The sequence below is a fragment of the Lycorma delicatula genome, chromosome 5 (assembly GCF_047948215.1).
Source record: "Lycorma delicatula isolate Av1 chromosome 5, ASM4794821v1, whole genome shotgun sequence".
Lineage (NCBI taxonomy): Eukaryota > Metazoa > Arthropoda > Insecta > Hemiptera > Fulgoridae > Lycorma > Lycorma delicatula.
Window position 1 is genome coordinate 151671704 of NC_134459.1, and position 72089 is coordinate 151743792.

The window sequence follows — 72089 nt, forward strand, 5'->3', positions numbered from 1 at the left end:
AGTAATTCCTAACAATCACAAAATGCAAAAAAAAAAAATTACATTGACAGTCCACATACACGTAGCTTGGTAATTATTGATTAAAAAAGATTATAAAAATTGGTTTTATGTTTGAATAATGTCTCCTCTTTCGTTTTAACTAATACAACAAAAACAGAATCAAGGATATGTATGTTTGTGATTTCAGCTTTATATATCTTGACTGGCACTGGTATACTTAATGTGGACGTACATAACAAGTACAAAGAAAGTACTATGCTAAATAGCTATTGAAATAAATTAGAAACAAGAAAATTAACTGGAATTGGAAAAATAAGTTAAAAAAATCTTTTTAAAAATAAATCCAAAACCAAATGTTGATCTCCATGGTGGAGTGATAGTGTTTCAGCCTTTCATCTGGGTGTCAGGTTTGGCATGGTATTTTTTTATACACTAGAAAATTGATTAACAAATAAATAATACTTATGAAACATTAGAAAATAAATATTTTTATTAATAAAAAATAGCAAAAATTAAGAGATGTAATTTTAATCAACCCTAGTTATCAGAAAAAAAGGTAATTTAATACCAATTCAATCAGTTGCTTCCTTCAATGCCAATAGAAAAAAAATCTCTTCTTAACCTACACTCCAATTCAGATCATCCCTGCAACCTAATGCATACCCTTTATATAGTTAGATAAGATAAAAATTATTTCTTGAACAGTGGAGATGGCATGAATAATACATCAGTCATATATACAGTTCCTTCCATGAAAAAATTGTAATATTATATATGTTCTTATACATTTATTTTACTATTATTTTTATTAATTTTATCTGGTAAAGGTTTTTGAATGCTTTTCTTTTACTAATTTATAAGTAATAAAATTCTGGACAGTTTTGTCTGAACAAAACTTATTATAATGGAAAATTAACCATTAAACATAGTAACAAAACTTATTATAATGGAAAATTAACCATTAAAAATAGTAATATATAAATTTCTATAACTTTTTATTGTTTACATGTCAACCTGTTGACTGGAAACTTCTTGGTGTTTTATATTCTTCTCAAAATGGGTAAAATGTATAATGTTATAAAATCTGGTAAAAGTAATTTTTAATGTAACTTAACTTTCTAAAACCCTAATAATATTCTTGTTAAATAATAAATATAAATGTGTTAGTGTGTGAGAATTAACTGTAACATAATTGCTTGTTAAAGCTAAGTATAAGTCACAAATGAATATTAATATTAATGCTTCTACTAAGTACATCTTACAAGCTATGATATTAATAAATTATATTTTACATTCAAGGATGCAGTACACAATTGAGAGTAAGAGAGGTCTATAGACCTTATTGTTATACAAAGCAAAACTTGAATTAATACTGATTATGCTGTTTAAACATACAATAAATTATATTTAGAGACAACCCAGCCAAATATCACATGTTCTGAAATGAGATGTCAAGTCAATTGGACTCATTTGATTTTTTGTTTTCATTGATAAAAAAAATTAAAACAAGTATCTTAAAACTTTAAAGAATATTTTTATAACTCTGAAAAAGTGTAAAATATGTTTACAATTTGAACTATTACATCTTCATATTTTTTATAATACAGGTGGATGTATTGGGAACCCTTCGTTTACAAAACTAAGCATTCTTGAATTTGCTGAACATGAAGAAATATATAATAATTAAGAAAAATAAGAACAGCTAAAAAAAATTAAGAATACATTTTTAAATTTTGTAAAAGTAATAAGTATTGCCACGTAATATCTCGAAGTATTGCCACGTAATATTGAAGTAATATCTCTTTGGAACTAAATATGCTGTTCATTTTTCAGTGGAGTTAATGATGGTATTTTTAGTGGCAACATAATGATATTTTTTAACATAATGTGTTTAAAATTGATGTCATTAACAGCACTGCACTGATAACTTCACTGAGAAGGAGCAGCATGATTAATCCAAAAAGACTGAAAGAACTACTTCTATGATGTTTCAAAGTGAGCCAATAATAACAATAAATTATTTTTTTAAATGTTCTTTAAAATGTTTATTATTATGTAAATTAATAGATAAATATAAAAAAATTATTCTTATAATAAAGATTTTCTTTAAATTTGATAAAAAACATGATACAAAATCGATAGTTTAAAAGGTTTACAAGCAGCAATGAATCTAGTATTTAAGTTGCTCTACTGAAATGATGCAGTTAGTTTTCCTTAACATTTTAATAAATTTTATGCTCCTTTTGCAAATTTAAGCAATGAATCTTTTTAACAATGGAGTTTTTTAAGCTGTCTAAAGACTTGTGTTGTAATTACATTCCATAAGAAAGGTTTTACTGTTAATTTATAAAATTATAAATCAATTCTCTGAAGTATTTGAAAAATCATGAGAAATAGAGTTTTAACAATTCTTGAAAAGCATGCTATTTCCAAGATATTTACAAACACTTTTTGCGGAGATATAGAAAAAAAATGCACAGATATTACCCAGTTACAAAAAAAAAAAAAAAAAATTAAATTGTGTAGATAAAAATATTTATTTAACATTTTTTTTGTACTGTTGGTTAAGTATTCAATTTACTGGTATTTCCACATTTCTAAATGATAAAAAATCATCATTATGGTATCAGAAAAGGTGCTTACAAATAATTAAAGTCATACGTAAGCAAATGTAATTTCATCTTTTGATAAGAATACAAGTGTAAAATATAGGTCATTACTTCAAGGTGTAGAACACAAAGTGACACAGAAGATTCCTTGGTCCATTGCTTATTTTTATTAAATTGATAGCTTAAATTAGTTTAAATTGATAGCTTTTTTATTAATCGATTGCTTATTTTTTATTTAATAGATAGGCCTCAAAATTTTGAATCATTCATTGTTTTTCTTGATCAATCGAGGCAAATACTAGGGGAGTACCCTTTTATCTTTGTTATAGCATATCTATCCACTTCTGACATGATCTATGAGCGTTTGATTTATCATTATGTACTGATCAAAATTTATTTTTAATTTTTCCATATTTATTCTTATGCCATCCTGGAAACTGATGATAAAGGAGTTATTTATTGTGGGCAGAGAGAGAGAGAAAGAGAGAGAGAGAGAGAGAGAGAGTGTGTGTGTCAAGTATTGCACACATATAAATAACTATAGAATATGTATCTAAGATAAATTATTTCATATCTACAATAGATTTAAAAGAAATAGAAAAATTTTACATAAAAAATTTATTAAAAAAATGGAATGTAACATAACATACATTTATATTTATAAAAGAAATAATAGATATTTATTTATTTTCTTATTTATGTAATTAACAAATAATAATTATAATAAATTTATGTACTTTCAATATAATACAATATAATTACAACATAGTAGTGAATAATTTTTATATACTTAATTGAAAATGAATACATAAAACAAACTCAATAAAAACTGTTATGTATAAAAAAAAAAAATATGTAATAGTATTTTAATCAAACAATATACAAACTTATAATTAGTTTAAATGACAAAATTTATCATATATACTTTATATAAGATTCATGAAATCATAAATCACTAACTTTTGGGAATTAAGAGACATTAATTCTTATAATTTAAAATTATTTACATTTTAGTCTAAACTTAATACTACTCTACTCCATTATAAATTAAATTATAATTAAAATAATATAAATAATAATTGTAATAAATTAAATTGCCATAGATAATTGCTAATATTTGTATTCTATATCAGTAATCGTTATTCTTAATTAAAAAAAAATATATATATAAGGAAGTAAAAATATATATTATTCAAAAAGAAAATAAATATCAATAAAATTTCTGTATAATATTAAGTGGTAATTTTTTCATAATGCACAATTAAAAGAGCTATATGCACAGCAAAAAAATGTTAATGATAAATTACAAAAAAATAGATTAACTAAGTTACAATGATAAGGTATTGAATACAAATATTAGTTAAATAGATAAGTTTACTTAATGTTTATTTTTATCAATAAAAAAGATTACACACATGAAAATAACTATGAGTAAATGAGTTCTGCAGAATAAGATCATTTCCTTCCTTATGAAAATTTTCTTATTAGTGAAGTTTGTAAGGGCAGGAGAAAATTATCTAGTAAGACATCGATATTGCTTTGCAATGTTATTACCTTCACTGTATAAATGAATGTAAAATCATAGATTGCTTAACAACCTAATAAAATTGTATTGAGTTAAGTGGGGAAAAACTGGAGAATGCCAAAACATATGATACATGGGGTCATTTAATCTTTGTCAGTTCAATTTTACAGGTTGTTAAATGATTTTTGACTCCCTCTATAGTATTAAAATGAAAAATTTTAATGACCTTATACATTTAATAGTAAAAGTAATAGTAATAATATATGATTTAATAGTAAAATATAAAGTCATTAGAAATTATCACAATCGTCGTTTGTAAAACTTAGCAGTTGAAATGGAATTTTGTTTGAATAACCATAATTATATATACTTCCGTATATTGTATCTACTTCCATATTATATTCAAAAACATGCACATGAACAATGTAATATCTTAGACTCATACATCAGGATGCTGAAGAAATAAGATTTATGCTTTTATAAAGTTATAAAATATTTCTAAACAATGGCAAAATACAGTTGAGGAAAAGGCTGGATTGTAATTCTGAAAACATCTTCTGGAAGCATATTTCCATTTAATTATAAAGTGACATGTTCACTTACATATTCAGCAATAAATTTATTAAATGGCGAATCCACAGTCTTTTAATAATATAATTTATTAAATATTAATTATTTAAAACATAAGACACTACAATGATGACACTCATGTAGATAGTACTTCAGCACTTTCACTCTTATTGACATCACGTCTAATTTTTAAAACTATGTTAAAGCATTTGGGTAAACCTCATCAAAAACAAAACTGGTTTCTCATATACATCTGGCCATGGTTAGATATATTTTATTTTTGATAAAGTTTTCATTGAAATATTTTAGCATGTATTTTTAAAAATTATGCTAATAATATTGTATCAATAAAAGCACATTTTACAAGAATATTATCACTTTACTGGCTTGGTGTTTTAAAGAATTAACATTTAATAAATTTAACAATAATTCTATTTCATTAAAATTACATTAACACCAGGGGAGTATTTAGCACAATTACAAAAATGAATGTTATAAATTTCTTGTTCATTTCATACCACAAACAAGTAAACTGAATAGAGTAAAATATAATTAACCAGATTAAAAAAAATTTTACACAGTGTGTGTACATAACATATAATTTGTAAATAAATAAGTTGGCACTTCATTAACACCTACAGGAAAATGTATGTAGCCTTTAACAACAAAACCTTAATTTTTACCGAGGATATTAAACTTAAAATGAATATTATGAAAAGCAATCATAAGAATTACATTGAAAAATAAATCAAAGGAAATAAACATAGTATATTACAAATAAATAATTCTGAAAGTATTAGAACCAAATCGAATTTGAAATATGATGTAGATATTATTTACTTATATCAAAGTGTTAATTGTTATTGGTTTATATTTGAACTTAAATAATCACTTTAAAAATATATATTATAACTTAAAAAATATTTTATTACAGTCCTTGCCCGTATAGAAGCAAGTTATAAAAAACTGAACTATAAACAGAAACAGTTTTAGAGAATGGAATTTTCAACAGACGCTAAAGAAGTGGAAGGCTAAAGAAGTGGACGCTAAAGAAGAACTTGTTCTAGTTCATTATAAAATGTAACTTTTGTTTTTAACCTAAATCCCTGAGCAGGTCATTAATTTCATGTTAATCCATTAGTTTTTAGGCAAAAAATATCTTTCAAAGGATGATTTAGGTAAATTCCTTTGTAGCTTACTCCATTCCAAAGTTGCATGTTTTTTTTTTTTTTTTTTTTTTTGTAAAATCATATTATAAAACTATAAAAAGTTTTTAAGCTGAATTTATTCTCTATCAGTTAGAAAATTTCTTTTAACTAAGAAACAAATTAATAGTGTACAAAATATAAAGCATACAAATAATAAATAAATATATATTTAAAAAAAAAACAATAAAATGTTAATAATAAATCTCTATATAATAAAAAAAGTCTTCCCTATTGTGATGTAAAATAAGTTAATTTGCACTTGGCTGACATTTGAAAACAAAATATTATAATAAAAGTATTTTTTTTGTAAAGTATAAGAAAAGATACCTGATCCAAGCATAATTAAAATGTTTATTACAAAGATACATGCTTGTTACATGGAAGATGAGCATATAATAACAAGTAGATTAATAACCACAAACTAAAATGATTTATTAGAGGGTCTTGATAAAAGAATAGTGGGGTTTCTGTAAATCAGATCAAGGAGAATAGTGGGGTTTCTGTAATTCAGATCAAGGTAGTAAACCCACCGGGTTGGTCTAGTGGTTAACACATCTTCCCAAATCAGCTGATTTGGAAGTTGAGAGTTACAGCGTTCAAGTCCTAGTAAAGCCAGATATTTTTACACGGATTTGAATACTAGATCGTGGATACCGGTGTTCTTTGGTGGTTGGGTTTCAATTAACCACACATCTCAGGAATGGTCGAACTGAGAATGTACAACTACACTTCATTTACACTCATACATATCATCCTCATTCATTCTCTGAAGAATTATCTAAACGGTAGTTACCGGAGGCTAAACAGGAAAAAGAAAAAAAGAAAGATCAAGGTAGTAGGGAAATTTTGAGAAGTTATGTTGGTAGCCTTGATAGCCTCCAATCCAAATGTTTGTGTAACAGCAGTTCAAACCACCACACCAGTTTTTGTATTGTTGCTGAGGTTGTATTGTTGTTTAGTTTGTTTCTGTGTTCATGGTTAAGAAAAACTGTATTTTGCGGCAGGCTGAAGTAAAGTCCGTAATTTTAGTTCAACATGCATTGTGACATGAATCAGCCATCACATGAAAATAATGTACGATGTTGGTTCAAACAATTCAAAGAAATTGGATCTGTTCTCACAAAAAACAACTGGCAGACCATGGGTATCAGATGAAACTGTTGAATGAATTAGACAGTCTGCAATTAGAAGTCCTAACATATCCCTTGAGTTAGATATTCCGAAAACAATAATTCAAAGTTTTACACAAAAGACTGAAATTACACACATATAAAATCCAACTACTGAAGGAGTTTTTCTCCATCATCAGGTTTCAAACTGATGATGGAGAAAACATTTTAATTTTGTTGTTGAAATTTTCCACAAAATTAATGAAAATGAATCATTTTTGAAGATATAATTTTTACAGACGCGAAGCTACATTCCACATTAATGGATGTGTTAACAGACACAATTTATGAATATGGGGATCTGAACACCCACTTGTAATTTTTGAGAAACAATGTGACACGCCTAAAGTTAATGTTTGGTGTGGTATGATGATAAATCATGTAATCGGGCCTTTTTCTTGCTGAAAAGACTATTAATAGAAGTGTTTATCTCAATATGTTAAACAATTACTGCTTTTCCTCAACTGGATGAACTCGTAAACATACAACGAATTTATTTCCAACAAGATGGTGCAACCCCCCCCCCTTTAACTATTTGTCAGCCAGGCTTAGAATGGAAAATTTGAAGAACAATGATGGATAGAACTAAAATTTATTAGTTATGTAAAAACTGTTTAAGATGACAAATTTGATAAATAAACGACAACAGCTGTAAGTATTTCATTTCATTTAATCCATGTTCAAAACCATACCATTCTTTTATGAAGACACTGTATAAACACAAATCAGAAATTTCTTTTAAATGACACAAAGTTTATGTTATGAAATTTAATCCCAATAAGCGCAAATGTAGTGCCTATATTACTTGATAAATACATCAGATTTATTTTGTAATTAAACTTTTGTATTAAAGGTTGTTGATACTCTGGCATAGTGTCTTGGCCTTTCATCTGGAAGACACAGGTTCGAATACCACTCAGGCACGCATTTTTCATACACTACAAAATTCCATTTCCATATTCTCTACTGGCATCAAAGCTTCTATGGTGAATTAATCCATCAAGAAAAAACAAATAAATATACTAAAATTAATTGTAAATATAATGGGTGTCACAGCATCTGCAATAAAACAACTAAAAACAAGTATTCAAGTTGTGATGATAATAAAACAAAAATATTCCTCTTAAGTATTATTTTCAAGTAAAAACTTTACAAATAAAATAGATTTATCAAATAATATAAAAAAATTATATTAGAATAAAATTCTTGAAAATATGGATATTCAAATTTACAAAATATTATATTAGATTGTATATGAACACAGACAAACAAATTTGGGTTTGAAATGCAAAAAATTCCCATCCCACATTCTATTCTATTTGATTCCAAAAACAAATATGAGTAACACAATACATATTCTATTTTATCATGTAACTCAAGAAAAAAAATAAGATAGAAACCAAGAACTAAGATCAAACTATTTTGTAAGGTGAATTCTTGAAATAAGTTCTTGATGGATAGTCACAGATTTAACAAATTTCCCAAAAGTTTATTTTTCTTAATAAAATGAAAATGAGAGATATTGTTTGGAAGTTTGTTAAGTATTATTGTTGATAGTAATGGTAATGTGTTACTGAGAGTGATATGCTGAGATTCATAGTACTACCTTAAATTTATCTCATCACATAATGGTGACTTGCACTCAAATAAGCGACCATTTTCAGGAATGGTCAATACTTGACTATACTTCGTTTACATTTATACATAACACTCTCATTCATCCTCTGAAGTAATATTTTACAGTGTTTTCAGAGGCTAAACAGAAATAGTAGAATAGAGTACTCAAATAAGCAAAATGTAAGTTCAGAGAAAAACTGACAACAGTTCACTATGTTTGCTAGGAAACTTATTTACAATTTACATAGGCTGAATATTACTCCTGAATAGTGTTGATGATAAACATGGAGTTCATTTACTTAAATGAACTCATTTGATGACAGATTTGGGGATGATCCCATTGATATGATAATATGAACTCATACTTTCTTTAGGTGTATAAGACTTGCTTTAATTCACAAGAGGGATATGTTTTTTGACAATCTCTTGATACATGGTACAAAATACAATATTTATGATATATCAATAAGGTACACTGTTACTTGTTAATCAACTCTGGCCCTGCTTGCAACAATTGTCTTGTTCATATGAGCAACATGCAATTTACAAACACATTTGATAAAATTAAAACAGATCAAACATATAATTTTATCACATATAAAAGATGTTTCCTAAGGCCCATAAAAATTAAGACTGTTAATAACATATCTCCTTTAATGTTAACATTTTAAAAATATTTAAGGAATTCAAACTACTGCAACTGGGTTTATACCTTGTTGTACATCAATGTAATCTCAGAGTTAAAATATAGTACACTATTTACAGTATCACAATATTCTTTCATTTCAGTCACTGAATGAATGGTGCAGTGACTGTCATTACTTTTAATGTCATTATCATTGTTTATGATGATTTTAAAGGTAACTTTCAATATGTAAACATGAATTTAACCATTTTAAAAATCTCTCTGTCTTTTACCTATTTTGTTCCCAAGAAAATGAATAAGAAAGTTTTTAATCGAGTTTCGTCATTAAAAACTGGATGAACCAATTCTAATGAAATATATAGTATCCATTAGAAACCTAATTAAAAGATAATAACAATTTTAATAACTTCATAATAAGCAATAATACTATACCTTTTCTTCAGCTTTAAGCCTTATTTCATAATAGCAATTTTAAATTAGGTTTAGTAGTTGCTATTTCAGGTTTTGTTTAATAGTTACTATCATCTTATTTTAAAAATTTCTCTAGATGTTCAATCCCTCTCTTGTCATCAGATGATTAAGAGCAGTTTTCCTATTTCCATACATTTAAGAGAAAAAATTTTCAGAAAAAATTATAAAAATTTATCCAAAAACGTGTTTGAAAATTTTAATCAGAGATCCCACTTTTAAAGAGGGGTTACCCTCTTTGGTGATGAATTGTTATTTTTTATCAGTAGGATGCAGTTTACAATCAATTGTGTTCACTTACAGATTTTTCATTACGTAATTTTTTATAATTTGGGATGTATGCTTTCTTTATTCTTTCCCTTTATCCATCTGTTGTTAGGTTGGATTATAGATCATGATAACCTAGTTTCTTCATCAGTCTTCCTAGATTATTTCCTCCATCTCTGTTCTCTTGTTCAGTTCTTACTTTATGCCATCTAGTCATCTTTTCCTTCATCTTCATCTAGGTCTTCTTCCTATTATATTTAAATTAGTAATTCTTCTTTACAACTTTTCACTTTTTATTCTTGTATCCAAAAATATTAACCTACCATATTCAATTTTTTGCTCCAGAGTTTATATGCTAGATTTTATCTTTCTAACATAGCTCTTGAGAATTTCTTACAAGAAGTCTTTACTTTATAGTTTTTCATTTTTTATATTCTTAGCTGACTCATCCGTATGTTAGAATAAGAATGTAAAACTGAATTGTCACTTCATCGATGCACTTCTGATACACAGACAAAGATATCCTGTCATTTGCACTCTACTACTAATGCCTGGTTTATCTTCCCATCCTAAATACTCTTCCTAAAACTTTTAAGTTTAGTGTTTCCCCTATTATTTGTAAATTGCTTCTTCAATTTCATTTATTCCTTATTATTATTTACAATTTATTTTTCTCTACGCTCACTTGTTTCATTACCCTTTTTTTTACTTCTTTCGTCCAAGCAATAAGGTGATTTTATACTAATAATCTGTTTTCTTCCAAAATGTCAATGACATTAACTCATCTCTTGCTTCTTCATTTTCTATTTTCCTTTTTACTTTCTAATGGAATTTATTCTCTTTCTCATAAACAGAATTATAATCTAAAAAATTTTTTACAATTGAGTTCATGCTTTATAAATTTTAATAAAAAAATCACTCTCCTAATTGTGATGCTAATTTGTTTTTTAAATTACTTTATTTTTTAATTTAAAAATGTTTAAGTATAACAAAATTCATTAAAAGTTCATCTGAAATTTGAGATGTCCACTAAAATTTTTTCTTTGATGAAGTAATATTTATTAAATCTGTGAGAAAGCACTGGGTTGTTGCAGAGGGCTAAACAGCATGTAGTGCCTAAATAATGCCAATTAAAATAGCAATTAGCTATATAAAATAACAAAATTTAACGATATAAATAAAATAAAATTTAGTGTAAGTGAGTGATTTCATTAGGAACTATATTACTTTTTTTTTAATAACATCCCAATTTATATGAGGGAATACACATTCTTCAATAAATTTCATACTACTATATACTAAAATTGCAAGCTATTGACTAATGTATTAAATTAAATCTATATTATATTTGGTAATTAAAAGCTATGACTGTTAACCAATACTTTTCAAATATACTTTCTTAACAATCTTAACTATTTTCCTAATTTTTGACTAAATAATATATCTAAAAAAAAATATATATATTACAAAAACTAGACAGCTTGGTCTATTTGTATTTATAAAATAAACAGAAATTTAAAAAAATGTTTATAAAGTTTATTAATAATTTTAATCAATGAATGGTTTGAACTAGCATTCAACAGATTTGAACCGTTCTTTGTTCACCAATGGTATATGTGCAAAAATAAAATATTTTTTTTGTATTTAGAACTAAGATATACAGTGTAAAAAAATTGTATAACCATTATTTATTTTTCACATCTACAAAATTAATTACAATGTAGAATAAATATTCAATAGACCATTTTAGATAATGATGATGGTGGCCATAATTTCCAATCTTATGAAAAAGCATTCTGAATTATTTTGGAGTAAAAGAATTGCAGTTGTAAAAATTGTTACTTCTATTTTTGTAATGACCTACTTTATTTCTTAAAGTAAGTACTTTACAGTTGCATTATAAATATTCATCTATTGGGCTTAATAACATAGTTTGCTAAGAAACCAAATGTTTGAGGATTTTGAATGTCTTTACTATACAGTAAATATTTTTAATATCTTTACTATACAGGTACAAAAATTGTTCAGTCTTGCATCTCATTAAGAGTTTCGATGTTTCTCTATACAGCACATGCACTAGGTATATCGGTGACTGAAGGTACACTAGCAGGAGTTAAATGTCGACCAAATGATGGTGTCTTAGCACCACGTGAAACACCATCATCAAAAAAGTTACTGACGTCACGATGTCTTTGTGAACCAAACCACATACGTGTGAGGTAGGCACGGAAGTTTTCTGAAAGAACACCATACAAAAGCGGGTTAACGACAGTATTTAATAAAGCGATAAGTAGAGCCCATATAAAATGATGCGAACGTAAGAAAAATCCAGTATCTTCATTCGGACGACTACCGTCCCAATAAATCAGAAACATAATAACAGTTATTGGAAGCCACATTAATAACACCACAAGTACATTTAACAAAAGCACTCTAACGACCCGTATATGTTTATTTAATCTCATTTCTTCATGATGTGATAATGATGAATTTTTTCCTGCACACACGATATGTTGAAGTGAAATCTTTCTAGTTTCATCATTTCTTCGTCGAGCTTGTTCTACTGGAGCGATTGTCCAACGACTACGAGTTTTCAACAGTTTGTGGAAAATTCTTTGATAATGGAACACTAATAAAGACATTGGAAGTAAACATGTAAATAAAATTACAGGAATAGTGAAACATATGGATACGCTTATTTTTAAACTATCTGATCGTGGAAATACAAGTGTACAGACGCCTATATGATCATAATACTGAAACCAAGCTAAAACTGGCAAGAAGAGAACAGCAGCAACAAGCCATGTTACTAAAGTCAAAATACATGCGCGTCGTGGAGTCAGTGTCGATCTGTATGGTGGCACAACTAGACATCGATGACGATCCATACTGATCAACGTTAAAGTCCATAACAAAACAAATCCGCAAACAAACTGTAACAGAAAAAATAATAAAATCAAATTGCAATAAAAATTAATTTTGTTTAATTATTATTTTTATCAGAAAAAAATTATCAGCAGGTAAAATATAACTGTGGAATAGAGGAATTTAAGTTATTAGAGGTGTGCTAAAATAAAACTAATGATGCAAAATATGTTGTGTGGTTAAAACTATATAAGATAAATGACTTCTCCTTCATCAGCAACTTATAAAATACGGTAAACTGTTCAAAGATCAAATTCTTAGGTAAACATGATATGAGGTAAACACATGCTTGTGGAACAAGACAATCTGACAAGCATTAGGAATTTCTGAATAATAAAACAGAGAACAATTAAAAAATAAGGCTTGTTAAAAGTATACAGAGCAGTTGGATAAAAATATCTTCAATCAACATTTTTTGTTTATACTTTTTATTACGTGAAATATGCATCAAAATAAAGGAGAGATTCTGAATAGACTACTTAGCTTAATATTTAAGATATAAAATGTTAACTTACATTTCTTATAAGCTGATGGTTGTAAGAATTTATGCATCTATATCTGCATGGCTACATTTAAGCAACAATCTAACATCATAGGGAATATTATCCTGGAAATGAAGGATGTGAAGTAAGAATAAAATGCTAGTAACTTAAGCCGTGTTTAATAAACCTACTGATGTTGATTATCAAAGTATAGCAAACTGGATGCCATTTTTGTGGGTGTTGTTAGTATTTATTTGTGATTAATTACTATAACAGTTGATACCACTTAAAATTTAATAAAAAAAAAAATGATGAAGAATTTAATATGAAACAATTAAGTCTGCTAAAAATAACAATATATAATTTAACAGCATGACTTTAACTACAATAAATTCTCCTGAAAAAATGAATAATTTAACATTTCTCTTTAAAGTCATGTGATGTAAACTATATAATTCATTCTAAGATGAACTGTGAACCATAATGTGCTCTTTTTTATAATGTAAATAATTTTGTCTAATTGTATACTTTAATAAATTCTAAAATAATACACTGCAAGTTTAAAATTTTTCTCTTTTCTTGAATACATATAACATCTAGTCCAATTTGTAAAACAAAATCATACAAATATTTTACATGTTTACATCTTGCATTCTTTTGCTGTTATTTATTTAGTTACTATAAAAACAAAAATTGAGCAATAAAACACACACACAAATAATACACAATGATTATTCATGTGTGGTTATTCAGTCTGCATATAATACAATGGAAGACTAGAATGATGCATAGTACTACAGTATAATATAACAGATGACACAGATGATGCAGTGAGCTCAATCCTTATGGTTGATCTTCCCCATATTCTAAGAAACTGGAAGTTCAGAGAGAATTAGGATTATTAACATGGAAAAAAATGATTGAAAAATTCATAAAACTATACCCTAGAAGTTTTTTTTTTATTGTCAATTTTTTATTTATTTGTTAGGAGAGAGAGGGCAAATAAGTTATTAGTAAGATATGATTTCTTTCAATTAATTCTCACTAAAACATAGACACTGGTGGAGGCTTGCACTTTTACTGTTTTTCAGCTTCAATTTTATTAAAATAAAACAAACACCATGTTACTAAGACGAAAAAAAATCAAAAGTGATCATTTTTATAAATTATAGGTAGATATGTTGTAAAAGAATATCAGTTTTTAATTCAAGTTGGTAAGATGTATTACTATGTTCAAAATTATCATAAGGGTGAAATTATAACAGCTGTCAGTTTATACCTCATGTGTGTTTTGCAATGTTAATGAAAGTTTATTTCAATTAAAGTAGATAAAATTTGTTAAAAAAAGTAGCTTTATCTTTGCATGCAATGCCACGGGTAGTTTTATAGCTGTTTTTACTAATTATAAAGTTATAATCCAAAACAAAGATTTTTATTTATTTATCCTGTTCCTCCAGAGGCAAATACTGACCGCATCACTTTTTAAGGGCTGATACATAAAAAAGTGAAAAGCATCTTAACTTATAAATTATGGTACAATTCAACTATAAAGTTCTACAAGGATTTATATATCTGCAGGCATTATTACTTTTGGTTTGATTAGTTTATACATACTCTGTATAGACTGGCTAAATATGAGATTAATAACAAATTATGCAATGAAGCTACAAAGTAAACTAATTAAAAAGTAGCTTTTGAACAAAATAATTTCTTATGTAATATTCATGATGAAAACTATTTAATTCATGATGAAAAAAAGTTATATAAATTTGATATTTTAAATTGCTAAAATTCTAGTTTTTCTTTTTTGAAAGTGAGAACTAGGAATGCAATGAAAAATGTGAATACAAACCAACGCTAAAAGATTAGTATATTGAAGTAAACAAATTTATTCTTCTGTATAATGTATTAAAAGTGTTCTTAAAATTGCTAAGATAATATTTACTATTATCATTTCTGTTAAGATCACTATAGTTTAAGAAGTTACAGAAGATTCTTTTCTTTTCTTCTTTTTAGGATTCTTTTAAGAAAACTTGCAATAACAAAATAGAAGAAAAATATATATGCAGCATTAATGGTACACACAAAATAAAATGTAAATGCAATGCAAAATACATTGGACAAATGGGAAGAAAATTAAAATTAATATATAAAGAACACATGAGATCTTTCAAAAATTAAATAAAAGATTCTAATTATGCAACTCAATCAATTAAAGAAGGATGTACCCCAATGAAACTGGAAGAATCAAAGAAATTAATTCACAAATGTGTTAAAGGAATAAGAATGGACATTTTAGAAAATCTAGAAATCTTTAAATTAAAAAGTAACAATAAAACGATCTTAAATGAACAGATCAGTAATCAAGCGGATCTACTTTTCAAGAACCTCAATTTATTGAAAGTAGGAAGCAGATAAATCAAATTAAAAGATAAGTATAACCATTAATAACAAGTAAACAAGAAGACCAGATAAGGCGCGATGTCAAATATAGGGAGGGGAGTTGACTAAACGATATATAAAGATTAAACAAAATTTAAAACATCAGTACAATAAGTTTTGACAGTGGAGTGCTTCTGAAACGTGTCAGCTAGAGATAAAAGAATGAAGCTAAGAAACTAGTGTTTCTATAACCTCAAAGCTTCTGCCAACTACATCTCACATATTGAAAATTATCTATTTATTTCTTTCAAAACTCTCCGACAAGACAACTTAATCCCAGTTATAGCAAGACATTAATGAAAAATTTAAAGCAAATTGAGAAAGCAAGTGAAAAATAATTCCAAAGACATTTTCTAAAAAAAAAGAAAGAAATAAGGAATTACATTATTAATCAGAATAAAAGTTATTAGAAAATAAAAGCAACTTATGAAGTATTTGGAAAAAAAAAAAATTTTTTTTACAACATTTATTTTATGAAATTTGTTACTATAATCACTTCATGTACATTTGTAAAATACCATAATCCTAACAGTCATAAGTCACTTTCAAGAATGACATAGTCATCTTAAAGAATACTAAGCATCCTGTAAAAAACTTACTGGAGTAAGTGTGGAATGAAGGGCTTTACTGTTTGTCTTCTTCAATGAGCTGAGTTTATGATGATTACATATCATGCAAATTCCACCATAATGTAGGAAGTATTTAGCACTAGAAGTGGCATTTTTACAATATTCACTATAGAGTTTGGCTGTATTGTAAAACCTTAAAGAAAAGAAATTTGATCGAAGTTATGTACTTCTGATGCTGTATGTATGTCACAGCTGTAAGAAAATCTAGAGCAGATAACATTAAGCAACAAATTATTGTACCTCTCATACCCCCTTTAATTTCACTTATTTAAGGATGAATTATATACAGAAAATGAAGCATAAAAAATAGAATAAAAATGTAAAATTATAAAAAAAATAGATAAAAGTGATACAAAAGAAAACAAATGTGAATTGGTTGAATATAACCTGGTTTGAATAAGTGGCATGTAACTACGTAAACAGGCATAATTCAATTTACTAAATAATTCAATAAAAACATTTTTATTTCAAGCATAAATTGAAGATATAGATTTATTGGGAATAATATAATGTATAAAGCTACATGAATATGTTAAATATAATTTACATGTTATACAATTTACAGTACAAAAACAAATAGCTATTTAATATTCAGCAGTTTAGACAGCATTTCAAGTTAAAACAGATAAATCTTTAATTTGAAAGCACTGTATTTCCTTAATATGTATTAGTTATTTTTACTAAATCAGAATATTTATTTTCTTATGCGTCACAAGAGTTATTAAACTTTCTAAACAGTCACTGAACTCATCCAGTTGTTCAACTTTGATGTATTCAAATTTTAATCTAGTTCAAAATAAAAAAAAATTCAGTTCTGGTTTATTTGTTTATGTAATAAAATTTTGCAAAAATTATTTCAATATAAGAATGAAATAGGTAAACCAGTTTAATTTGTTTGAAAATATGCTTTATCAGAGATACAAAGCATTCATTAAGAGAAAAAGAGAATGAAAAACTGGCGGAATAGATGAAAAATAAATAATGGTTAGGGTAATGGAGAAAAAGATAAATTTTATCCTCATAATTTGACTATTTTACAGCTGGGATACCTCACGGACTAACACCTTAGAATATAAAAACACATGTAATAAGGAAGAGTTCATGTTAATTGTTTTCTCTACCATGTCAAAGAACTCCGTGGCAGAGTGGTAACATTTCAGTCTTTCATCTGGAGGTCCTGGGTTTGAATCCTGGTCAAACATGGCATTTTTCATATGCTATAAAAATTGAATTTCCATATCCCATGCACAAGCATCAAGCTTATGTGGTGATATCATCAGTCCAAAGAAAATGAAGGTAGTGAAATTCTATATGCATTTGTTAACTTTGTGTATTTACTATATTAACTTTGTGCTATTACCAAATTATAGGTGACCTGTCTTGAGAAATAAGTGACTCCTGGAACTAGCATAGCAATATTGAAGGTAAGAAGCATCTCATGCCACGCTTATTAAGGAATATGAAACATGAAGTGGTTTCCAGTTGTCTTTTCTGAACCAAAGATATTATTGAATATTGGCATACCAAGTCTGTTGCGATGTAGATGCTCATATCTACAAATAGCATCTTTTCTTTGTTCACCACAAAGAATGTCCATGTAATGAATATTATTACTTTCAGATAAATCACCTCTGATTAGTATACTTGTACCTCAAATATTTTGCATGTGTCACATCTGTAAGAAAAATTATATAAGTAATGTAAAGCAACAAATTATTGTACTCCTTTAGTAGAGAAACAATGGATTATTTACACACTGCTTCTTTTCATTCTTCTAAAAGTCGAATAACATCCTCAACGGAAATTTACTTTCCGTATAAATTTTCCTGCCTTATTTAAGTAAGGAAATGCCAGTTGTCTTCCATGAAGGTTCATTTATTTTAATGGTATTAAGTAAAGTTAGTTTTATACATCATAGCTGTAATATGGTATGTGATTACATTACCAAATTAAAGAAAATACGTAATTAAGGAGTCTATGACGCTATAGTAACATGTTACAATGAACTGTTATCACTTAACCTCATGACTAATAACTAAAGTAATAACTTTTATTTTTTAAAGACAATACAAATTAAATTATATAACCAAAATTAAAATTTCTTATGATAAAGAATTCTGTTGAAAAATAGTGACAGCCTGATTATATTAAGGTTCAATTACATTTACGTATATGAACAGGAAAACCACAGATATTATTTTACAATTAATCAACAACAAAAATGAAACAGCTAATATAAAAAAAAACACAATAATGTGTTCTAATGAGCTTTTACTCTAACTTTTTTTTTTAATATGTTACTCTGGCAATAAATTTTATAACTTTATATAAATGGGGGTAAATTTCTCGGTTATTTAAATTGAACAGTTGTTCATGCTACATTAAATAGTAAAAAAAATAAAATTTAAAAATGAAAACAATAAGTAAAAACATTTGTATTAATGACTGCTAACTTACATGCAGTTATAACTTAAAATTTAATCCTTCCCTCAAAGATAAATTTTAAGATTGTATTTTCCCTGATGATTTTACCCATTTATACACTCATATATATAAATTTAATATTTACAAATATAAGATTCCACTTCTTTCAGTAACATGTTCTAACCAGTTTCTTTGCATTAAGTGCTCTTTATTCTTTTATCCTGTTCATTACATAAACAGTGATGAAATATTTTAATCCCTAACTGTGTGCTAAGTGTTGAAGTGTTTTCCTATTGATAACACCTCATCCAGGGATAAATAATAAAAGAATTCAAATCAATTGATAAGAGTAAAAAAGTAATACATAAAAAAGTAATACAATTCCAATTTTCCCAGGTCTGAGGGGTTTTTAAAAAAAATTATTCAGTAGTATTGTTCTCAATGATCTTATTCTTTTATAAGTAAAATAATTAATGAGCTAGTAAATACTAGAATACTGGAATACTAGATGAAATAGAATTTCCATAAAGCTCAAATTTCTTTCTGGCTATACTACCCTTTTCTGTCTTCTACCTTCTCCAGCAATTTAAAAAAAATTAACTTATTTGAATCATATTTCTTAACATATATGCAATAGTATAGATAACACTATTAATACTATACATACTTGATGTATACATTGAGTATACTTGATATATGCTATACTATCTATGTTTATATACCATACTTGTACCATACCAATACTTGTATGGGATAACATTATCATTACATCGGTTCTGATTTTATTACTTACAACAATGATTGGATGATAGTTAAATTATTTTTCAGATATTTCGTTTTCTCCTCCTAATCTTTACCTTAGGTTTCTTTACTTAGTAAAAAGATTAAATATGCTAATAGGCACTTCAGCCATTTTGCTTAATTTAGAGCCAACAGGAAGAGTCCCTATACTGGTTCACAGGCTGCCCCTCCTCCCATCAGATACATCGATACATTGGCTCTTTTGGTTCCAGTATGGAGAATCTAGTAGGGTGCTGTACCAAAGAATTGATAGTGGGGAAGAAGGAATTGAGAATAAGGAAAAGGAAAGGTGTAAGCAGTAAAAAGGGTGATCTACTCTTCAAAGTAAACTGGGATAGAGTTTTGCTTTACATTCTTACATACAAAGCAGAACATTCTGAAAAACAAAAATAGATGTAACCATGTATATATATATATATATATATATAGTGTGTGTGTGTGTGTGTGTGTATACAGAATATTGTCACCAATATATTTGTACTTTTGGACTCAAGACCTCAATACTGGCACAAAAATTAGAGGAAGTTTTATTCCACAGCAATATTTTTCCTTGTTCACTAGAGTTCTATTCATTGCAACAACTAGGAAAGCCAAAAATGATTTATCCTGCTATTACTACTTCTATTATTTCATACATTTTTATTAGGTAGTTTAAATCTTTGAAAATGTTTCGAAAGTTTAAGAACTACCTACTCTATTCATAAATAAATAAATTGCATACATAAATTCTAATAACATCCATCTTGGTAGTGGAAACACTTGAATTATTTGCTTGTACGTAATAAGTCTCAAAGTTTCTGTTAGAGGTATCAATTTTTTTTAATTTATAATAACATCTATCTTCATAAATTCTTTAAAAATTCTAGCATTCATGAATCCCCTCAATTCTCCTCAAAAATAAATGTGCAGCTATTAAATCTTCTAAGTCTCTATAATTAATTTAATCTTCTCTCAAGAATATCTATTTAAGATATAATTTAAAATTAATTTATTAAGAATTAAAATGGTCTATTATAGGAATAGAAAAAGGTACATGGAAATAAAATAAAAATTTCTATTTTAAGGTTATCATTAAAAGAAAAAACTATTAAATACAAAATTAAAAAAAAAAGATTTTTTTACAGTTAAAAAAATAGCTAAATGGTTTGTGTTTTTAACTTTAAAAATCCTCTTAACATTTAATTAAACCAAAAAAATAAAGAACTCTATAACATTAAGATGACAAATATTTACTATTATCATTTCTGCTAAGATCACTATAGTTTAAGAAGTCACAGAAGATTCTTTTCTTTTCTTCTTTTCAAGATTCTTTAAGAGAATTTTTAATAACAACATAGAAGAAAAAGATATGTACAACATTAATGGTATATACAAAATAAAATGTAAATGCAATGCAACATACATTGGACAAATGGGAAGAAAATTAAAATTAAGATATAATAAACAAATGAGATTTTTAAAAAAATCATTAAATTGATTCTAATTATGCAACACATTCAATAAAAGAAGGATGTACCCCAATGAAACTGGAAGAATCAAAGAAATTAATTCATAAATGTGTTAAAGGAATAAGAATGGACATTTTAGAAAATGTAGAAATCTTTAAATTAAAAAGTAGCAATAAAACAATCATATTTGAACAGATACAATACTAAAGCAGATGTCCTTTTCAAGAACCTCAATTTATTGAAAGCAGGAAATAGATAAATAAAATCGGCCGAACGACCAAGCCGATTTAGATCAATGACCCTGCGTTGGAATCCTTATGTTTCTGGGAGTGTCATAGGCTATATAAGTATGTATATATATATTATATACATGTATGTATATTTGTAAAAATATACATAGTAATGGAGATTTGCCGATTGAAGCACAAACTTTAATGAACTGAATTAACAAACTGAACTGTGAGCTTCTATCACTGTGTGAGCTGGGTTTGAACTGAATCATTGAATGAATAATATTACAAAAATAATAGAATTAAATTTACATTGAATAAAAAATGTAATCTATTAAATAAATTTAACAAATTTCTGTTTAATAGTAATGGGCTTCCTGTGGGGACTGGTGTGAGGCTAGAGTGGTGAGGTGATGTGAGCACCTAGTGTGAGGCTAAACCAATCATCACCATCATATATTGGTAACAAACGTGATGCCCCTGGAGAGCTGTTTTGGAAGGTGCAATGGGGTGCTCTTATAATATCTCTGCAAACAATCGTCCTGCTTTCAAAATTCAAACGGGGTACTTGTTAGTACTGTTAGTAGGTTGAAGGCTAACTTTTGCATGCATCAGGTACACTCTCGATCTAACAGATCACGGTTATTTGGAGATGTTGTTATATCTTCACAACCAATCTTCTGATTTTAAAAATTGAAATGAAGTATATGCTAGTATTATACAAAATCACGATGGAATCTAACCAGAACAAAATGTTGTCATCATTGTTTTTTTGGTAATTGTGTTTGTAATTTTTAACGGTTATCTGTTGTGTTCCTTTTCTATAATTATTTTATTATTCTTGTTCCTTTTTAGGATAATCAAACCAATCAAATTCAGTTTTTAAAAAAAATATTTGTAACTATCTTTTTATTTTACTTTATTTTTTGGTTTAATTAAATGTTAAGAGGATTTTTAAAGTTAAAAAGTAATTTGGAATTTAGTAATTTTAGCTTTAGTTTATACTATATGGAAGTAATGTCACATTATTTCTTGGCATTCATTTTCTTAACTTAACGTAAGTTTCACACATTTGGGTTTCTTTTGAACAACTTTATTTCATTACAACAACCTTTTCTGTTGGCCTACCCATAAACCATATTTTTAATAAAAACTAAAGTTTAACAATTTAAAAATAAGACTCCAAAAAGGCTAAAATGTAAAAAGTAATAGTAGTTTTTGATAAGCTGTCTTCTTTAAAAAAGGTATGAGTTTTTAAAAAATTAAATTTAAAGAAAAGTAGAAAAAATTTTTTTAAATTTTTTAATATATTCTATTTTTTTTACATCATAAATAAAGAGGTACTTGAAATCTGAATAAGTTAACACAAATAATCTCACTATTTGCATAAACTTTAAAAAAATAAAACAGAACTATAAAAATATAAATTATTAAACTTGTATACTTAATTTTTATAGATGCAATGAATCAAAAGCTCTATAATAATTAAAAAAAAAAAAAGTTAAAAAGTATAAATTAATTGCTTGTAATTAGAATTCACATATCATTCTTAAAAAGTAACTGTAAATGTTGTTGTCGTATCGTATAATGTAATTAATAAAAAATAAACAATATAAACATGAGCTATATTCACTGATTACCATGTGTTTTTAATTAATAATTGAAATCATGTTCAAACGAGGCATGCATAGAATGGAAGAGTTGTATTTGAAGTACGAGTTTATTGTGCACACTAGTCTGTGATGTACGTGTACATGGTCACACCTCAATCAAATTAAGTACAGGAAATAGATTTTGAATTCAGAATATAAATCTTTTATTAAATTGTAGTTTGTATTTATAGTGTACATGTATTACTAATTGGAACTAATATATATTTATAATTTTTATAAAACAGGATACTTTAAAGGAACTAGTTAATTTATCTTATTATTTTTCCCTGATTAATTTTTACCAGAGTTCAATTATAAGTTAAATTTGTACAAAGAAATCTTTTTTCAATTAAAATTTTACATATTTTGATGGTAGCAAACTAATATCCAGAGAATTAATTTACAAAAGTAAAATTTATTAATGAGATCATTTTTAATTTATTTACTATTGTCATTGCTAACTAAGAAAATTGAACAAATCTCATCATGGATTATAAAAAGTGCTAAATGTTTACATTTCATTTTCAAGATTTTTATGTAATTCTGAAGATAACCAACTAAATGTAAATGTTCTGTTTTATTCTACCTTTAATCTTCTTATTACAAACTAACATTCAGAAAAGTAAATAACAATTTTTGGATTTAGAGGTTCTATATTAGTAAAATTTATCCCTGAATCTGAATTCTAAAATTAATTCTGACCAACTCATTCATAACCTGAAGGAATCTGATTTTTGTAAATTATTATATCAAAACAGATTACATTAATTAAAACTAATAGCACTAGAGACATGGTGGTATACTGGTATACTCTCCTGAAGGAGATAGGAGAATTGTGAGTAGGCTAAATCTTCCTAATATCTTTTCCTGTCTGTGATCACTTTTGCCTCTGGGTAGCTACCAAGTGGTTAACTGATAATACATTTTTATGGGACTATCAAACTGAATCTACCTGCAAGAAATCAACACAGTATTTTGTTTTAAAGTTTCTTAATAAAATTCTGTGCTTGAGATCATTGTTAAATATTTATTATGTTTCTGTGCATTTCCATCTGAAAAATAATATTAGCTCTAGAGCTTCTTCAAAAAATGGATTATCAGATGATTATTTGATACATATACTCCTGTTGCATTAATCATGCAGCTGAAATACCCATCATTTATCTTCACAGATACGCGACTAATATAATATATAAATATATAAGGGCAGTTAATTAACCAGTCTTTATTCTTAATCACTTCATATACATGATGTGGCATCCATTCAACAATTTTTGATTTCTTCATCATGGAACTTACTGATATAGTTGCTTTAATGAACTCAATTTTTGTAGAACAATTAATTTCTAAGAGTTGCTTTTTGACTTTTGCCCAAAGATTTTCAATTGAGTTTAAGTATGAGGAGTTACCTGGCCACAGTTTCGAGTTTGCCTAGTCATTTATTTAGCAATATGGCATAGCACTAAATCTTGTTAGAACACTCCGTTGCCTCGTGGGGATTTGTTTTGAAGTTGTGTCACAAACCTTTCCTTTAGAGTTTTGATATATCCATCACTTTCCAACATACCATCTATTGGAAGAAATGAACAACAACCTTCAAATGTCAAAAAATCCTAAAACATTTTCTTTGGAGAAATTTAACTTACTGTTGGATATGAGCCAACAATAAGTGATATATTTTCACTAAGTGATATATTTTCACCTGATGCTTTTCTAATGTGTGAAACTGTTTGCCCTTGAACATAAATATTTGACTAATTGGAAAACATAATATTTATCCAGTCTTCTTTGGTCCAGTTAGCATGTGCTTTGGCCCATAAGAGCCTTTTTTTGCACATTGCTAATGTTAAAATTTGGTTTTTAGCAGGCCATCAGCATGAGCTTTCCGTCCAGCTGCAAGAAGTCGGCGTCTAACAGTTTTCATGTGTAAATCTGTTCCACTGGCTGCTAATTCTCGATTTAAGTCTACAGATGATAATTTTCGATCAAGTTTACTTTTTCTCACTAATAATCAATCCTGTGTTGGAATAGTTTTTCTTTTATGACCGTATTTGCCTTTCCTTTGAGATAAAAAAGAACTAATTTCTTTAAATAACTTTAAAGTAGCATTTACTTCCCCTAGTCTAACACTACGCTCAGAAGCTATTTGTCATTGTGTCATACTGTTATGATTAGGAAGAAAAAGAACTTTCAAACGCTTTCCTGGAGTTATGTCCATTACTATATATTCAAGCCTTGCAGAACAAAAAATACAAAAATATGATTTTGTAATAAAAAATTAAATAAACTTTCATAAAATATTATTTATAACATGAAAATTGCTAAACAAAATTTTTAAAGAACAATGACCTCACATTCCACAAAAACTTAAAAAATGGTACATAAAGATAGACATCAAACTTAAAGAATAAAATAAATAACAAATTTCCTGTATTCAGATTATGTTGCACACTACTGTAAGAAAATGAAATATTTAACTTACTATTATATATATGTTTTCAGATCAAAAGTGAAATGTCAAAGATAGGTGAGAAAACTGTAAAGAAAAAAATTGTTACACATTACTTTGGTCAGAAATGGTCACATTTAAACTCATTGCTTTAGTTTAAAGAGATCAGAAAGAGGAAAAAGGCTAAAATTGTTAAGGTTATACAAAGCAATATACAAACAGCTATAAAGTGGGAACATCATAAAAAAAAAAAATGTTTGTTAAGTATAGAAATGGATTGATTTCCTCAGGCATAATTTGGAGGGTAAATGACCAAATTAGAAGTAGGGGTGTCAGAAAGAATGAAGATGGAACATATAATTCTTGAAGTAAGTAAGAAAAAATTACTAAATAGATGATTGAGTAAAAATTATTTGTTCATAATTGGGTACTTGATGGTAAATGCAGGTGGAGAACACTGTGTAGAAGTGAAACTTGTGAAGAAATCAGACAAAGCCTTTGAAATCTGGTGTATAGGATAAATGGAAGATACAACTGTAAAAAGTTAATCCTTTCATATAACATGGGAATTATTTTCTATAATCTTAAACCGGGTACCTCAGAATTAAAAAAAAACCTGCTCACCTATAATCTGGCCAATTCCATAAATTATTTTTTAATGTACACTTTCTATTTGTAGGCTATGTTAAAATTTTTGATGCGATTACGTGTTACAAACTATAGGATGTTCTGATATAAAATCGAACCTGAAATACCTAGTTGAAATGATTAAATTTATTATCCACTCTACACTAAACTACCCGTAAGCCGGAACAAGAAAATAAAAGGAATTGTTTAATTTAGGATTAAGAAAAATCTATGCAATAAAATTACTATATCTCAAAACATTAGACAGTCAAGTATATCTCAGTGGTTTGTATGTTTTCATCAAGTAATAAGAAATAGTCTACGAGTATCTCTTGTATATGAGTTGTATTTAAAAAGACAAAATTATAAATTCTGTATGTGGTAATGAAACTATTACGTTGAGACTTATGAAGGCTTAAAATTATGTGATTATACAAGATGCAACACATACACTACATAAAAGTCCAAACAAAAACCTCAAAGTGGTGCCCAAAATTACTTTCATTAAGAATAAAATATTTTTTGGTACATATTTCTTGTGTACATAAGAAAATCACTCTGATACTATATGATTATAAGTGGTAATTACAGTACTTCGAATTCATTACTTTAGTGACGGTTAAATTTATAATTACAAACATTTGTTAATTTTGTATTATTGTGAGATAAAGAGTCATTTTTCTAATGCTACAATGATAACATGTCTTAAAATAAGGCCATTATAATAATCAATCCTTTATTCACTTACTTACAAATTCTTTCATTTAGAATACCACCCATTCTCTTTTAAAAATAAAGCTGATATTATTGACAGTTTATGAATATATTACATTTTTTAAAAACAATGCTTGGAGAAATCAATCAAGATAACAGAAATTCATAAATTTTCTGAACAAGTAATATATTATAATCTTAAACAAAAAAAATTTTTTTTTGTTTCGGTTCAATTGTTATGCTATAAAAATTCGTTTTTTTAGAAATAGGCTTACTTTTTTTTTAGTAACTGTTATGATTTCATGATTAATAGTAAATGACTGGTAATATAAATAAAAATGAAGTCTGTTATAAAATAAAAATAATAAATAAGGACATTAGATTACCAAAATGCTAGTTAGAACCGAGTTAAATCGAATATTTTAAATATATTAAGTGTAAAATTAACCCTGCCGGGTTGGTCTAGTGGTTAAACTCATCATCTCGAATTCAGGTGATTTTTGAAGTCGAGAGTTCTAAGGTCCTTGTAAAAGTAGGTGCTTTTGTATGGGTTTGAATGCTAGACTGTGGATACCGGTGGTACTTTCTTTCGTGGTTGAGTTTCAATTAACCACACATCTCAGGAGTGGTCGCCCTGAGTCTGTTCCAGACTATATGTTTACCGGTACATTTGCACTTAACATTGCACTACGTCTGCAGCTTGCAGCTACGCCAGGCCTGGCAAGGCGTAGCGGTAATTTGCATTTACCTCTATATATATTTATATATTACACACACACCCGGCAGTAATGGGAAAACTGGTTGGAGAAAACAAACAAGTGTAAAATTATAACTAAACCATAACAATGAAAGAAAAATTAAATTTTTTTAATGCGTATTGGGTTTGTATTAAAAACTAATAGTCAAATGATCTGTTAGCATAAAATTGTTAAACCGGCGTTGTAATGGGATATAATTTTGATTTAAATCCAGTCACTTTTGACTGGATTTAATTGCTTGCATTTAACTTGTAGGGGGGAGAGATGCAAATCCGGCCACTACACTGGCGGCGTAGCCCGAAACGATCCTGTAGTCCAGCACACACCCGAAGGGCGACAGTTCTGTGTAACCGGATAAGAATTGCACGGGCTATCCCCTTTTCCAGCGCGAGAGACCGAACTGGTGCTCCAGAAAATATTTTCGAGAGCATCACCTATAACAAGACCCTACGGTTTGAAGTGCGGGGAGCCCCGATGTCGGTCATTATTCGACCAATGGCTGTTGCCGTTTTATCGACCTTCTGAGACATCTTGGTCACGCCCCTTAGGAACTTGACGTTTTTATCTACACATACAGCGAGGTACTTCACTGCAAGGAAAGGGTGGATGTTCGTGTTTCTGACCCTAAACGAAATCGGGATGAGCACATGACCACGACCTATTTGGATCTTCTCTGACTAAAGACGCGGTATGAAATATGAAAATAAAATCTTCTTTATGTGACCTCCATGATCTGTGTAGAGATGAGACACAGGGGATCTGGTTCGTGTTGGAACAACTTAAATATCTCGAGTAAAAATTGTAGTTTTACTGTATATAGTGATTTGAAAAATTATCGAAACACCCTCGCTCAATATGGGTATCGAAAAAGTAAATTTTTTATATCCCACGCCATATCCATGCCATGCCTGACTGGGATTCGAACCCGGAACCTCCGGATGAAAGCCGAGACGCTACCACATAGAGACATAGAGATTTAGTTTAGTATGTTTAAAAAAATAAAATGCAATGTGAATTACAAAAATTAAATTTCTTTATGAAGATTAATTAGAGGTTTAAATAACTTAGTTGATTAATTTATATTAGAAAAAGTTAATTAAGTCTGAAAGAATGAATTTTATTCCTTTACAGAAAGTATGGGAAATTATCAAAGATTTATCAGTGCTTAATCTACTTTAAATAATTATTTTATTATATGAAAGTTACTGTAATTCATGATTATAATATTTTTGTAGGAATTAGGCAGAATTCAAGAGACGTATTGTATATAATATATATTCATTATATTGGAGCACCAAGCGCTCAGTACAGAGCAAATAGCACACAAATGAGTTTTTGGTATAATTATAAGTTTCTTTTATGTTTTATTTTTTATGTTACGGTTAAAATGAATAGCCTAATTTTTGCTCAATTAATAATTCCTAATATAGTAATTTTGCTAACGATATATTCGTTGTGCAATGTTGCAAATATTTTTTTACATAATGTAAACTATTCTGAAATTGAACATAGAAATAAACAGTTTAATAAATGCGAAAACTTAACTGACACATCAGTTGACGTAAATATGAGTAATATTGCAAATATTTACTGATGACGCCAAGTGAGTATTGTTTACTTCTATAAAAAAAGAGAACGATCTGAATTAAGAACAATGAACGTATTAGGTTTAAAGATAACCGGTCGTTTAAAAAAAGTAAAATATTTATCGCTCTACAAAATAAGGTAATTTAATTTAAGAAAGATGATATTATAATATAAAAAATTGTAAAAAAAAACCCGGCTAGAACCGGTTATCCGATAACCAATAATTACTAATGAAAAATTTTGATAGTAATGATTACAAAATGATTACTGTACGAAGAAAATTTGTAAGTTATAAATAGAAGATTTTATGAAAATAAAATTTTATGTATGTAAATTTTGCTACAAATGTAGGTTTGCTCCGTGATCTGTATACAGACGAGACAAAGGGGTTCTGGTTTGGAACATCTAAAATATTTCGAGTAAAAACTTAAGCTTTATTGTATATAATAATTTGAAAATTATTAAAAAAACACCTCAAAATCTTAAAAGCTCGACCTCATAATCTTACGAATAATTAAAAAAATTCACTAATTCTAAAATATGTTTGTTTAAATTTTGATTAAATTAAAAATAGTACAAGAGTGCATTAATGTCCATTATAGAGACTTGCATACCGTATTTTTTTTTACGACTGAGAAAATATTGGGATTATTAATTTAAATCAATGACAGAATACATAGTGTACGGAATACATTTTTTAAATTTTCAAAAAATACATTAAATATCTATATTTCTGTGACAATAGGTTATTAGTCATAGGTTCTGCCTTTTCTTTAATATCGATCGGTGTTAAAGACATTTCCTCCTTAGAATCCGACATAATTAACAAAATAATAAACAGTATAATATAGAAACTTAGTTACCTATATAAAGGTTACCTATCTTACGGTGGTTCCGGAGGCTAATCAGAAAAAAATTACTTTTACACGTATTTCAATCCTAGATCGTGGATACTGGCGTTCTATGGTGGTTGGGTTTCAATTAACTACACATCCCAAGAATGGTCTACAAGACTACACTTCATTTACATTCATATACATCATCCTCATTCATCCTCTTAATTAATACGAGGTGCGACAATAAAGTAATGAGACTGATTTTTCTTTGCAAGATTTGGCAACCCTGCAGCTTGCGTAGGCACACCATCTTTGACCTTGGTCTATAAGCTACTTCTAGTCCAAGCGGCACATTGATGCAACTGTTATCGTGAGTTGTGCTGTAATAAGTGAACACGTGTTTGTGTCTCCCGTCACAGAAATGAATCCGCAAAATATTGCGCAACGGTATGCCATTTCTTTTTGCGTTAAATCGGGTGAAAACGCGAAGAAAACTTACGGTAAGCTTCAGAAGGCTTTTGGAGAGGAGGTTATGTCAAGAGCTCAAGTTTTTCGGTAGCAAAAAATTTTTAATGAAGTCAGAACGAATGTTGAAGATGAAGACCGCAGTGGACGACCATCAACCTCACGGACAGATGTCAACTTGATCAGGGTGCGTGAAATCGTACGATCTGATCGAAGATTATCCGTGAAAATGATTGCAGAAGAACTCAACATCAATCGAGAAACGGTTCGTCTAATACGAGTATTAACTGAAGATCTTGGTATGAGAAAGATTTGTGCAAAAATGGTCCCCAAAAATCTCGCACAACAACAGCGAGAAACACGGAAAAATGTGGCAGCCGATCTGTTAGAGCAAACGGAAATCAATCCAGATTTGTTGAGCCGAACACGGCTCAACAAACACGAACACGGCTCATCACTGCTGATGAAGGTTGGTTTTTCAATACGATCCACAGACAAAACGCCAAAGTTCGCAATGGTGCTCAAAGGAATCGCCCAGACCAAAAAAAGCTCGCATGTCAAAGTCAAAAGTGAAATGCATGCTTGTGTGCTTCTTTGATTCCAAGGGAATTGTTCATAAAGAGTGGGTGCCTCCTGGACAAACAGTTAACCGATATTTCTACAAAGAAATTTTAGAAAGATTTCGTAAACGAGTTCTTCGTGTCCGTACCAACATTGCTGATAATTGGATTCTGCATCACGATAATGCGCCATCCCATACTGCTCTGTCAGTACAGCAATTTTTAACCTCAAAACAAATTTCAGTACTACCACAGCCACCTTATTCGCCAGATATCGCTCCGTGGTACTTTTTTCTATTTCCAAGAGTCAAAATGGCGGTCAAGGGACACCATTTTCAAACAACACAAGATGTCCAAAAAGCTGTGACGAGGGTCTTGGAGGATATTACAGAAGATGAGTTCCAGAAATGTTACCATCAATGGCAGAAGCGCTGGAATAAGTGTGTGCAATCAGAGGGGAACTACTTTGAAGGAGACAACACTAAACATGACTAAAACGGTAAGCAACATTTTTTTTCACATCAGTCTCATTACTTTATGTATGTATTCATATACAGAGTGAGTAGTAAAACAGGGATGTTGTCTATCGGTTCTTCAAAAATTATTAGTGAAATATTGATAAAAAGAGGAGAGTGTAGATAGAAAGAGAATCAGACAAACCAATTTTGACCGTGACATGTTTTTAGAATCAGAAACCGAAGAAAAGAGCGAAGTATACAAAACATATTTGAAAAGGAGGACACGTACAGAAAGTATACGAGATACTAGAAAACTTGACAATAAGATAACTAGAAGAGAAAACTAAAAGCATGGCCTTTCTAAATAAGTGTATCAAGAATGAGAATAAGAAGAGGAATAAGTTAGGAAGAGCTCTAATAGGAAAGTAATTTCAAATATTTGAGCAGTAAAAGTCGTTTAGATTTATACTGTTGTATAGAGATTAAAACAAGTATTACAACGCCAAAGTAGCCGTTTAGTATGAAAAAAGGTCCGTTAAGCAAGCATCTAAATGAAAATGTAAGGAAGAAGTTGCCGACCTCGACAGCAGAGTGTAGGGTCTCTACCTTAATTTGGAAGGTTTTGAGTTTGAATCCCTGTCAGGCTTGGCATTTTTCAGATGATACAAAATTAATTTCTTATAATAAAAAAGAAAAAAGGTAAATTGGGTACCGGCCTGTTTTTACTGCGAAGAAGGTAAATAAAATAATTTTTCGAATGAGCTTGGAGTTTCATAGAAGGAGGAACGTTTATAAAGAAAAAAATAATAAAGATAAGAAAGATAATTTAAAATATTTATCATTTTATTTAAATATTATATTTCTTCGTTTATTTAATTCAATGATTCTAACTAAAGTGCACGCGCAAACCGGATCTAATTAGCGGGGGTGTGGCGGCACTAGCGGCGACGGTTGGCACTAAACTAATGTAATTTCACAACTGACATAGAAAAAATTTCGCTGGTACGGTCGGCAGACAGTTGTAGCAACGAGGCTTAACTCACCAGGTACAGAGTCAATCGCGCGTGAACGAGTTTGAGACTCAGCCAGACCGTGTTACCTTTTTACACTTTAAATATTATTAATTTATTTAATTCTACCGCTCATCTGTGTCGTCACAATATAGCAGACGACTACAACAGTATTTTTTTGGGGTGGGAGTGCGATTTCGCAAAAAACTTTTTTTGCAGATATTGTTATTTTTTAATTAATAACAATGTGCCTAAGAAAAATACTACCTTAATTAGGTGAAATCTCGAGATGTTGAGGGTGACCTTGCTCTACAGCCTCACCCCCTTGACCTTTTGAGTTGAAAATTTAATGGCATTAATGCCTCACATGTATAAGTAATCTGATCAAGTTTGGTCAAAATCGGTCCTGTAGAGATATAAGGTGATTTAGAGGCCGACACACGTACGTGCGAATATTTAACATGGGGAAAATTTCAATTCCGTCTTTTGGGTTCTCTAGATGTCTAAACGTCAAGATTAGGTGAAAACCGCATATGCCCAAACTGGACCGATTACAATACTTAATCCTTCTAGAAATATAACGCTATCTAGCCGAGATAGTTTAAAGGATCACAAAGAACGTCTCAACCGATTGAGGATATTAACCGCAAGAGAAGTACGGTCAGATAAAAAATTAGTGAAAATTCGTTCTGCTTGAAAGCTAATCATGTGAAATCTACCACAAGGCGTTCTAGCATGATGAGTCTTCATAATCTCGTAGTATATACATATATATACTTAACAAAACTTTTTGACACGAATTTTATGAACAGCCATAAAGGTTAAATTGCATGCACGAAATTTCGACCAATCGAATTACGATAGACTTGAGTAGCAAATTTAAATATGAAAATTAAACTTTAGTACGGATAAAAGAGAATATATGTGGTTTTAAAGAAGAAAGATGTAAAAATTTGCGTAAAACTGATTTCGCAACTCCCACTTCCCTCTTGTACAACCCCCCATGCGCTTCGCGATTTAAACTTGGATCTCAGTTTAGCTACTTTAAAACAAGCGTAGTGAGAAAATGCGTTTTGCATGATCGCAATAGATTAAGCGTTAAGCAAAAAAAAAAAAACCCTGAGATATTATAAAAACTAACAGTTAGTGACAATAAAATTCTTTTTATGAGATTTATGTACCGTTTTATATAAAAAAAAGAAAAAAAAGGCAATGAATACAATCAGAAATCAACGAATCGGGCGCAAAAAATCAGAATCACGAGAAATTTACATCAGTTGATGTGAATGGTAAATTCCATTTCACGAGTTAGAGCGTTTGCATACCGAAAGAAACTTCGCGCCGCCGAATAACGGAGCAGAGCTTTGAAGAAATTACAGTGTCTCGCTTCGTTGTCAGTTGACGTTAATAATACAGAGAATAACATAAAAATGTTTGTCTACACATGTCGATGGGGAAACAATAACTGATTAAAAACATAAGTTTAATATTCAATCGCCTCTCATTAACAGACATTTCGAAAATCCGTTCTTGAAAAATTATCATGCCAGTCATACGATGTTTGTGATTTCTTATGGATTCTTAAAAGATTTAATGAATTTGACTGCGGTGATTCTATTAGCAGAATTTCCAGATGAAGATGTTATCAAATTTAAATATGGTGAACCTGCAGGCAATTTACACATGCAGAAAACTTTACCACCGTCGGTAATTGAAATAACTTTTGTTTCATTTATCAATATCCACACGACCAAATATCGTTCATATAAGACATATTCACATAAATATTTGCAAGTATACCTCTTAATACAGCCCACTTTTTTATTCTTTTTTTTTTTTTTTTTGTAATTGAAAACATTAATAGGATTTAGATCAAGGATGACCACCTCATAAAATTCAAAATCGTTACATTATACTCCTCCGAATCAGTTTGTGATTTTTTAATTTTCTTCTTCTCTCAGTACCAATTTCTAACTTAAAAAATTTGTTATCATGATTCAGGTTAAACTCATGCATCTTTATATTGACGTCCTACTAATATATTAATTAATTTTCTAATTTATTTTATTACCTTTGTCAATACTTTCATGATTATAAGGTAAGGCCTTTTTCTTAGTTTTTTTTCAGTACCGATCAGAACTGTTTTTTAAAAGAATTTACAGTGATTCAAATTTATTTTAAATCACCGATTCTAATAATTTTCAGATTTAAAAAAAAGAATTAAATGGTTATAGTTATTTTTTATTTTTTTTTGTTTTTCTAATAATTAAACATTTATTTCTTAAGATAATTTTTAATTGCAATATAGACGTAGACCGCTATATCTATTTGTGTTTTAAAATACATTTTCTAAACACTTTTATTTGAGCTTAACCCGTAGGATGAGCTTCAAATAATTTGTTTCATTTTCTGGCTTGGAGAAAATTGTTTCTATCATCTACCATTTTGTTTTCTTCAAAACGTTATTTACCTGTGATATTTGTGCGGTCGAGTCAAATTGTCTCTGATACCTGTCAAACCGCTGTCAAACCGATCGATAGGTATCACCTATCGATCGTATTACGGTTATCGAATGTATCATATCATCTGTCAGTCCGGCCGTTCTAAGACAGTATTACTACCCCTTTTTTTTTTAAATAGACATGTAAAAATACACTGAAATATCTAAATTGTTCCTTGTAATTACGTATACATTTTAAATATATGTTTATAGATACTTCCAACAGATGCAAAATATTTCAAATGACTGGGATGGAATATAACTGATTTTTTGTTAATAATCTTCCAACCTATTTATTTAAAATTAAATTAAAATTTTTTTTTTCTTTTACCGAATTAGTATCGCTCTGTCGATGATATTTTAAATTATTATAATTAGATAAATTTAAATTTACAGCGTACTCGTTCAACGAGTATTTAAAAATTTACTCAAATATTTGGATTAAATCCTTAGAAATTATCTTATTCTGTTATTATATTATATTATTATTTTCTGTTTATTTTATTATTTTATTCTGTATGATTTTATTGTACAATAAATAAATTTTATGAAAGCTAGACTACAAAAAATGGAAATATCGTATCATTTAATTGGTGTACAATAAAAAATTCATATCAAGAATAGCCAAACTAAGATATTATAAAACAGTGATCCTTCCAGAAGCCTTATACGGTTCAGAAACACTAAAAAAATTTTCTAGCAAATATAAGGATGGAATTAAAAAGAGAGATTAATTATTTATTAATTAATCTCTAATTGATTAATTTATTAATTAATTATTTATTAATTATTTATTAATAATTATTTATTAATTTATTAAAGAGAGATTAATTAATTATTCCGCTTTTCCAGATAAGAAAAGCGGAATAATTATATATCAAGAAATGGAAAATATTGAAACAAAAATGAGGGAAAAAGATGGATACAATTTTATTGGTATCTGTAGAATGAACAGTATCATACTGAAAAAGAACATTTTTAATTTTATTAAATAAAAAGAGAAAAAAAAATTGGTACAAACAGAAAAAAAACTCTTGAGCATTTTTGTGCAAGAAGATCGACACTTCGTCATTTTATTTTGTTTCCTTTTGCCCCTCTCAAACCCATACCCAGTCATCTTGACCCTCAAAGTAGATAACGCTACAATGTTGCATACAATAAATACCGTAGATAAAGAAACATCAACGTTCCAAAGCATTATAACGAATCACGCTTCTAACATGCCCCGCTTAAGTTTTTTCGACCTTAACTCAGGAAAAAATGAATAAATCTTCATAAAATTTTCACATACACAACTCCAGATACATTGATACAGAATATTTAAATTTCAATGAAATTGATGGAATAGTTTTGGAGATATTTGAACCACAAAATTTTGTACATAGGCCTATAAATAAATATAAAAGGAGACCAAAATTTATGTGAACGGTATTTTCGTACTCCTTATACCTCAAAACGTACAGAAAATTCATTTTCATCCTCCTTCCATCACCGCCACATCCATAATGCGACCAAAAGTACCGTACTTATCTTCAAAATGTCGGTAACCTCAAGGAACAGAAGATAAATAAAAATGGTATTTATGAAAAAGGTACAGTAGAAAATTTATTGATAAATCTAACTTTTAAGAAAAAAAAAGAAAAAAAGAAATCTCAAGTAGAGCGAAGAAAGAAGAAAAAACAGCTACGATAATGAGAAAGTTTTGGGAAAAGAATAAAGCCAAATTTTGTAAATATAGTCCAAAGAAGGCCTGAACGAAAAAAGTAGATCTTACAAGCTATTCACATATTTGCGTCGCTGTTATTTCTATTAATATGAATTCTTTTAACAACTTCTCTCTTTTTCATTTTTATACTCTGCTCAAGATTTTACCATGAGTTTCCTTGATTCTTCCACGTAAATGATGGAAGAGTACCTTTTTATTATCTGTGGAATAATAATCGATGGATAAAACTGTTACTTGATGAATATCCATCATAACAAAAAGAAAATAAACAAAATATGTTTTTTAATTTTTACAAAATTTATTTAAAGTTAAAAAAAAATATATTTTTGCTGTTGTGATTTTTTAAATAAATTTTGTAAAAAACATGTAAGACAGTTTATTTATTTTCTTTTTGTTCTGTAAAATTAAACGCCTACCTTTTTTGACGAGAGTCATTTACAAAAAACCTTCTGATCCGAAAAAAATTATTTTTCATGAATTATCATTTTAGAAATTTTTTATATTTTAATTGTAAACATCTTATGACTTGTATGAAGAAGTAGCAGTATATTACGAAAGTGTTCACCTAACACAAAAAATCTGATAAGTACACCACATGACTTCCTTGTAATTAAATTTCATATACACATTTTTTTTAAACGTAAAGTACATAAAATTTTATTTCATTAATAACTTCTGATATTTTTTTATTGTTGTTATTGAATTATTACTTATCACCTAAGTTTTTTACGATTAGAGGTTAATAATTATTAATAAATAAATATATTTAAATAAAAAAAAAAAAGTTAAAAAAAGGAGATGAAGTGGATTCAAATCGATGTGCCTTCCCCTTGTAATCTCCAAATACTTCATTAATTAAAATTGAATTTGGCTATAACTCTGGAACCAATGAAAATAAGTACCACTTACGATATATCGTTGAAAGGACACGTTGAGGGCTTATCACTGCAGTTAAGAAAAAGTCCAAAATCCAATTTTTTTGGATTTCGGGCTTTTTTGGACACTTTTGGTTCAATCGATTGCATCAAAAGGGGAGGTGCACAACTAGATTTTACAACAGCTATAAATCGAAAATGACAACATCCTACGGCTAATTGTTTTTTTTTTGTTATGCGAGATAAATATATACGACGTCACGCCGAAACTAATCAAAATGGATTCAGGGATGGTCAAAATGGATATTTCCGTTGAAATCTGAAAATCGAAATTTTTCGCGATCACAATACTTTCTTTATTTCGTACAAGGAAGTAAAACGGCAGTGAATAATTAAAGAAGTGAATGAATAAATGAAATGCATTACCAATACATTTATAATTAATTTTGTATTTTTATTAAGTCTTAACTATTTATAATATCCTATCTTTTATTTTTATTGGTAAATTTATCCATACATATAAACCAAGATAATAATTATTTCCTTTTTTAAGTTATTTAATTTAAAATACTTTTAACTGAAATTTAATATTGTTTTTCATTATAAGTGATAATAATAAATACTAGTTTTAAAATTGTTGGCTGCGTAACATCTATATTATGTCATGCATAATTAAACGGGAGGTTTCATACATTGAATAAACGTAATTTCACAATAATGTAAAAAAAGAACAACAGAAAAAAAATTAAAGTAAAATAATTAATTCTGTTTTATATAAACTGTTTTAAAATTTTAGCATAACAAAATATTTCGTAAAAAACAAATCTGAATGACAAAATAACCAGCATTATTTCTTTGTAACCAAACATCGTAATAAATGTGAATACAAAAATGTAAAATAAACGGGCGTATCCGTTTTTAAAAAGGAATGTAGTTTATTAAGTATAACTGGAAAGAGGAATAAATATTTAATTGGACAACTCAATCGTATTTATCAATTTTATCAAATTTTGAATTAAAAAAATGATTAATAATACTGGGCAAATTCTCTCCACAAAATCTGACTTTACCAGTGAAATGTATAGGATTTAATTCGTCTTATACGGTGCAGATCTTCATGTGGGTTGTTCTAGATCAGTGATTCTCAACCTTTTTAGCTCTACAACCCCCAAAACGTAAAAAAAAGTAATGAATATTTTGCGACCTCCAATCACAACCCAATGACACCTAGTTAAATCTATTTAGCTGCGTTGATAGAAACGGGTATGGACATGAATATGTGAATTGCACATATATGACCAATTTACATTTCTAATTTAATAATATACGTGCTCCTTATAATGGGCCTGCTTGCATAATATTCGCTGTGAGAGCGTCATGTTCGAACTTTGCATACAATACGTTTGAACACGTCATGCTCTCAGCAGTATAAAAGAGACGTAAGGAATTGCAGAACTCAGTACAGATTGAACCAGCCTGGTCGAGGCGTGATGATGAAGACATTGCGAGTGAAGAGAAGCTTTCTAACTTTATTTCATCTACCAACCATCCTTTCATGACTCTTACAATTTAGGTCACTGTCAGCACATGCGATTCCTTTCGGCGAGGGAAGCGCATCGCATCCTCCAACAACTAGGGCCCACAAGAGCGCATTCCTGCTAAACCGAAAAGCGTTAACACCGAAAGGACTTCACGCCGGGAGAACGAAGCACATATGCGGCTAGTCTCCCAAGGTCAACCCGAGTAAATCTTTCCAATCTTTTTTTTTCTCATTTAGCCTCCGGGAATCACCGTCAGGTATTACTTCAGAGGATCAATGAGGATGATATGTATGAATGTAAATGAAGTGTAGTCTTGTCGACCATTTCTGAGATGTGTGGTTAATTGAAACTCAACCACCAAAGAACACCGGTATCCACGATATAGTATTCAAATTCGTATAAAAGTAACTGCCTTTATTAGGATTTGAACGTTGGAAATCTCGACTTCCAAATCAGCTAGCTGATTTGCGAAGACCACGTCTTCGCAAATCTAGTGGTGTTCACCACTAGACCGACCCGGTGGGTTAAAAAAAAAATCTTTCCAATCTGGTCTAAAGAATCGGAAGGCAATACACAACTCCGTCCAGAAATAAATAAATACCGGTAAAGAAATTAAATATATAACCGCCAAATAAACAATTACCAACAGGAAAGAACAGTGGATTTCTGAAAAAAACTAAAAGATCGTCTTATACCAAGGAATGGACACACTGCTTCTTTCACAGACATGCTCTTGCCACAAAAAAATATGCCGAAAATTCTCAAACGAATTCTTTGTAAGACTGTAAAAATGATTAATTTTACTAAAAGACTATCGTTACAGGATAGGCTGTTTTCTAAACTATGCGATGAAATAGGCGAAAAGGAAAATCTCTTTTTTCCATACAGGTTAGATGATTATCGCGGGGGAAATGTTACCCCGATTTTTGGAATTGTTAGATCAATTAATACTATTTTTCCAGATAAACAAACGCCATTCTCCATGTTTTACAGAATAATAAGTGTATGTTGCTGGTGGCTTACGTAGGTTATGTATTTTCGCATTTTCGACTTGAATGTGAATTTTCAAGGACGTGATAGAAACATTTTTTTAATGACAAACTAAAGTTCACGCTTTAGCTTGATATCAAAGCAAATACCTCGATATGTTTCCACCTACTTCCGATTATGTTGAGAAAAATATGGATGAAGAAGACACTATTATTCACCGCAGTTTGGATTGCAAGAAGATGCATTTATGTGAGCTAGCTAAATTTTCAGTCGGCGGAATATTTCCCGGAAGATAAAAATGATTTCTCGAAAAGATGGGTACTATCCGTTTAGTGAAAACGTTGTTGCAGCTGCCAAATTACCGATTGACATCTACGACCAGCTCATCAAAATGTCTGCCGATAAAACATTACAACTACAATTCTTATCTGAAGATTTAGATATGTTTTAGCTTGCTCGTCGAACGAATATGGAAATTTTGTCACAGAAGCAATGAAAATATTAATCCTCTTCACCTTGTCTTACCTCTGTGAAAAGGGCTTTTCGTCTATGGTTGCGCTAAAAGCTAAATGTAGGGATCATCTTTCATCACCTGAAAACAATTTGCTTCTGTGTGTTTTTAACATAGATCCACGTAAGGAGAAATTTTTTAATAAAAAACAAACACAACCATCTCATTAATTTATTTTCTTTATATGTAGACTTATAAATGTAAGTAAAATGTTTATAATAAATCATTTTTTCTCACAAAATGATTTCATTATTGTTTACGCGTAAAGTTATAGGCTAATTTCATGATCCTTTCATATCACTACGACCCCCAGGTTGAGAAACGCTTTTCTAGATTATATAAATTTCACTTTTTATAGTGGTTTTTATATAGATATAATAAGAAATCAAAATGTGAAGAAAATAGTGGGTCAGATTTTCTAATAAGGATGATGTTTCAAAGTAAAATAATTTACCAACCTAAAAGTAGAAATAAAATTTAATAAATGATTTCAACCACAAAAAGAAAATGAAATTTAGCAACTCAACTTATTAATCCAAAGAAAAATAAATTAATATAAATAGTTATATACATAGAAAGGGTTACGCTAAACAATTTATAGAAAAAAATGTAAGTTTAAATTTTAAAAAATTTAGCAAACTGGTATTTCGAGTTCAACAACTGAAAAGCGCATTCGAAACTATTTATCGAAAGAAGCCATCATATAGTTTTTATTCTTTATGTAAACAATTTTTGACGATTTTTCTATTTACGATTCATGGTAGAAATTTATAAGATTTGTTAGAAGATAATTTCATAAATTTTTGTTCAATTTTTTCAGTTTGATAGTAATATAATAACAAATGACTTTTTTATATTAAAACCTTTTATCGTTAAAAAAAGTAAAAGAGAACAAAGAAATGTGTAATCAAATTAATATCTAATAAAAGAAGATCTGATAATTTGTGTTGTAAATTTGGGTTTATTGTTAGATTAGACCACCTTTTTTCTTTTAATTCCAGTATTTTAGAATCTAACGTTTGATTTGATAAACGTTTAGATAAAATAATTACTTTTCTTCATAACACGATTAGCATAGTTCATATAATAACTTCTTTTTAATTATTTAGACTTCTTTTTTTTATTTTTAATTATTTAGGTTTTCGTTTACAGCACAAGACCATACACCGCAACCCCAAAACGACATTTTCCTCTATCAAACACATCATCCACTAGGTCTCGCCTATTCATGGCCCCCTCTTCCTTTGTCTAGCTGGAATCCACGTCCACACACTCCAAGATATTTTACTTTCCTCCATTCCTCTCACATTACCGTACCAGGTGAGTAGTCGATCTTCGATTTTGTCAGCTAAAAAAACTGACTTGTCCATCCTCCTCAAGATATCTTCATTTCGAATTTGATCCTGAACAATCAACAAATACTCCTCCAAAAACTCATATCTACTGCCGTCACTCTACTTTTCAGTCTGGACTAGGGAGTCCACAATTCTGTTACGTAAGTGGATGTACTTTCAACAAAGGAAATTAATATCTTTTTCTTGATGTTTTTTATACTAGATCGTGCGACAAAACCGGGTGAAAAGTTTTAGCGATCAATCTCTTTACCTTTACCCGTGACTATTGTCCATGATTTTTTAGTGTAATCAAGGCACTTCAATTTATACATTGTACAAGGAAGTATTGTAATCGCGAAAAATTTCGGTTTTGAGATTTCAACGGAAATATCCATTTTGACCATCCCTGAATCCATTTTGACTAGTTTCGGCGTGACGTCTGTACGTACATATATATCTCGCATAACTTCAAAACGATTATCTGTAGGATGTTGAAATTTTGGATTGAGAACTGTTGTAAAATCTAGTTGTGCACCTCCCCTTTTGATTGCAATCGATTGAACCAAAAGTGTCCAAAAAAGCCCGAAATCCCCAAAAATTGGATTTTAGACTTTTTATTAAATGAAGTAATAAGCCCTCATTGAGAGCTTCTCAAGGATATATCATAAGTGGTACTTATTGTCATTGTTTCCAGAGTTATAGCCAAATAAAATTTTAATAATGAAATGTTTGAATCGTATACAGGGAAGGCACATTGGTTCGAATCGGACTTCATCTCCTTTTTTTTTAATTGAAATATATTTATTTATTAATAATTATTAATCTCTGATTGTAGAAAACGCTTTACGATAAATAATAATAATAACAAAAAAATATGAAAAAATATCAGCAGTTATTAATGAAATAAAATTTTATGTACTTTTCATTTAAAAAAAAAATGTATATTGTAATTTGATAAGCGTACAAGGAAGTCCACATCAGATTTTTTTGCTAATGTTCCAAGAAATATATTAAGCCTTTATTGTTTTGGAGGCATCAAACATACCTTGCAAAAAAAAACATTAAATTCATAGAAAATTGCCAACACTTTTAGGGAAGAAGATTACTGAAAAGAATTTCCTAACCGAAACAAGATAAATGCCATCAATAACAGTGCCATTCTGCAACACAACTTAGAATATCATAGTTTTTTTTAAAAAGGACCACATATTTCCAAGAATATTTACAAGGTAAATTTTACTAAATTTATATTACTTATAAAAAATTAGAATAAAGTTTTGTGTAATCTAATTTTATGAAGAACAATTACTTTATATCGATACCTGGTCTTTATGTCATTCAAACGTAAAGTTTGACATTAAAGACAATTAATAGGGAACGCATTATTTAAAAAAAAAATACAATTGAATTAAAATACACATTATAAATAGCTCAAATGAAATACTTCTAATATAACTTGACTCATTCGATAATAATCCCGATACTGAAGTACAATGACGTTAAGATTGTTATACTCGTAATTCTAGAATTAAAAGATTAATCTTAACATATTTTTACAGTTATGAATTATAAATGATGTAACGTATTCATTTGTGAGACTTCTATTTTCTTGTTTGAAGTGCTGTATCCATGTATAAGTATAAAAATATTTAAAATTTTAATCTAATTATCTTTAAAATGTTATACAAATAAATGAATGAAATAATGAAAACTGACAAAGTAGCCCCTATCAAATAAGGTTGAATTTAACGTTCTTCACCTGTTAAAAAGAAAATGTTTTTATTGTAGGTTATGAAAATATTTTGATTTAAAACAGGCCTAATAGTATGCATAAAGCAATACGTTATTTATATTTTAAAAAAACAACTGATAATTTAAAATATAAATACATAGCTAGTATTTCTCCTTTATTATTATTATTTTATGAAAACAGTAGGTACAAAATAAAACAAATGACTTCTAAAAAGTATCATTCATTTGTATTCTATTATATTCTTTTTTTGTTTGAATGATAAAAAAAATGTAAATATTTACTATGTAAACGAATAATCTGTTAAAACAAAAATGTGGAATAAATATGTATAAAATGATACATTATTCTTTGACTTCTGAATGGGATATTGAGCCAAAAAATGTCAAGGATTATTGCATTAGTTCTAAAAACAAACTTTCAACATCTAACTGTGTAACGCAAAAGTAAAAAAACATACCTACAGAATTTTTCCAAAACTCAGGAACTATCTCGCTATGAAACTTAGATTACATTTTAATAAAGTGTGAATACATTTTAATAAATTATCTTTAATAAGAAAGAAAACATTCCCCTAAATAGGGTTCTTAAAATATTATTATTTCTTGGATTATTAAAAAACAAGAGCGAATTAGGAAAGATTTTTTAACTTCTGAATTATTTTTTTCACCTTATCTCAATGAACAATGATTTCCTTGTGACACATCTCAATGATAACTTTTAGTGTATAATGTATAATACCTATTGTATATATATATATATATATATATATATATATATATATATATATATATATATATGTGTGTGTGTGTGTGTGTGTGTGATTTTTCTTTATGTAAAAAAAGTCAATTCTTTTCAATACAGAACTTATCAAATAAAATTACAACTTCACGAATTACAAAAAAACAAAAAAGTTTTTTTTGTTGTTGTTTACCGTTAAGAGTTGTTTACAAGAGGTAACTGAATGGAATATAAATCTGAAATTAAAAAAATGCCTTTCTTGTTAGTTGTAGTTTATAGCAGTATTTCTTTTTCTATTGCTTTCCTATTTTCCCATTGTTTAATTTTTTCCCCTAAATTCTGAATTTTTTGTATTAACACAACTGTAATTTTTCTTTTTCGGTTACAGCGATATATGCTGCTATAACGGGAAAATACGAGTATACAAATCAGTAAAAAAACAATCGAAAATACATTGGCTTTTTTTTTAAGTTTTGTGGTTTAAGGAGACATTTAAAAAATTAACAAAAAAGATAGATTTAAATAAATTGTAAATAAATGAAAAAAAAAATTATTTCAATGCTCCCAAGCACAAAAAAAAATTTATTGTTGCCTTGTATTTGGTCTTATAACTTTGGACTTCGAGGACCGATTTTCTTCAAACTTGGTAAACAAATGCTATCTTCGGGGGAAAAAATGATTTACTTTTTGTAAAAATTGGAAAAAAGGGGATATTTTGGCCGAAATAGAATTTTAAATCTGTACTGAACACTTTAGAAATTTACTTTTTACAAAAGTTGAAGATTTTTTTATCAATATCACAAATTACCAAAAAGCTTTATTTATTATTCTCCCCCTCTCCAAAACAATGACTTTAGATATTTTAATTTTTTTATTTGTCAAACGAAAATGAGTTAATGAGAGTTATTTTTACATCTAAATTTTCTGCTTCTTTAAGCTTTTAAACCACTATAAAATGTTTTCCCCATCCCACTTCAATGGTTTGTATCAATAGATATAAAAAAATTTAATTTATTTTAAATTTAAATCTGTCTTGAAAGTTACCCATAGCATTTAAAATGAAAAAAATCTTAATTTTTTGATAGCCCTTACTCTTAAGTATTTCTTGAAAAAAAATTGGCAAAACTTTCCCTCCCCCTTTCTAGAAAAGGCCCCCTAGAATGTCCCTTTCCTAGAAAATAACAACTTTGTTTATTTAGAATTACGGCTGTATATTTGTATTTTTTAAACAATTTTAAAAATTCCTTTTTTTAAATTTATTATCATCTCTTCGGAATTATTTTCTTAAAAATTAATTTTACCCGAATGTTTCCCCTTGAGTACGGGAGCTCCCATAATGAAATTTTTTTTCGCAATTTCAAGATTTTAATGTTCATAACGTTAAACAATAAAATAACTTAATATCCCTCTTCTGATGGAGGAGCTTTGAAAAATGAAGCCATTTCCAGCCTTTTTGTTGTTGATTAATTCGATTAACAAACAAAAACAATATTTCACATTTGTTCTTAATTTATTATTTTTTTGTCACAATTCTATGATTGCAGACCCTGAAATCACAAACAAATCACTCTCGAAAGAGTTATCATCCTCCTATGATACTTATCTTCCGGATGATTTATCCTCTACGAGAATTATCCTTGAATAACTTACGTTCCTCTCGAAGGTGAGTAGTTCTCATGAGTAACAGGGAACTTGTACGTTAAAATAAAATAGTGAGGAGTTTACAGTGTTATTTCCTGAAGCATACTTTTTCATATTTGCGTGCAAAAACTATAAAAATGCAGACGTTATTCAGTCGTACAAGTAATACCTCCATTCTGTTTATTACTGCGACTGATCGGAAAGTAAATATTATTACTCCGTGAAAAAGTAATATTGACCATAACTTGTATATCAGGTGATTTTCATCGCGAAATAATAAAAAAAGGATCAAATAGTATAAAAGAACAAATTTACGTATCTTCTTTTAGAGAAATAATACATTGAAGAGCTAAACTAAGGCATGTTACTGATAGGGAAGAGTCGACTGCCCATCTGTCTGGTCTACCAATCAAAGTTACGCGTAGTTGTCTCATTTATAATATGTTTCATTTATAATATACAATTTACATAATTATCTATATTTATAAAATAACGCATACCATCTTGATATATATTTAAATAAACACGACAGTGTTTCCTCTATGTCAATTGGCATATTTTTAATCCTTAATAAGCAATTATAAAATCAGCAATTACAAAATTAAACGGCTGCTAATTATAAGCATTTAATTAATTAATTAATCTAGGTTACTTATAATTACTGTAGGATAACATGACTGACAGAAATGGGACAAACACAAGTTTTTATTTCAACAAATTAATAGATTTGAAAGATAATTTTGTTTTTTTTATATAACGAAAGTTTTTATATTTTAATTGCGGTAAGCAATGATCTGTTTACGATTTAATTACAGGCGAGGTTATGATTGATCCTTACACCCAAACACACACACACACACACACACACACACACACACACACACACACACACACACACACACACACACACACACGAACTTCTCAGTTGAGAGACGAGAACACACATTTATGATGATAATCACAAACAGTCTTTATTTTGTGACTAACATTTAACATCATTATTAATATTGTAAAATCAGCTGTTACCACCCAAAACCTTAACTTTTACTGAATTAATCACCAGTTATCGTCTGAAAAATTCCTAAAAAAAAGTAGAATTAACTAATCGTTAGTAAATGGAAAAATTTTTTCTCTGTTTCTTGCAAATATCGAAGCAAAGAAAGGAAAAAAGTATTAATTTCCTGTAAGTAAAAATAATACATCCTACCTAAATAAAATTTATTTTAATTTTTAATTATTAATATTTTAATTGGCATCCCCTGCTATGGTTATTAGTTAATTAAAAATGCCAACAGTATTCAGTGAATGTCACACAGTGATTTACAGGAAAAGGTATATTAAACGCGGATTTGGTCGTTAGAATTTTTAATTATTCTATAATCATCAATTTTGAGAATGCTATTTCCTGAAACATTTCAGATATTGTGAAAACATTCAATTCTGAGGAATGTAGTTTAAAGTCTTTCTAGGAGCAATAAAAAAAATGAAACTAAGGACCAAATAAAGGAAAAATTCTTTTTTGTACGTAAAGTAGTAATTTATTGCACGAAACAAAATTATTACTATCTTCCTCTTTTAATTTTCAATATTTTCATTTAATTATGACAGTTAGCTGATGTAGCGGAAATATGGTCACCGGTAAAAATTTTGGGTGTAAGTATTTTTTTTACAAATTTCTAGTTTCATAATTCTCTCTAACGGAACCCACAAAAAACCCGCAGATAATTATGGAAAGATGTATGTATGTTAGCCTGTAATATAATACATATCTACTGTTTTCCTGAAGATTAAAACTAAATTTGGCTCAAATATTTCTATACGTGGGGCATTAATGCTATTAAATTTTGAATTTAGTCATACAGTATAAGTGGGTGGGGTATTTAAAGTTATTTTAAAATTTCAAATTTTTGTGTTGCTATCGTAGGAATTTGTGATTCGGTACAGTGGTAGTACTGCACGAATTATTTACAATCTTGAATTTAAAGTCAATCGGACTAAGGACGATTATATAATTGGATCAATTATTTTACAGCTTTTGTTATAAATTTAAAAATCGGATAAATAAAAACTCGTAGAACTAAGAAAAAATACTCTTCTACATAAGTTCTAACTTCTATTAAATTTTTTTCAAATCTGACAAGAGGGTACGACGGCCACATCCAAAATAATTGGTTTTTAGATATTTTTAAACAAGTTTAACCATAAGCTGGTTGGCCACAATTTCTATGGCCTAATCATATAAGAAATTAGACGAAATTATTTCTGTGCATGAGATCTTAATTATATGTACTATGTTATAGGTCTCACAGAAAAATAGTGTTTAAAGTGTTAACCGGTTTCAAATTTTATTAGTTTTCTTGTAATATCATTAATCAGATTTTATATTAAAGCGCAATATTTAATTAGAAGTTTTCCTTATTGGTGAATCATACAGTGGGATATTAATTTTAAGGATTCTGGAGACATCGGGCAAACGGGATAAACAAGATTAAAAAAATAATAAATAAATAAAAACTATTCATTCTTCTTTAAAAATGAGAATTACACTAAAAAAAATAATATTACTACTGTAAATTAGTCGTCCATCGGTCGAGGAGGCCTCTATCATTTAATGAAATATCGTCAGAATTTTTGGAAACATTCTATAGAGATCAATTTCTAAAGTTGTATTTTAAAATAGTTTACAAAATTTATTATCTATGATTCCTAAACTCGTTTTCCATTTTGTATTTTATAATTAATTTGACTGATTTAAATAAAAAAAAAAATAATAATAATAATGCCGATCTCCGCGGCTGAGTAGGCAGCGTCTAGGAATTTTGTGCGAAGATTCCGGGTTCGAATCCCGGTTTGGCATGGCATCTTTTCATACGCTACCAATTTCTATCGGGTTAATGATCCGGTAGAAATAGATGTTAATGCCCAGTTTTTCACACCAAAAAAAAAAATTAATAATAATAAGTCAATATATAAAAACGTTAAGGAGGATTTGAAGTAAAAATCTGTAAAGAGTGAAGCCGGGATTTGATTGATGTTATATACATATATATATGCATGTGTGGTAATCGACTGTAATTAATAAAAAAATTACTACAGTAGTAAGCATGAGGAATAAAGATATTAACAGCTTTAAATATAGCAATCTACTAAACAGCTACAGATATTTGCCGATTTGAAAAAAAAAAATTGTATTCGTGAAGTCCCTGGGGACATAGAATATCCCGTTATCAGAAATCGTTGATTACCTTCTTCCTTTTATTTTGTAACAAATAGATAATTTTATTTACTTTTACTGTACCGCTATAATTAAGTAAAAATTGACTGCAATTTGCAATTTCCGTAGTCCGTTTTTTTAACATTCTATAATTTCTATCATTTATTTATACTCTGTCACAATAGACAAGTATAAAATTAGTGAATTTTTTTCGTATGATAATGGAAAAATAAAATTATTTGCCACGAATCAAATCTAGAAAATGAACTATATATATATATATATATATATATATATATATATATATACGATTTGTGTGTGTGTGTGTGCGTGCGCTTATTAGAAGGAAACAAAAAACACATCACTTTATCGTTTATGATACTCTTATATATATACATATATATATATATATATATATATATGTGTGTGTGTGTGTGTGTGTGTGTGTGTGTGTGTGTGTGTGTGTGTGTGTGTGTGTGTGTGTGTGTTATTAAAAGGAAACAAAAAACACACTTCTTTATCGCTGACTATGATCTTATTTTCTTCAAATAATTTCCGTAAATATAAATTTTTTAGAGATATTGGTTCATAATTAGGAAGTAAGAGATAAATTACACCACAAATTCCGGTTATGGTTAATTATTTATCTATATTAGCCTACTTATTAAATAAACTACGTTTTAAACAAAAATATTTCCAAGTAATTGTATAACCACATTAATTATTTGTATAAAAGAATATATTTTAAACTTTGTGAGGAAAGAAGAGTTTCAATACTATTTGTTTACGTTTAATTATTTTTTTAAAAATTATCCTGTATTTCATTTTGTGACGTTGACAGAACATTTCTATTTTTATACGCAACATATAAGTAAAAATGCATGATTATTGTATAAGATCGTTTATTTATTGTTTTGTTTTTGTTAAATGGGGTATAGTTTTTATCATTTAAACGTAAACATTAAGAAGGGATACAGATTCTTTCTTTTTTATTAAAATGGATTAGTTAATAGAAGTTCCTAAATTAAAAAAAATTGTTTAAAAAATATTAATATTTATAGTTAATTCAAAAATGATGTTAGTATTAAGTACAAATAAAGATGTTTGATTGAATAAAAAATTTTCGTGTAAATAGTCCATTGTTTTAGCGTCTCCGAAATATTATTATAAACTTTTTTTCAACAAGAAATGGCCCAAGAGAGTTGATTTTTTCCTATAAGAATTGTTTGTAAAAATAAGTTCTGAATTACAGATTCTTTTTTATATCGATTACAATATCTGCCGTTTTATGTTAATATTTTTTTAAAGAAAGCAAATAACGGAAAAAAATTCAAGAGGAAGATATTAAAAAAATAATATTCACTAATAATAACTTATTATTTTTATTAACTAACCTAAAAATTAGTGTTCTTGAATTATGCTCAATTAAAGTCGAAAAACTTTGAACGGAGCAAGTTAGAAGCGTGTTAGTTAAGTTAACTCCCGCCCCCCCCCCTATATTTGACAAACACAGGATTTATATAATTTATATTCCATAAATTTATCAAATGTAGGGAGAGGAGTTGACTAAACGGAATATAAAAATTAAAGAAAATTTTAAACATCAGTACAATAAGTTTTGACAATGGAATCATTCCGAAACGCGTCAACAAGAGATAAAAGAATGAAGCTAAGAAAGGTAAGAAGTACTAAACACAGAAAAAATCTTTTAATTTTATTTTTAAATAAATCTGTGGAAAGATCTTTTAAAAATAGGTACGTAATCTAATAAAAGTGGCAACGGATATATAATAGGCCTTTTCTTTTACGTAGAGTTATTTTGTGAGTTACACAAGAGCAGTTCTTTTGTCTTATTCGACAGAGATGGTATACTTAAACATGATGGTTATGAATTTATTTGTTGTTCGGGTTATATTAATATTTTTATTAAATTATGGTTATCTTTTTGTTGGTATTTGTTTGTTTGGTTGGTTGGTATTATTATTTTAATTTTTGTCTCTTTTAAAGTTTTCTCTTTTTAAACTTCCCTTCATTACTAAATAGACTATTTTTTGGTATTTTATCGTAACTAACTAAAATGCTATTAATAATTTTCTTTGTATTCTTTACTACCGATTTGTTTTAAAACCATATTCTTAGTTGTTATGCGTTGTAATTTTCTTAATAGTTATTTTATTTTATTATCTACTCCTCTCTATATTACAAAATTATCTAATTTTGGATTACTTATATGTATTCCATCGAACTGCTGAAAAAATTTCAATTTTTCCATTCTTTTTACTGACTTATTGAAGAAAAGTACGGCATTACTTTTCATCTCATGGTGGGAGTGGGGATGAAAATGAATTTTCTTTACGTCTTGGGTGTGAGTAGACGAAAATACTTAAATCGGGATGTAATATATATATATATATATATATATATATATATATATATATATATATATATATATATATATATATATGTTTTGGCTCGAAAATCTCCAAAACTACCAAATCAATTTCCTTGAATTTTACATATGCTGTAGTAGTGCATCTGAAGTTTTGCAAGTGAAAATTTTATGAAGAATAGTTGAGTCGTTATTGAGTTTCACTCAGTATAAGGTCGAAAAAATCTGAACGAGGGAAGTTAGAAGCGTGGTTCGTTCGTTATGACGCTTCAAGTTTGAATGTTGACGTTTCTTTTTATAAATGTTTTAAGTTTTTACCAAAGTTTCCCTTAATCTATCCAGGCAAATGTTAGAGCAATTCCTTTTGATGATCGAGCAGTAACATATCTATCCGTTCCAGACATGATCTAAATAATGAATTATATTGATCACAATAAAACAATTTTATCTTCTCATATAAGTTATTCTTTGTAATACTGCTATACAAATTATAACAATTATTATAATTTAAATTTGTTATAATCAATAAAGTATATGCATGTTGAGTTTAAATATTATAGTTAATATAAAAAGACAAATATTTAACTAGTAAAGTGATTGACAGCAAGAAAAGAATTTTAATTGGTGTCTATTACGAGGAACTAACATTTTCACTTTGAATTATTCTTAGTTCAGGCGTGGTATTTTTTCACGCGCAAAAAAATGAATTCTCAGCTTCAGTAACTGCAATCGAGTCATAATAATCAGGATTAAATAAATATTAAAGAATTATTCTAAGTTTTAAGAACTTTAAAAACAAAATTATTAACAATGCCAATAAATACTATATTTTTATTGCACAAATACCGCGAGAGGATTGCATTTTGTATATATCAAATCGTTAAATATAGGTTTCATATATTTAATTTCGTAGTATTGTGGAAAGGATTTTTTCAAAATATATTTTTTTCTATATAATTGTTAACAACGATACATGAACCTATATTATAAAAGTTTTGATCGCATTATTATGTACATACGTATGGAATAAAATTATCAAATAATTTAATTATACCAAATTCAGCTAATTTTCGTGCTATCAAGGAAAAATAAGTAAATAAAATTAGCAAGTTAAAAAAAGTCTATACTTTTGCGATAGAATTCGACGAAGTATAGACTTCGTTAAAAAAACGATATAGAAATAGTTTTTATTATATTTTTATAATATACTAAATATATAATTGGTACTAAATATATAAAAATGAATTAATACTTTTTCTGATGTTTTTATGTCTAGACGCTATTTTGCGAAGGTCGTTGTCGCTCACGTCAGTAATAAAACTAAAAGATCATTTAATCTGCTTTCAATTTGAAATCAACTTAATTCAAGAGTTCCTACACATCTTACCTCATTTTCCAATAAAGTACATTTTTGAGTGGAATACCAACCGATAGTTAAGATTCACCGATGCCAACAACGACTTACGTAAAACAAACAACAGTGTCATTATACAAATCTTATGTTAGGAGACACACACTATACAATATTTACAAAATATTTAAGAGGTCATAGAAGTAATGAAAAAAGACCTACGACTATAAATTGAATTTAATAATATATCTTGGTACTATTTCTCCCCCAAAATTTTTCTGTTTTTTTTTTAACGATATATGATGAATCGTGCGTATATCAACATAACCTAACCAAACACAACCTACGCTCGCTAACTTCCTCTAATTAACGTTAAATATATAAATTATATACAACAATGATGAAATTTTTAATTATGGTTAATAGATGAATTCTTATTTATGTGAATTTCTATGGCATCACCGACATAAGTACGAGGATGATTTGTTCGGTTGATACTTCAACATATTATTGAGTTTCATCCTGTAGTATAAATATGTAAAATGAGTATTGTTTTGTGATTATATAACTAACTATAATTATGATTTGTAATAATAAATGTTATATTTAAAAATATATGAATTTTTAATTATACTATAGTTTCTCCAAAATAATTTTATCTATTCATTAAAGTGTATACATTTTTAATGAATTATGATAGTCCATAATGTTACAAATATATATCATTAAAAAAAAAAAAAATATATATATAGAAATATATGAGGGGAAATTCCGAAAATGTGTTTAATATTTTTTGATCGATCTCTAAGAAGAAGATTTTTGCTTTTCAATCAATTGGTTCAGATGTTAAATTACGGCCAGGATTATCGTTTTCTATACTCTACATAGCCCGATCATTAAAAATTGATAAATTCTTATTTCTCTGAATAAAGAAACTTAACTTTAAAATATTACAACTGCTTTATGTACGCTAATTAATAACAGGAAAAAGCAAACAATATTTTTTTAAATATTTATAAAATACTTACTGGAGTGTTAATGTAATTTAATATACTATACGAGAGAATAATTAATGAATGAAATAAGACGGCTAATAAAACTAATATCCTTAATTTAATAGGTTGATATTTACGATTTCACTATTTTAATTGCGATACATTTTATATTTATTAAGTATTTATTTATTTAAGAATCGATAATGGTGATAACATTTAATATACCGTTATAATTACAATTTTTAAAAGTTTGTTTACATAAGTTTTTTTATACAATCAATCGTGTTACTGATTGATGTTACACTATGTTTATAGTTTATTTTAAACGATTAAGCTTTTATTTTGAACGAGTTAAGCACCCCGTCAATTTTTTTATTCTTATTGAAAACTGACGTTACACATTTTTTGAATAAGTTATTTTAGCGGTCGAATTATTAATGATAAAACGATTCAATAGAGAGCAGCTGCAGTATAAATAATAGTATGCTATAAAGAGCGGTTGTACTGTACCTGGGAGTAGGGTAACAATCGGCAGGTGAGGTCTCCCAGCTGCCAATGGGGTAGTACTCGAGCGAGGGCGACGAGAGGAATTCCAGCAGCGAACAGCAGATCGGCAACGGCTAGGTTAAGAAGGAAACAATTTGTGACCGTTCTCATTTCTCGGTAACGAAGAACAGCGGCCGCAATACTCAGGTTAGCCGCAACAGAAAACACGAAGGTGACGAGAAGTAATAAGACTTCGAAATGCGCCGCCCCTGAACGCGGACCCGATTCGGTATAAAATGTAAAAAAATAACGCAAACCCCAACCTTCTTCGGTATCATTTCCTAACACGTACGAGGATTTCCAGTCCTCCATTACCCTCACACTGTTACACGCACTGTCGCACTGCACGCTTACACGAGTGCACGCACCACCATGTGACGTCACAACGAAGCGCTCGTTCTGAATCACCCGACAGCGGTCGGGCTTTTCTGATACGACGATATGACGCGGTGCGCGCCAACCGTACCAGGTATTAGAGTGGGGGAATGAACAACAACGCTCCGCTAGTCACAACTCAACAAAAATAAATGCGCGCCGGTCACAACAGTTGTAAGTTCTTTTAACCGAGGAACGAGATGAATCACGTACATTGTATGTATCGCTCGACTCCGAGCGATCTTGTCCGGATCATTAATTAAGCATTACGAGAAATTTAACTAGAACCTTAATAACTTATTTAACAGTAGAATTATAAATTAAAATTTAGAAGAAAAAATGTATTACATAAATACTGTCATTAGAACGTTTTTTTAATTTATTAAAATGAATTAACGAGTATTTTATTTATCTTTAATTTATGAATAACAGCTATTAATTTTTTCAGATAATAAAGTTAACGCGATCGAGTTTGTTATTGAAGCGAATAAAACAATGGTCCCTTTATAATTTTATCCTTCTTTTTAATTTATTAGAAAATAATAAAATGTTCATAATTAAAATATTAATTCAAAATAAAATAAATAAAAAGGTGGATAAAGATTTTTATTACATTATATACTAACGTAAGGACTTTATTATTATACATAAATAGTATAAAGATAACAAGTATCTTATTATTCGTCCGAGAAAATATAATAAACGACAGAACCTATTTTAAAAGAAGTTTTGTTGTATTTGGAGTATGAGCTTCCTCTTCCCTGAATAAGATTGACTTTATGACTCGCATGTATCTTTGTCGATGAGTTTGAATTTAGCAACTCGATTCATAATTAAAAAAAAAAAATTCTCGATTCACTTTTTTTGTAAATCGTTTTGTATTACTTAAATTTATCTTTAAAAGCCTAACTCAACTTCACGTTCGTATAGAACTCTTAAAAATTGTTATAAACATATAACTAATTCCACGCCCAAGTTCTCATTGTCCTTTACCAGTTTCGGCGTTTGTGAACCAACGTTTATTTGCTAATAAGCCATTATACAAACGACAGCTATCTCAGTGAGGAATAATCAGTTTTAAAATTAAAAAAAAAACTGCACGTTCCTTTATAAATTTAATAAGAAGGTATTTAAAGATTAAAGGCAGGTTTATTATGTCAAGGACGAATGGTATTTAAATTAATAAATTCTTTTAAAAGAACTGCTACGTAGAGAAAAGAACTGTAACAACCACGCTATTAAGGTAAACTTTATGACAACTGCTCATAAGATAAAGCATCGGATAATCTTATTCCTCCGATTTTTTTTTTTGGCGAGGGGGGTGATATATACAATCATCGATGGTATTGATAGTAACGATATTTTATCAATAAAATATCTTAGCTATCGTATTAGCAACGAGATTTTATTGATACAGATGTATTTAACAAAATATAAATGAAAAACAAAATAAGAATATCAATAAAATAAAACTATCCTTAATATTTTAATGCTGTTATGAATCGCGGTATTAAAAAGTCAAAATCATCAGCAAAGATATAACAGGACTAGTATGTGTAATAATTACGATATTACATTTAATCTTCTTTTAAAACCTTTTAATTATAATGAATTAATGAAAATATATGAGAAAACCGTTTATCTGTCGTATTTTGGGATGATTCTTCGACCTAGAAAGTGATTATCCTAGACACAGTAACGGAATCGACACCAGTGTCATCTCAGAAAGCCATCTACTATACAGTATAGAAAATTCGAAATATTGGGATATTCAAACCCTATTTATTAAAATAACTTTTTTTCTCTGATTTAAACACCTCTAAGGCAACCAGTCTGGTAATCAAACATCTCTCGGTCAGTGCTGCCACTGACACAGGGTGTCGTGGCAGCAGCCTAACCTCTCTGTCTAGCCCCCTCTAGAGGCATCCCACCAGGGTCTCCCTAGCGTCATCAGGACATGCCGAAAATTCCTCTTCTGGACAGCCAGCTCATCTCTCAGCTGGAGAGCTGCCCTTCCCGTCCCTAACCTACGAAGCACTAGGTGTGCGTTTCATACATCTGGTGGCTACCCATCGCGATCCGTCCTCTCACAACTTGAGGGTCTTCCATACCATCATCGGGTAGCTCAAACCCCCCTAGGCAAGGGGACTATCTCCCTAACCCTAGACGTCGCCACACTTCATCCCATGCTTCATCATTTTAGTAGATCCCCTCATGAAAGCAACAGATCCCCTCAACACAGAACTGCACAACAGTCAGACTGCACCCCACACGCTGTACTCTGACTCCTTCTTCCACAGGATCACAGAAACCATTCTCGTAACCGTCTCCCAATGCTCGGTACCTCGTAGCATGTCCTCCGCCGTGATCCGTCCTTCTGTCTTGATCTCGTCCCATCTGGGTCACTGATAAAATGTGTGCTCCGTAGTATCCACTAGTCCACAGTAGATACAATTAGGGAATCCCCTTCTCCGAAACATGTAGAGGTAGGATCCGATCCTCTTTAAAATAACTTCCTAAATAGTTACTAAAATAACTTCCTTATAGTTAAAATAAAGAGACAATCTCCGTTATTAAAGGTTCCAGCTCTTTCTTCCTAGATTCCTTTCAGGTAGCAAAGATTAAAATATTTTTTTTTAGAAATTTATAAACAAGTTCTGTTTCTTTTTTTTAAAGTGATTTTGCAAATATTTTACTGATATTTACACATTTTAACAACATTTTTGAGTAAAAATTAAAGATTTAAAATTTTTAACAACTTTTATTCTTGAAAACACGCATTAATCGATTATTTAAAAGAGGAAGACTACCAATTCGATACTTTCTTTCATGTATGATCAATCCGTATTCTAAAACCAGAAAGATCGAGTTCGATAATTTTTTAATATTTTATCTAGGAAATTCTTTTGATAATCATTTAAAATGTGACTATCACACATATTCACAACTAATAAGCTAACAAAAATTTGGGTAAAAGTTTCGATCTATAAGTAGAATTTTGATAAGTGAAAATAATAAATTTTGTTAGTGATATAAGAAAAACTGCTGTAATTGGGACTGATAAACATAATAAAAGTATTTTTTTCTAATCTTTTCGTTTAGCCGTATATTAACGGTTACTGAGATGAAATAACTGATTTAATTCTTATAACGTGTAAAAAGAAGATAAAAAGGCAAGTTGATGATTCAGATTAAACAAATGGGGTTGATTAAATAAACGGTTCATCTTTTTTCCTGATCCTGAACTGAGTATTGATCTTAAAATTAATACTATTAATGAAGGAGATCCTCGACCGAGTTCAACAAAAAAAATGAGGCACCAGGACGGATTAAACATCGGAAAAAAGTTGTGATGAAACGATCTTCCAGTCAGTGACGCGGTGAATAATTTCGAAAAGGTGGACTGTTTCGTATGTTTAGGATACATGATAGGTAAAGATAGGAGCTCGTCCGCCGAAATAGGAAGAAAAATTATCTTGGCGAAGGAGAGCCTTACGAAGTTGACAGCTGTTTGGAAGGAAAGGGAAATCACGAGGAATTCAAAGCTGAGATTGATTCAGATACTAGTCTTCCCAATAGTCATGAATGGCGTTGAGACCTGGACCATTAAAGTGGAAGACCGGAGGAGAATTGATGTAATCGAAATGTGGCCTACCGAAGAATGCTTTGCATCGTATGGGCGGAAAAGAGGACGAACAACTCGATTATAAACTAACTGGGTTTATGGAGGAGATTGTCCGCAGTATGCTTCCAGCGTATCCTCCTTTTTTCGGCCATATAGTACGTAGGCTCGGCGAAAATCGTGAGAAGTACAGGAAAAAATTGAGGGTAGCAAATCACGCGGAAGACCGCCGAAAAAGATGGCTGGACCAAATCGAACTTGGATCAATGTGCCCAACGGGCACATTGATCCAAATGGGAGAGGATCGTAAGCTATGACGACAATTTGTCAGCGGGATGTGAACGAGTCATCAACTCTCGGAGATAAGAGAAAGGATCACTGATGATGATGATGGTGGTAACAACATCTTGTATTATTTATTTGTGAGAATTCTGTATCTAGTGCTCCAGTTATTACTGGGGTAATCAATTTCTAAATCTTCTAATTACGATAGGCATAAGTATGAAAAATATTATAATAAACTTATGCGATGTAAAAATGTGTTATTTGCTCATTTTAGCTTATTGAAATTGTAAATCTACTCGTATTTAAGATTTTAACCTCTCATTAGGTCTTACATTGAATTATAATATTATATTATATGTACTCGTATAATTTTGCATAACACTTTGTGGAAGGTTTAGTTAAAACTATTTTAAACTATGAAGGTTAATAATTTAACTTAAATTAATTTTTTTTTATGAATATTATTATTATTCTTTGACCCATTCGTAAGTTTTTTGATCCACTCAAAATATTTTCAGGTGAAAATCCAAGAAAGTTACCTCGAAAATTTGTGATAACATGATAATATGTATATTAGTTATAGACATTCTCGATGGTTAAAACGACAACGTACATTTTTCCCTCCCATTCTTATTTTTTTAATTAACACATTTTTCACCTTTATTTTTAAAAATCTTTTCCATAGGAATCGTTTTTGGTAAGCCTACACTTATTTTAAATTAAAATATTTTATTAACGCTTTTGACTTTCTAAACATGTTAAAGGCTATTCAGAATTATATTTTGAATGTGTAGGGCACATCAGTAAAACGGGAAAATTTAAAAGCTTTGTTATTCATTTTACATTTGAGTGTACAGTAAACTTGATATGTTGTTGTTGGTTATTTAGTAAACATTTAGTTATTTATTTACGTTAATTTATGTTATTTAGTAAGCATTTATTTAATCGTTATTTAGTAAACATGGAATAACGGTTATATATGCATCATGCTTTCTGTTTTTATCGTTTTATAAAAACGGTGACTCCGTGACTACTGTACGATGTTATTTCGCTATCGGTTCAAATTCTGCGTCATAAACAGGTACTGTCTGTTCATGAAGTTAGGATTAAAACGTTTGACGAAACCGAGTCCACATTAAATGTAAAACACAAGGAACAGCAAAAATAGTTCGTACGCCAGAAAACATTGATCGAGTTCGTACTGTCACAACGCACAGTCCCAAACGTTCTGCGATTAAACACGCATTTCCAATAAATCTCAGTAAAACATCGATCCATTGAATCTTGCAGAAGTTTTAAGTTTCACCCCTATGTAGTTCAAATTGTTCAGGAAATAAAAGATTCTGATTTGGTTATTCGCATGAATTTTTGTCAAGAAATGTTATAGTGTTTAGATGGTGATGAAAACTTAATCGTCTCTAAGTTTATGCCAGGTGAAACTCATTTTCACCCGAACGGCTACATAAATAAACAGAATAATCGATATTGGAGCGCTAAAATACCCATTTCAGTTGGAGAAACCTTGCATCGTCCGAATGTACTAATGTGATATGCACTTTCGTCAACTGTCACCATTATTTTTCCAAGACGAAACGCTGCAACCGTTACTGCAACGTATCGCCCAAGCGTATTTATTTCAGTGTTTTCACAAAATTTTTTTTCGTGAGAATAATATTTACCATTTCTAAAATGTAAGGTTGTACTGGAAAATCTGTATTTTAAAGAAGAAATGTAAAAATTATAAAATAAACATATAATGTATTTAAAAAAAACTTAATTAAAATTGTAAGTTCGAAATTTATAATTTTCATATATTCACAGGAACATAAAAATATGAAAATAAAAAAATCTCAATTCACTTTAATAAGTGGTAATTAGCTTTCAATTCACCATATTTTACTAAAATACTTTAAGAAGGTACGCACATTTATACAAATTATAAGAAATCATCGACGCATCTATTTCAACATCGATCTGCATAAGGTAATACACTCCACTTGTCCAATTTATTTCTCTTATAAAATTATAGCTTGCACTTTCTTTTACTGAGAATACTTATTGTGAAATAAATATCTTACTCAGCATTTTGTTTATTTATCGCATCAGCAAGTTTCATTTAACTATTTGCATTGTATTTTATTGTATAGATCAATAAAAAAACTAATACATACACATAATAAAACAGTACAATATAAAACTTAAAAAGCTATATATATACTTGAACAAGAAAAGGCACAGGTCATTCTATTGTTTGTTTTTTTTTGTTTTTTCTAAATTTAGTTAAAATGTATTTGTAGTAATATTACACTAGTGATTAGAGTTTTGCAATAAATGTAAAAATATATATGAAACAGTAAAGATCCATAACTTATGAAATATTTTTATATATATATAAATTTTTATATATATATATTTTTTTATATATATTTATTTTCTTAATTATAACTTTCTATCAAATAACAAAACGCCTGAGCAAAAAGTTACCACTAGACAGTGTTAAGCTCATCAACATAAATTTTTCAAAATCGAGAGTTCTCAGTTTAAATCCTATTAAGGATAGTTTCTTTTATTCGGATTTGGCCGCCATTTTGATTAGAATATTTCTAGTCAAATAACTTACCGGGTTGGTCTAGTGGAGAACTCGTCATCGCAAATCAGCTAATTTCGAAGTCCAGAGTTCTAAGGTACAGATTTTAATAAAGGCATTTACTTTTATACGAATTCGAATACTAAATCGTGGATACCGGTGTTCTTTGGTAATTGAGTTTCAATTAATCACATGTCTTAGGAATGGTCGGTCTGAGTTTGTTCAAGATTACACATTTACCGGTACAGTTACATTACACTTGTTGATGCGACTGTAATTATAAATATAAAAAAAGTTATGAAAATAAATCTAATTTAAATCTAAATAACCATTTCTATTGCTAAACAATCACCATCAATGGCACTAAGAAATTAATATGAAAAAACAAACGAAACAGTAAAAAAAAAAAAAAAAATGAAAATACTAGTATTAAAAATATTATGAAATACTATAAAAAAATATTCCTATTTATATTTTTTTTTAAATTTATTAAAAAATTTATTTATTTAAAAAACCGTTAAACATAAAAAATTTAATTTAGCAAATTCTCCTGTCACAAAACGATATATTTTTTTCAATATGAGACCACCAAATCCTCAGTCCCCTATAGGAGGCACCTAAGTATTTTAAATGGAAAGAGTAGAGTTGTCACATATCGTTTCTAAAGGATACAAAAAGTTTTACGAAAAAAATGACTAGCACTATTCTAATCAAAATGGCGGTGATTTAAATTTTTTCACAGCTGGTTTCAAAAATTACCGACAACACATACTAAGTAGTGGTCTCAATCCACCGGGTTGTTTAGTGGTAAACTTGTCATCGCAAATCAGCTGATTTTGAAGTCGAGAGTTCTAAGGTTCAAATCCTGGTAAAGGCAAGTTATTTTTTTACAGATCTGAATACTAGATCGCGGATACCTGCGTTCTTTGGTGGTTAGTTGGGTTTCAATTAATCGCACATCTCAGGAATGGTCGATCTGATAAAAAAAGTCGCTAACTTCTCCTTGTTACGCCTGATATCTATAGCGTGACTCCATGCGGGAACAGCATATATCAACGAGGATACTATCGTTGACACCAACATTCTGCGTTTTGATGCTCTAGGGCCATTCTGCGTTGTCATTATAATGTTAAGACTCTTTACCATTGCTTCAGCCTTCCTACATATGTTACTTATATGGTCATTATATACAAGACTACACACTTCACTTACACTCATATATATATATATATATATCATCCTCATTCACCCTCTGAAGTAATATCTTATGGTGGTTCTTCCGGAGGCTAAATAGAAAAAGAAAGAAGGTATTGATCTCATGCCGAAAAGTAGATCTTTTTGACGCAGAAGTTAAATTTAATTTTTCTATCTTTACACGTTGAAAATTATTTCAACGAAAAATTAGATTTACGCTTTCAATTTGGGCTGTGTAAAAAAAGTCTAAAACAATATTACATAATTTTTAGCAAACATTTATTTTAATTTTATTTATAAACATAGATAGATATAACCGGTCAGTTGTAGCATCTTTCAAACGATATGTGACAACTCTACTCTTTCCATTTAGAATACTTCAGTTGCCCCCTATAGGGGACTGAGGATTTGGTGGTCTCATATTGGAAAAAATATATTGTTTTGTGACAGAAGAATTTGCTAAATTTAATTTTTTATGTTTTACAATTTTCATTAAATATAGATTCGCACAAGCTTCGATCTTTATTGGTGAATAAACATTGACAAAAAAGAACTCTCATGTAGACTAGTGCTTTAAGTTAAAGTAAAATGTCAGTAATTCCAGTTAAAGGAAATGCTTTTTAATTTACTGAAATTTTGACTTAATAAAACTGCACTATTATATATTGTTATAGTGTTAATTTGTAATGAGGAGAAACTGTGTAGACTAATATAACTCGTATTGCAATTTTTTTTGTCATTAAAGTATTAATATTTCTAATTAGTTACTGATCAGTCGGTAGGTTAGTCGTGTAATAAAATACATAAAAGAGAAGAATTAAAATACAGAAAAATGCTATAAGTTACGTAATATACTATAATAAATATCGAATGAAATGAACAAAAATAAACTAAACGAATGACACAATTAATTTAAATCGGTTAGATTCAAAGAATTTTAACTGAACTATGTACAGTATTATTCAATACAACGTACATAAGTTACAAAAATCATAATTAGACGATAACAGACGTCATGTACTGGAAAAAAAATAAATAGATTGCAAAGAACACGATTATTGATAAATTTTAGTAAAGCAGGAAATGAGTCAAATCAAACGCAAGCAGTTTCTTCTTCATTGTGTTCTTCGAAGAGCGACTTTAGTAATTGTGTTCAAATGATAATAAAACAAGGAAAAACAGCAGGGTAAATAGATTTATTTTCCAAAATATGTTATGAAGCATTTGGTAATTTACCTATAATTTTCCTATACTATTTATATACAGATGGGGTTAAATATTAAGTTACCGCTACGAAAAATTCGAATTAGTAATTTATAATTATTTTTATTTGTTTTCATTTATCAAGGAGAAGAGGAATTTAAAAAAATCAGGTTAACGAGGTTCGAGTTATCGAAAATTGATAACATTATCTTCTTCTTTTTTTTGTTTAGTGTTTTCTCTATTTCCTCAAATCTGATTTTTCAGAATCGAAATTGTCATCTACAATTTTAAATAAAGTTTTTGTATCAGTTTTGAGTGTATTTCAAAATTAAACTTATGTTAGTTACTTTATATTATTTGTAGTGTACGTTCAAAGTATTTATTATCTTCAAATTAAATGTAAACAACCAGATGAAGAAGCATGGTGCGTCGGTTTGTTTGCTGTATGGGCTCATATTTTTATTTTGAATGAAATATTTCTCAGCAAAATGCAACTAAGTAGCAAACTGCATTTGTTTGCTTATTTTTTTGGAAAATTTCCTTTTTTGTGTTGAAAAAAAAAATAAAGCAAATTTATTGCAATTCTTTTTATTACTTTTTCATTGGTGTTGCAATTTAAAAAAAAAAAATATTTTGAAGCTTTTCGTTGTAAAAGTTTTTATTGTTGTTAGTAGGCTAAATTCATGAACGTTATTTAGTTACAATTGGCAAAATCATTTAACAAAATTATGTGTAGTAAAACATACGTTACATAGTTTATGTAACGGGTGATTTTTTTTTGCGGCAGGCCCGCCTTTTTTCTAGTCTATATTAACAAGTTATATGTATAAAGTATTAATACTTAACTCAAATCTATCTGAAACAGTTTCGTAGTAGTATTGTATACTATTAGGATTTCAAAAGTTATTTAAAATACCCTAATCCTGGTTAAAACTTTTTTTAAGCAACCTACTAAAAAATAGAGTCCGTAGACTCGATAACCTGATAGACATCTGCTTATTAGGCAGAACTATATCGCTCAGTCATGTAATTTACCAAGGTCGCAGTATTTCAAAGAGGTTTCTTCATCGTTAACTCGGATACGATTATTATTAAGAAGAAATCCACTGAAAATTATCGTAAAGGAATTGATAAAGGGATGATCTAGAGTCAATTTATAACTCTTTTTTATGCAAAAAAAAGATATCAAAAAACTTTGTATTATATAATCTCTAATTATTTATAAATTACAACATGACCACTCTTTACTCGTGTAATTGGTGCTAATAAATTGTTAATTAAAATAATAAGTCTTAGGAATGGTCGGCCTAAGTCTGTACAAGACTACATCTCATTTACTTGTCACATATATCATCCTCATCTCATTGGGCCGTGGGGGGGGGGGGTTGCTTACTGTTCACTAGTTAAATAGATTGCAACGTATACAATCGGAATAATGAAATAAAATTAAAAAAACTGAAAAATTATCCATACGGATGGAAATCCCATCAGTATCAACCCATACTGATCAAAATGTTATCCATACTAACTGATCTAAAATTCTTGTAGATTATTCGTATCCAGTAGATTATTGTGAAGATGTATCTAAATATGAATTTATCGATTTATATTTTTCAGTTTTTTAACGTAATTGTAATTTTTAATTACACTCTCAGTGAGTTTTTAGGAGATTTAATATCTAAATTAAAATAGAATCATAAATAAAATCATGATAAATATCACGTAAAGATACTTTCCAATCGAAAAAAGTTTCAAAAACTAAAAATAAGTATACGGAAAATCAGGTAGATTTATGTGAAGCAACGAGGAAAATTTATCGGACGGATAAGCAGCTATCTATCAACTATTAACCGACAACCCTATATACCTCTCGCTCTACCGAGAGTAAAAATAGCTAAAACAAGGAATCCCGTCAGACGCAATCCTACTAGACTGCTCGGTCCTAGTACGAAATATCTTTCAGAGAATTTAGGGTCGCGCCAGGGAAATTATGTAAACAAGTAAAAACTCCTGTCGGTCACAACCTCCTAGCATTATAAAAACAATTTGTCATCTACAAGAATCGAACCAATCCTATCATTTAAATATTCATAATTATATAACAACCATTTCGAAGAGAGATCCCTCCCTCATCGAAGGAATAAAAGTTCTTAGCCTATTTGTGAGGTAACGCATCCATCAACACACTAGTGTTCTTTAACTTCAAGATAAGAAAGTTTTTAGACAGTATATTAACACAGTCTCTGTTTAATACTCTCACCCGTATATTGTAACAAGACCGGTACAACGGACCTGAGTAACGGATTCCTACCAATTAGTAGAAAATATAATAATGGGAGGAATCCAGAAAGGGGCTAAAAGAAATCCTTTTACTAAAGGTATCAGGTCCGTTTAACAATCGTCTTTTGTAATTCTGCCCCACTGACACACCTAAACAGATGTTCCATGAGAAGAGTTACCGGATCAGGTAGGAATGCATGGGAATGAAATCGTTCTTACGCTCAACTGGGGTCTCATCCTGCAGGTAAAGAGGATAGGAGTAAAAATACTCCGGGGAAGATCAGTTGAAATCAGTCTAAGCTAGGCGTTATGATGTCAGTTTTGCGAGTTGTGAGTAAGCGAAAAGAGTTCTGCAAGATGTCAGTAAGCAAGAGTATTCTGCGAGGAGGTCTGTGAAGGAGCGAATTTCTAGTAAATTAAGTTCGACGCGATTAAGGTAACGTCAAAAGTGATTCTAGTACACGAAAACAAAAAATGGTTCGGTGATTTACTGTAAGACTATAAGTGAAAGAGATAATGTTCTATAAATTTTTTTTATTTGTGAGCAGTAAAGGTATTTCAGTAAAATAACTTTATACTTGTTTTATATATTGTACTATTGTTGTTATACAAAAGTAGCTGTTAAAAGTATTACGACTAGTGGTCATGATAATGTCTTTTGTTATTGGGACTGAATTCTGGTTTTCATTATTTATCTACCTGTGAATAAATCCTGACGATTACTTTAAATTCTGTTTTGTATGTAATTACTGTCGGTTATTATTATTATTACTATTATTATTGTTGTTGTGATATGATTACTACGATTATTATTTGTTTATTAGTGACATTTATTATTATTATTATTGTTTGCTCTTGCCATTATTTTTATTATTCTAATTATTATTGTGAGTTGTTTATAGTTGTCGCTTATTATTATTACTGATTTATCTTGATTTACTTATGTTCTTAACTAATTAATTCTAATTGAATAAACATTTTAAATTATCAATCCCTCAATATTCTGATCGAGCCGTGAACACGCGACAATACATAAATATATAATGTAGTAGTGAGGATTTGCAGGTTGAAGCACAAACTTTAATGAAATGTGAACTATGAGTGACTATCACTGTGTGAGTTGGGTTTGAACTGATTGATTATGAATATTTAAGAAATTTTTAGATTTTTGAGTTTCATTCCGAGTTTCAAGAGTTAAAATTGATTTTTGAATTTGTTTTGAAACCCAGTATTTTTTTAATTTATCGGTAACAAATGAAGAGATCAATTTGATTTTTGGTGAGTTTAATCTTCATGTTAATAAACAAATTTCTACATTTTTTAAATTCGAACTTGAAAGGTGATGAAGAAAGTTTTCGAATAATGATTGCAAATTTTCCCAATCCCGACTGTAGTAAACAAGATAAGTAGATTGGGTTTGCAAGTTACTCTTCAGATAAATATTTATAAATAATTTTCGGTTTTTTTTAATTCCGATTTTTTTAAGGAGTGGCTGTGGCTCAACCACCACAGTCACTGCCACTAGTATTGTTTGTGTGACTTGCTGCACCTGCTTTCGTTTACTTGACTAATAAAATAAAATAAAAAGATTGATCACTACGGCAAATGCAAGTAACCGTCTAGCGCAAGTGAAGCTGCGAAGGGGAGCTAGTATCTAATAAATACACACATAATCAGGTAATTCAGCTACCAGGTAATGAACTCTGTTTACATTTAAGTAAATTTATTTATTGTTTATTTTTCAGTCATAATCTATTTAATACAAAACAAGTTCCACGTTTAAAATTTGCTAAGCCAACATATAAATTATTATGATACGTTTAAAAACAATATATCTAATTTTTTATTAATATAAAAAATGTAGGCCAAGTTATGATAAAGATATTCAAAGTAGACGTGATCTTCTAAAAAATAATAAATATACTTTTGTAAATTCATTGTTGTAATTCTAGATTAATTATTATAATAATAAAATAAAATATATAACCTTAAAATAATTTGAAAATAATGTAGTTCGATTACTATATAGAATAAATATATATATATATATATTAAATAATATATATATTAAGTGATGAGCTCATTCAACTCTGAATCATAAAAAGTAAATGTGACAAGGTAAAACTGTGAAACGTATCTAATTTGTTATGTAGGATTTTAGCCTACGGCTTAACATACTTATTTTATGATGCAAAATCTTATATGCATTAAAATATTCATGTATGCGATAGAAAATAAATGAACTTCGGTAGAATAAACAGTTTGTATTTTTAAATTTAAATAGAAATAAAAATAAATAATTTTGATGAATTAACTGTAAATGTAGGGAGATATTTTAAATAAATAAAATTGAACAACTTCTGAACTCATATTAATTCAACAAAGCTTATTGGAATACTGGGTGAATCATTGAGTACTACTTGGTTAAAAATTCTTATTTTATTATTTGGAAAAGAATGCTTTGTGAAGATTCCAAAAAAGTGTTTTTTACAAATATTACCGGTTATTTTCTTTACTTTTTGTCTTCTTAAAATATTTTATAAACTGAAAATCTAATGATTAAATCTCAATAAATGTGAGCCCCGTTTAAATTAAAAATAACTTTGCGCAGTTCTGCGTAAGAAGATCGACGTTTCTTACCCGACGTCCTTGCTATTTCGCTGTAACAAACGTACTAATGTTGAAAGTACGACGCATCCCATACTTTCTGTTAAACTATAATCCCTTCACACAAGCATCAACTTTCAACTTACTCACCACTGTGACTCACTGCATAAGCGCGTATGAAAAAAAACACGACTGTATACTCAATATAATGTCATATTTTTTCAACCTTAAATTGAGTATATTTCAAGTACGACTCACTTTCCTTTTGCATTCACAATTTTGGATACACTATTACAACATATCAAAATTTAAATGAAATTGATCTAGTAATTTTTAAGATTTTTGAGAATAAATAAATAAACAATCAAACAAATAAATAAACCACAATTTAAATGAATGGTATTCTCGTATTCCTCATACTTCAAAACGTAAAGAAAATTCATTTTCCCCTCCCCCAAATCCCACCATGTTACCGAAAGAAAGTAATACCGTAGATTTTTTTCAAAAAGACGTTCAAAAAAAGTATGTATATTTATTACGAACGATAAACAAACTTATTTTTCCTAAACTTCAAAATGTTTGATAATATATATTCCTAATTAAAAAAAAGCTGTTAACAAAGTTGTAGGACTTTCCCGTCACGCGGCATTTGATGCACGGCTTACAAACACATAACACACTCAACTTAATTCAAAATATTTATTACTTTATTTAAATTCAATATTTTTTTTATTTAATTCAATGATTCTAACTAAAGCGCGCCCGCATACAGTTTTTCATTCGCGCGAGTGTGGCGGTAGTAGCGGCCACTTTAAATATTATTCATTTAACTAATTCTACCGCTCACCTATATGTTAGTGCTACACTAGCGCTCCTTGTGGTGAGAAGTGGTACTAATGACGTACTACACCCACTTAGCCATTAGCTTATTTAGAGTATTTTTGGGGTTTAGAGCGTTTTTGGGGTGGAGGTGCGATTTTACAAAAATAGTTTTTTTTGGAAACCCACCGGGTTGGTCTAGTGGTTAACGCGTCTTCCCAAATCAGCTGATTTGGAAGTCGAGAGTTACAGCGTTCAAGTCCTAGTAAAGCCAGTTATTTTTACACGGATTTGAATACTAGATCGTGGATACCGGTGTTCTTTGGTGGTTGGGTTTCAATTAACCACACATCTCAGGAACGGTCGAACTGAGAATGTACAAGACTACACTTCATCTACACTCATACATATCATCTTCATTCATCCTCTGAAGAATTATCTAAACGGTAGTTACCGGAGGCTAAACAGGAAAAAGAAAGACATTTTTTTTCGGAAATACTATTTGTTAATTGTTAACAAATGAACCTAAGAAAACGTTTATGGCATCAATACCCCATATATAGAAGTAATCTGAGCAAGTTTAGTCCAAAATCGTTTGGGAGGGTCAAGTAGTGCTGGAGATATTACCTGATTTAGAGTATGACACCGAACACACACGTACATATGAACATGCGGAAAATTTCCATCAGGTTTTTGGGGTTCCTTAGTTGTCAAAACGTAACGATTAGGTGAAAACTGCATATGACAAATTAGACCGATTACAATACTTTTTCTTCTAAAGCTATAGTTCTGCTATGGCGCTAGACGGAAAAGTAAAAGAAAAGTTTACTCATCAGACCCTCATAAAGAAATATTTCCTTCCAGAAATATACTAAATTTTTTTTTCAGGAAATATTATTAAACTATTTATTTTTAAACATCAAATTTATTTAAAATATTCTTTTATGTAAAAATAATAATAAAAAAAATACAGATAGTCTAAGAGGTATTATAGTAAATTGTTTAAAAAATTAAAAAAAACACTCATCCATCCCTTTATTTTCACTTGTTGTTAAGAATGCAACCAAGCAAAAAGATGCCGGACAATTTTTATCCAGACTTTTATCAAGAGAGAGATGAGGTCCCTGTACATATATTATTAAATTAAAAAATGGTTTAGTTTTCAATCGGGGTTAAAACGAGTACACGATGTAATAGTCATTAAAATCTGTTCGGCTGTTTTTGTTCGGTAAGCGAAGATATGAGAGTAAACAGCCACAGACTTATATATCGTAATAATTTGGAATATTTTTGCATAAACGCTAAGGATATGAAGAAAAACTATTTAAATCGACTGCAATAGTTTAATGAGAATGCCTTACATATTAGTATTAAATATTATTTTCACCTGTAAAAATGTATTTATCCTTAAGTTCGACCTAAACATTCCACAAATGTGAAGAAATAATATGGTAAATTCTAAATCAAGTCAGGGCACGCTGTATTTATAATAGTTTGTTTTTAATACAAAACAAAAGTTTTTATACTTACATTATCATCATATATTATCATCTAATGCAATTGTACACCCATAATTTCTGCGCGGCAATAATAATCTTTCGATCTCATCTTACTTAATGCATCTAACATGTATCTGTTGCAGGGTAAGAATGCGCGCGCGCCCACACACACACACACACACACACACACACTGAGAAAGAGAAAGAGAGAGAGAGAGACAGAGAGAAGGAGAGAGAGAAAGAGTGAGAGAGAGTGAGCGAGAGAGAGAGAGTGAGAGAATGAGCGAGAGAGAGTGAGAGAGAATGAGTGAGGGAGAGAGAGAGTGAGGGAGGGATAAAGAGGGGGAGAGAGAGCGAGAGCAAGATACACGCACATACATAGTTTTTATATATTTAAGCGGTTTTCTCCAACTGGTTTTATCCATTACTTTTCTTTTCATTACCTAAATGAGGTTTTAGTAAATTTCCCTTAAGATATGTTCTACCAATCTAATTCTTCATATCTTCATATTCTTTTATAAAACCTATTTACACAAACTCATTTTAAAAATTCCTACAACTCACATGCAATTAAGATTTCAACACTTTCTACATGACGTCACCGACCACAATTATAACATGACGTCATAATTTTATTCTAATTTCTTATTCTTAATCGTATTTTCTGTTAACCCTGTTAATTTCATATTATTATTGTATAAAATTACTCCCTAGTAAAGTAAATGTTTTGTTCCGATGGTCATATAAATATTCGTTTTATAAATCATATCGTTAAATGGCTATGTATTTCTACTTCACAGAAGAGTAGGTCAGCCGACCTACTCCGTGGCTAAGTAGGTCTCGGCATTTCGTGTAGAAGTCTCGAGTTCGAATCCCGGTCAGGCATCTTTTCATACGATACCAATTTCCACCGGGCTAATGAGTACAGCTGTTGATGC

The 72089-nt window shown here is 29.1% G+C and overlaps 1 protein-coding gene across 1 annotated transcript; it reads right to left on the reverse strand.

The window, feature by feature from the left end:
- Positions 1-10446: 10446 nt before the first annotated feature.
- LOC142325496 (neuropeptide FF receptor 2-like) lies at positions 10447-55189 on the reverse strand. Its single transcript, XM_075367333.1, has 2 exons — positions 54645-55189; positions 10447-13012 (listed from the first exon to the last, which is right to left on the reverse strand). Exons 1-2 carry the CDS (start codon positions 54990-54992, stop codon positions 12140-12142), a joined length of 1221 nt encoding a protein of 406 aa, XP_075223448.1. The 5' UTR covers positions 54993-55189; the 3' UTR covers positions 10447-12139.
- Between the last annotated feature and the right edge of the window lie 16900 nt (positions 55190-72089).

Excerpts from the sequence above, each read along its gene's own strand:
- LOC142325496 (XM_075367333.1), bottom strand. The coding sequence starts at position 54,992 with ATGGAGGACTGGAAATCCTCGTACGTGTTAGGAAATGATACCGAAGAA. Across the intron at positions 13,013-54,644 it reads GATTGTTACCCTACTCCCAG|TTTGTTTGCGGATTTGTTTT; the intron begins GTACAGTACAAC and ends TTTCTGTTACAG.